This window comes from Triticum aestivum, chromosome 6D (assembly GCF_018294505.1).
Source record: "Triticum aestivum cultivar Chinese Spring chromosome 6D, IWGSC CS RefSeq v2.1, whole genome shotgun sequence".
Classification (NCBI taxonomy): Eukaryota; Viridiplantae; Streptophyta; class Magnoliopsida; order Poales; family Poaceae; genus Triticum; species Triticum aestivum.
In genome coordinates, this window is record NC_057811.1 from 485,227,254 (window position 1) to 485,299,342 (window position 72,089).

Genomic DNA, 72,089 nt, shown 5'->3' on the forward strand with positions numbered 1-72,089 from the left:
CCACTAATGGCGCACCAGACATTAGTAGTTTGGTGCGCCATTAGTAGTTTTGAAAAAAAAGAAAAAAAATATTACTAATGGCGCACCATGGTATAGTGCGCCATTACTAGTTGACATAGTAATGGCGCACCACACCCACCGTGCGCCATTAGTAGTTTTGAAAAAAAATAAAAATTTTTTTGTTAGTAATGCCGAGCCCCACCTCCCCTCGCCCCGTCGCCCCCCTCGCCGCCCCCTTGCCCCACCTCCCCTCGCCCCGTCGCCCCACCGTCCCAACCACCCGCCGCCGCCGCCGCCACCCGCCACCGCCCCCTGGCCCCACCGCCCCTCGCCCCGTCGCCCCCACCACCCGCCACCGCCCCGGCGCACCGTCGCCCGAACGGCGCCCCGCCCCGTCGCCCGAACGGCGCCCCCCTGGTGCCCCGCCGCCCCCACCACCTGCCCGTCGGCCCCTGCGCCCGCGCCGCCCCCGGAGCCAGGCTCGCCGCCGCTCCTGCGCCCGCGCCGCCCCCGGAGCCAGGCTCGCCGCGGGCCCCCTGCGTCCGCCTCGCGCCCCCCCGGAGCCAGGCCCGCCGCCGCTGCCCTAACCGCGGCCGTCCACCACCACCCCCTGCCCCCGGAGCCAAGGTGAGCATTTTTTTGTTTTTTTCTACTATTTTTGTTTGCTGTTTAGGTTTAATTAGGTTATTGATAGGTTTAGGTTAGTGGTTGGTTTAGGTTAGTGCTAGATTTAGGTTTAGATAATTAGAAGAAGAAGAAAGTTGAAAAAAAGAAGAAGAAGTAGAAGAAGAGGAAAAAGGAAAAAAAGGAAGAAGAATAAGAAGAAAGTTGAAAAACAGAACAAGAAAGGAAGAAGGAGAAGAGGAGGAGGAGGAAGGAGAAGAAAGAAAAAGGAGAACAAGAAAAGAAGAGAGGTGGAGAAGAAGAAGATGGAAAGGAAAAAGAAGAATGCATCATTGTTTAATTGTAGAGGCTGATGATCGAAAAGTTGACCTTTCTTAGGAGTAACATCTTCAAATAAGTAACCCTTCATGTCTTCAAATAAAATAACAGAACAACATAACTCAGAATGGTAATATAACCAAGAAATCATACAAAACATTAAAACAGTGGAAACTACGGCAAGGTTTTGACATCATTAAACCCACCCACATGATTGAAATAAAAAAAACATAACTCTGCATATGCAAAGACAGAAGGCATAACAGAGAAAAAAATCATTATAAAGAAACTAGTTGCTGACATTAAGCTTGCACATTCAATAGGTCACACCTTTACTGCTGAGCCGGTATAGCGTTGGAACTCTGTTTTGGGGTCACTGCCATACTCCATGACATCATTAGGCTGATGGTTCTGAACCTGTAGAAAGCAATATAATTCATACAGACATAAAAAAAAGGCTCAAGCAGCACTCCAGAATTAATTGAACATGGGGAGGAAATTGTCAGGGCCAACCTTGGGTAAATCAGATATTGCATCTTCGAGGACGAGAGCTTTTTTCAAGTGTTTATTTGCTGCTTCCTCATAAGCAACGAGACATCTCTGAGGACAGAACATCATCTTCGAGTGGGGATGATGAGCTGCAGGATGACGATGGGCATCAGGCTGAGGATGACCTAGCGCTGGTGGTGGCTGACCAAGGGCAAGAGATGGTGGTGGCTGACCATGGGCAAGAGATGGTGGTGGCTGACCATGGGCAAGAGATGGTGGTGGCTGAGGATGACCTAGCGATGGTCGTGCCCGTCCTGCCTGAAGGTGGCCTCGCGATGGTGGTGGTGCCTGACAATGACCACGCACCGGTGGTGGCGCCGGCGATCCCACAGCTGGGCGACATGACCACGCCAATTGTGGTAGAAGACTACATCCCACAGCTGCCTCCACCGCCTCGCCGCTCTTGGCGCATCAGGCTGAGGAAGGAGAAGGAGAAGAACAATGAGAACTGAACTATGTCAGGTATGTCAGATCTCCAAAATGATATATATATATATATATATATATATATATATATATATATATATATATATATATATATATATATATATATATATATACTTAGTTACCTATGTTATCTCTAATATGCTTAGTTTCCTATAGGTTAGCTCCAAAATTAATTATGTTAGCACAAAATGATCAAGTTTACATAATAAGCTTATAGTCTTCTTCTTATTCTTCTTCTTTTCCAAAATGACATAGGTTAGCTTCATTTTACCTAAGTTGGCTCTAATATGCTAACTTAGAGCTTATATGCTTAGTTTTCTATAGGTTAGCTCCAAAATTACTTATGTTAGCACAAAATGATCAAGTTTACATAATAAGCTTATAGTCTTCTTCTTATTCTTCTTCTTATTCTTCTTCTTCTTATTCTTCTTCTAGTGTTCTTCTTCTTCTAGTATTCTTCTAGTCTTCTTCTTCTTCTTCTTCTCTTCTTCTTCTTCTTCTTCTTCTTCTAACTTCTTGTTTACCATTTTGCAGATTTGATTTAATTCACGGAAGCTTGCATGGATGGAGTGCTTCTTTTCCATTTGTGTTTTTATTTTGTATCAATGTGAAACTTTTGTGAATTGATGGATAACGGTGTTGGATGAACACTGTGAAACTTTTGTAATATGTAACGATGCAACTATGTGTTGGCTATGTATGTATATATGATGAAACTTGTGTGTTGGATATGATTGTTATATGGATGCTTGTTGTATATATATGTGTTGGATATCTCATATGTGAAATAGTGACCTGAGATTAAGAAAAAAGAAAAAAAAATAAAAAAATTGTTACTAATGGCGCACTTCCATGTGGTGCGCCATTAGAATACCAGATACGACTGGCGCACCTGTGGGATACTAATGGCGCACCTGTGGTGCGCCATTACTAAAATATTCTAGTGGCGTGGTACTAATGGCGCACCTGTACTGCGCCATTAGTAGCCAAAACAGGTGCGCCATTAGTAGGCCTTTTCCTAGTAGTGTCAGGCCCGTAGGCCCACAGGCCCGGCCGAGCCCTCGTGGGCCCGTAAAGCTCCCGCCCTCGCGCTGCTGCCGGCACGCCGTCGGCGTTGCCGCCCACATCCGAGCCGCTCCTCCTCCACACCGAGCCGCAGACAGCGAGGCCACGTCGGCGCCGGCCCGCTAGGACCCAGATGGGGCCCTAAGGGCCCAGATCTGGGCCGGGGGCGCGCCGCCGGCCACCAGCGCCACCAGGCCACCCCGCCGCCAGGAGGCAGCGCCACCACCGTGCCAGCCGCCGGCCCCCGTCACCAGGACGCCGGACCACCGCCAGCCGAGCTGCTCCCGCCGCCGAGCCCTGCCCCGGGAAGGACGCTGCGCGCGGGGGAAAAGAAGGCCCGCCGCCGCCGAGCCACCTGGCCAGATCCGGGGGCGCCGTCCGGCGGCGGCGGGGGAGGGAGAACGGAGGGGTGGGGGCGAGGAAAGGATGCGGAGGAGCCGCCCCGGCCGCCGCCCGGGGAGGCGGCGCGAGGCGGAGTCGGGAGAGGGAGGGAGTCCAGCCTTTTTTCGCCTCAGTCGTCTCATTTTCACTAGTTGGAAGGATTGGAGCTTAAATCTTTGAAAAACTAGATACACCTTGGGTTGCAGCGTACCTCCCATTCAGTTTGGTTTAACAGAACCCAATTCCCAATCGAATTTTCAGACTTTCAGCTGCTTTCACTTCAATTGTATAGAAATTAAAAAGCCAAATGTTATGTAGTATGTACCACTTTCCACCTCCAGATGTGGAGTGTGGTGTCGGATGCAAGCACACAGAATGGCTGAAAAATATTTCAGATATACCCCCAAGTGTAGAAATGCGAGAGGGACACATAATCCATGTAAGACAAGCATACCATCTTTGTGAAAAGAAATATCTATTGAAAGAAAAGCATACTCAGTGACCACCTATCTCACCTTGGGGCAGATAAGGTTAATGCTGGACGGATGCTGGTGTTGAATTTGCGGATGGATTATCTAGAACAGTCACTAACAAATGTAGTTTTTCTCATGGCACTACCGTTTTTTCAGCTCTAAAGGTCTGAGTCAACAGTGAGATACTTCACTGGACAATCAAACATATATATTGGCTGGAAGTTACAATTTAAGATATCCAAACATAATTCCAGAGTATATACAATACAAATATGCAAAAGCAAAAGCAAAAATATAGAAATTAATTTCATTATCCACCCGTTTCACCTTGGGCCTGATAATATGGATGCTTGAGATGGACCTGAATATGTGGATGGATTATCTTGAACAAACATGATTGAATTTGCATCAAAAGTTTCTATGGTCACTGCACCATCCAATACCTTGATCACTGTTGACATTGAAGGCCTCCGTCTGCTGTCATTTTGCAGGCACCATATTGCGAGCTTCATCATTTGAATCACTTCCTCATGGTGTGACACCATATCGTCACTATGTTTGTCGATCAGATCAATCAATCGATTGTTTTGTTCTTTTTCTCGCAATATATTTATGAGCTGAACTTCCTCCTCAGCCTGAGAATGGTCAATATTTTTTCACCACTTAATATTTCCATCACAACAACTCCAAAGCTGTAGACATCCACTTTTTCAGTGATCCGTGACGTCAACCATTCAGGTGCAAGATATCCGGGTGTTCCTCTCATCATAGTCACTACCTTGCTTTGATCCCTATTTATTAACTTACATAGTCCAAAATCGCCTACTTTGGCATTGAAGTTCTCATCCAAGAGAATATTTTGTGGTTTGATGTCCAGATGAGCAATTTTTCTCCTGCACTCCTCATGAAGATAACACAGGCCCTTGGCAATATCCAATATGATCCTAAAACGAGTGCGCCAATCAAGAGCGTTGTTGTTATGACGGTAATAGATCCACCTATCAAGCGACCCACTTGACATATATTCATATACTAGAAGCCTTTCCGACTTCTCTGCACAAAATCCAATCAGTTTGACAAGATTGATGTGTTCAATGCTTCCAATGGTCTCGACCTCTGCCAAGAATTCTTTCTTTCCCTGTCTAGCACCTTCCAAACGTTTTACAGCAATTCTATCTTCACCTAATTTCCCTTCAAAAACTGACCCAAACCCACCTTCTCCGAGTTTCTTATCGAATCCTTCAGTGCATTCTGCCAACTTCTCAAGAGAAAACCTTGCTGGCATTCCAGGAAATTGATCTAAATCAAATTCCTCGTCTTTGTCTTCGTACTTCATTCTCCTTCGCAGATAAAGAGTGACAACAATGACAAGCAATACAAGAGTGGCAATAGCTCCAAATGTAGCAACTAACATTAATTTTGTTTTGTTTGAAGTAGATGCAGTAATGGAGGGGCTAAGCTGCACCTTGAGGTAAACAGAGGAACTTAAGTTGGCTACAGGTTGTATTGCTTGCAAGGAAAAGACGTTTACCATCCAGGTACATCTGCTAGGACCCGACCGGTTATAGCTGAACATAACGGCCTTACATGAGCAGTTCTTCAAGCAGGCCTGCTTACAGTCATCTTCGTCTAAATTCATAACCTCATGGCTGTTATCAAAGTAAGAAACATCATTAAGTGTCAAGAGCCGATGGTGTTGTATTTCTTGACAAGATATTTGAGTTGTTGGCGTGCAACCAAGATTTGCCTTCCGCTCATCCACCGGCTTGAAGTAGTCTAAAGTAGAATAGTTTTGAAGTGGACAAGTACATTGCCCCTGGCTGCATATGCCGTAGTCCGCGCAGACTTTTGGGTAAGCGCAATCATCTATCTGCATTAAATCATAATTCACTCTCCATTTTCTATCAGACCATTCATACACTCTCATATGTCCATCTGAATCTAATGTCATGTACTGCTGGGTGGATGTAGTGGTTGGCCAGAAGATTTGATCATGATAATCTGACTGCACAAAGAAGATGAGGCTTCCATCCATGAATGTAACATTTGTTGGATCATTTCCTTTCTTGACGCTGGGTACCAGTGATGAACAGTAGTAGGGTTGTGGCGGTGTGGATTCAACATAAGCACATAACCCGTACGCGGCTAAAGTGATATACAATTGATTCTCAGTTGTATTTGTTGCAGAGGTACTTGCTTTCAGCTTCATACCTTTCAGAAGTGACTGCCCAAGGAGCAATGTGTCGGTAGGATGATCAAATGACTGCCACACTATTGCATTCCTCTGATCGAACAACACAAGATTGCCAATGTCTGTCATCACCATGCTGGCTGCAGACCGTCCTGAGGTGCCGCTGGACCAGACAGGGCTACCATCGTCATTGCGGAGGACCAGGTTCCCATCAGAGGTAAGCTCAAGGGTTGCATTCTCCCTGACAGGGCGAGCCCGGTTGGCAGACCAGACCACCTGCGCATCTTGTCTATCTTTGGCATCGATTCGATTGATGCTCACACTATAGTTGTGGTAAATGAATACCGCAAAGAGGAAATCGTTGCACGGTGACTGATGGGAGACACATATGAACCCTGCGGCAACGTTAAGGTCGGAGTCATGGCGAGCTTGAGTTTCTGGTCCTAGAGGACGGGTGATGATGGTGCGGAGGCCGTTGATGCGGTCGCGGAGAAAAATGTCGTTGTTGATCCAAACCGTCGAGGGTTTCGCCATGGAATCAGCCAAGGTTTGCGCCGCCAAGTGCAAGGGTGCTGCAGCCGCAAGCACAAGGAAGTAGAGAACGGCAGGACCCATGGTGCTTCAAACCGAAACTGTAACCAGTAAACCAGTCAGTTACTGGCCTACGCATGGAGCATGGTAAGCAAGCTCGTGATGAGCTTTGCGGAGTAGTACAAGCAAAGATCACAAGGTCTAACCTGTACTGCGCCGCCGTGTAGAAGATGGTCTAGCCGGCGGTGGGTGGCGCTGGCGCGAACTCTCCTTCCGGTTATCCGTTCTCTTGTCCAGTTCTTTGGAGTTGGAAAGATGGATTGCTCTTTTTTTTTTCCTTTTTGAGAATGGATGGATTGTTGTGGTGATTAGTACAAAAGCTTGACTGCCTGACTGGTTCAGAAGCTTCACTGTCGCTGTGCCGGCCTTGTTGCCGGCCCAAGCTATTTCATTTGTTTACATGCTAGTTGCTGGACCGCTTGTGCCGGCCCAAGCTGTTTCATTTGTTTACATGCTAGCTGCTGAACCGTGGGACAAGTGTCAGCTGCAGTTCATCCCTGTTGAACGTGACTAAGTTATTCATCCACAAGACCAAGAAAGCCCCCAAAACTTCAAGGGCGCCCACGTAGAGTTAACTACTCCTTCCATCCGAAATTACTCAGTTCTAAATACATCCATTTTTATCCATTTCCACGACAAGTAATTCCGGACGAAGGAAGTATGTATGTACTTGTGTTCAAGAGAGAAATAATACAATCCACAAAGATTTTTGTATCTAGAGGCATATATCTGCATTCTTTCGCCGGAGTATAAGATAATATACTTGTAAGATATAAATGTGTTCTTCGTGATCTCTTGCTACTAAAAGAAGGCCTAGTCTGGTCGAATTCTACATTATTAAATTTCTAGTACTATGAAATTTCCAATGCTTGCACCCTAGGAAAAACTAAAGGATTACTTTCAAAAGGTTTGAGCGGATCTAAAATTTTCTTTGTAATGTAGTGCAAAGGAATCCCTGGAAAATTTTCCTATAGGATTCCATACTACAAATCAAACGACCCAGGATTCAAATTCTCCAGAGTTCATATGACAGTCGTTTGAATCAAAGACGCCATAACGACATGCTCGATTGATGGAGTTTAGTGCAGTTGAACCCATGCTATTTTATCTTTTAGAGACTATGTACCGCACTACGTACTTGTTGGAGATTTCATTAAAAAAACAAGGCTAACCCGGGCTAGACTAGCCAGTTGGCATTTTTTATATAGAAGAAAACTTCGTGAGCACCAAACGCTCAAGCCGAGACTTGAATCCTGGTGGGCTGGCTGCAAACTCCCGCGCCTTGCCTATTGCGCTACGCTCAATTCTCGAGATTTTATTTAATAATATGGCTGCATGCATCATTGCGATGCAGAGGCCGGGGGCATTCCTCCTTAAAAAAACAAATAAATTCAAACTCAAATTCTTGCCTACGCCACACTAGTCATGTTTTTTCCTTCTTCATAACCACTATTGCACATTTCTATGTTATTTTTATCAGGACATATGGCAGGTGCTGGACATTAAGTTTCTGCACCCGAGCTCATATGCACCCTCGTGAACAGTAAAATAAAAAAAGTAAAAAAATCAGGAATTTTTGTTTTTCTAAACAAACATTTTTGAATTCGGAACATGCGTGCTAAAATTCATGAAGAAACAACCTTCTAAAAATGCTTCCATACAAAACAAAATTGATGCTCCAAAGAACAGACTTTTTGGAACGTTAATTTTGTTTTTTCACGGAAACATTTTTGGAATGTTGTTTTTTCATGAAATTTTGTAAGCATGTTCAGAATTCATCAATGTTTGTTTACAAAAGAATTCATTGTTATTTTTTTACTATTTTTTATGATTTTACTGTTCTCGAGGGTGCATATGAGCTCGGGTGCAGAAGGGTACTTTTGGCAGGTGCTCTGCTTTTGCATTAATGATTAGGAATTTATAGAGAGTTTGAAGAGCCCCAAGGCATTACAAAGTACAACAGAAAATCTCTTTGTTTACAGTAGCTGCTGCCTAGGCATTGTCAAGTTTTTTTGAGATCGGCTCTGATTAGAGCGACAACACTATCGGTGCTTGATGCAACTTTTTGGAAGATTCTTGGGTTTCTTTCATTCCATATGTTCCAGGAAAAACAGGCCGCTGTGGTTGCAGGTTTCTTGGGCCCCCTTCAAAATGGTGTTCCACCATTCTTTGGTCGATTTGGGAGATCTCGTGGACGCTGCACTGGCGTTCAGCATGGTGGGGTTGAGTTTGTGTCAGACTTCGGCTGCAAATGGGCTATGTTATATGTAGCATCCCAAATGCAGTGTCGCTGGGAGATACATCGCGATCATGCTAAGGCCAAGTGTATTGAAGTGGAACGAGCAGAGCAAGAACAACGGCTGACAAAAAAAGACTGAAGATGGCCCGAGAACCCCAGAAGTCAGCGAGGCCTTTCGCTCCCTCCAAGCGGCACGCTGGCAATGGGTGGCTCAGATTCTGGGGAGTGGGGTATGCCTGTAAGTGAACTGTGTTGCTGATGTGGCTATATATCAGTTGTGTCGCTCTTATTCTCGTAGTTTATCCGGAGAGATCACGAAACGAACTGAAGAACCCTGACAAGGGGTAGCTCTCTTCCTCCCCCATCTCTCCTCTCTGGTATTTCCCCTCCGGTAATCAGACCTGATACTTGAGTGAATTAGTATGTTAATCAGTCGGAGTTGGCTGAATACTTTCCAAATACGTACGGTACGTACCTACATAGATTGGATATCGATGCACATCGCAACTCGACTACAGACGGGACACGATCTTGCTACGCTAGAGGCTTTACCGTCTCCCCTATTCGGAGCGTGCATGGATGTGCAGAGTGCTAGAGTTGCCGTTTGATCCACAGTGGAGAATGTATGGAGCTCCCAGTCTGACCCCTCTACCAGTAATCCTTTGCAGCGACGCCCTTGAGGTATTAATTATATACTCTGGATGTTTTTGAGAAAAGGATTTCAGCTAGCACGAGTACTCGCAATTTGCAGGTGTTACAGTTAACAGTAACGATTCACTCAGAAGACCCGTGTTATTCTTTCCCACATTATCAATTTATTGTCAATCGAAGGATCAGAGAAGAAAAAGGGGAGCTATAGCTTCAGAGCGGGGCCATGATCTACAGAAATGATCACACTTAGGGCAGAAGAATGATGAAGCCCCCGTGCTTTTCTAACCCAGTGGCCGCTTCTGACCTGGCTAAGGTAAGGAAACATTAATCGTACATGTTACTGCTATTAATCTTGGCTTGCATGATGTAAGATAGATTTGGATGCTAAAAATCCCTTGCTTGAGTTTTATCTTTTTCTTCTTAAGAAAGATGGTGAGATTTTGCCAGTTTGCGATTGTGTCATGTACTAGAGGATTATAATAAGCTTTGTTTACATTCAGATAACCTGTGTGGCTGGGCGACCTCAACCCGGCTGGTCCGATTCATGAGGAGATCAGATGCCTGCCTCGGTTAGACGGTCGTCAACTACCGCATGGCGTACCGGTTGTCGTCATGGCACAACCAACATGCCTTCGTCAATCACGGACGGGGCGTGATTGCACTGGGCCAAGAAAAAAAAGAAGTTTCAGTCAGGCTCTCTGCTTTTGTCTGCTCCAAGTCTGTGGTAGATCATTATCAACAGTTGCATTTCCTTTGACGGCTAAATGCATCGATCCATCTTACAATCACAATCCAGAGCGTGCACGCAGTACTCTACTCCCATTGATTGAGATTCACAGCCCGGTCGTAGATATACTGGATTTGTTGCGTTATGTGCCGGCTGGTGCAAATTGATTCTTGAACTCGCAGTCGCACTACACATTTCAGTTTTTGTCATTTAAGCTCATTTGATGTCTCCGACTTTGTGAAACTTCTCTGTTTAGATAGGCAAAAACATTCAGAACATTCTATATGCCATTTACACTCATTTGATGTCTCTGGCTTAATAAGCCATCGTGAACCTTCTACGTTTAGCATTCAAAGCCTGGTTGTATTACATTTGCCAATTCTAGTACCGAGATTGAAATTCAGATACGAGAAACATATGGATGCTCCACTACTTTTGAATGTTTTATTTGGATGTTCTTCTGTTGTGTGCTCCCATTCATCAATGTAAGGAAATGGTACTCCCATTCATCAACTTACTGCTGATCTATGCACAAATTTTGTAGGGCACGGCTGGGAGATGAACATGGGTCTGCTTCTGTGTATCGTGTCAGCGCACTGGAGAAGGCAATTGCAGGGTTCGAGCAGAGGGAAACTGAGGCCGTGGTCAATCCAACCGTGGGGACTGTCTTTGTTTCTCTTGACGAGGCCTATGAGTTCTACAACATTTATTCCTGGGAATCTGGATTCGGAGTCACCTATGGACCGAGTAGTGTGGATTCTCATGGAACCAAATGCATACAGCAATTTGTTTGCGCGTGTGAGGTATGGCTCATCCTCCCCTTGTATAGTTAAGGTAGTACTTATGTTTTTTGTGTTGTTGATCTCAACCCAGTACCAATGCTCGGAAAAATGTTATCTTCTACAGGGGAAACCAAGCAAGGACAGCAACTCATTTCGTCGGTGTGAATGCACGGCAGCGATTCTTTTGTTGAGATCCAGAGACGGCGGATGGTGTGTGTGCGAACATCAAGTGGGGCATAACCATCCACTTTGTAAGACGTGTGCGCAGAGGTCATCCTGGGAGTCTCACAGCAGTATCGACAAGAACACAAGGGACTTGATTCGCCAACTAAGGGAAAACAATGTGCCACACATTGCTGATAATGAAGCAAAGGATCTGCTGTCTGAGGATCTCAGAAAGACCGTGGAAACCTTCGCTAGGATCAAAGCAAAGGATCCAACATTTGAATATTCTGGCTTGCAGGTTGATAGTAACTGTAGAGTAAGGCCACTACTCTGGACCAGTGGCCAGAGCGTTCAGTACCAATACTTTGGTGATGTGATTATCTTCGACACAACCTACAGATCGGACGTGTATGGAATGCCGTTCGGCCTTTTTGTTGGAGTCAACAACAACTTCGAGACCATAGTGCTTGGTGGGGTGCTGATGATAAACGAGAAAACGGAGAGCTTCAAATGGGTGTTGAGTCAGTTCTTCCAATTAATGGGTGGGAAACACCCCCAAACTATACTGACCGGTAAGATTACTTCTGTACACACTTTTCCCTACCCAATAGTATTTTTCTGCAGCGCCGCCATCTAACTTGTTTTGCTTAAAATTCTGTAGACCGCTGCGAGGCAATTGAGGAAGCTGTGTTGGAGGTACTGCCATCCACCACACACAGATGGTTCAAGTGGCATGTCCTTGGAAGGGCAAAGGAGTACCTCGGTTTTCATTACACCAAAACTAGTAGCTTCCGGGTGGAGCTCCACAGAATTCTGACCGACACGCTGACGACTGATGAGTTTGAGAGAGCATGGGAGATGCTGCTAGAGAAGCATGGATTGGAGAACCACCCATTTCTGCAGGAGATCTATGAGGTTCGGCATAAGTGGGTTAAGGCATACTTCAGTGACACATTCTGTGCTACACTGACTAGCACACAAAAGAGCGAGAGCGCGAAACACTTACTGAAACAACACGTTCCACGGGATTGCTCAATGGAGCTTTTCGTTCAACAGTACGTGGAACCGCGGTGCGATCAAGAACCGGACTATGGGTTTGAGGATAAGCCGACTACTATGGTAAGCTTAACTTCATCAGAAAATTTGACTTGTTTTCTGTGATGTGTTCATGATGAGCTGAGACTAAGCTAGGATGAATTGTTGCTTTCGTGCAGGATGAGATTGTTCTGAGAACAAATCTGCCAATCGAGAAGCACGCCAGCGAGGTGTACACAAGACCAGTGTACGAACTGTTTGTGCAAGCCATACGCGAATCTGAATCTTACATGGTGGAGGCAGTCATCCCCAACTTGAAGTACATAGCACGGCATCCCAGCAGTGAAACCAGGGAGAAATGGTCTAGGGTGGAATATGAGGTCAATGTTAGAGAAGACGGTGAGGCATTCATGTGCGTGTGCAAGCAATTTGAGCACACGGGGATGCTCTGCTGCCATGCCGTCAAGGTAACAGTTATCTTCCATCCAGCTACTGAAGAATTCTGATCTTGCATCCTTAGCTGCCATATGTACATACACCCTGCAAGATCTTCAGACTGCAATTTTTTTTAGGTGATGATCCACTTGGGGGTGCGTGAGATACCAAGGCTACACGTCATGCCACGCTGGACAACAAAGCCGCTGCAGTGCCAGATGCACTGCCGCGGTGAACCGCAGGATGACACGTGCCAGCAATGCAGGCACTCGGTGCTGCATGATAAGCTCTTTGGCCTAGCGCGCCGCGCCTGTAAGGATGAACGGTATTATGAGGTCCTCATGAGCGGCCTCGACAGAATGGAGCGAGGCATGGCCGCGGCAGAGGCAGCACCCCCACCCCGCCGCGCCAAGCCGGCATCACGGAAGTCAAGGAGGAGGAAGCGTTGATTGCTTACTCCTGGATGTCTGGAAGCCTGTCTGAGGCCTCTGCGATGCTTGGCAGGGCGTGGAAGGATATGTCAACTGACTTGTTCTTTTTGCTTTTTATCTCGCATGCGCGCGTGTGAACCTCTGAATGACTGAACCTGCCTGCGTATGAATGAAGTATTTTGCATGTTCTCCAACGGCCCGGCACCATGGCCGTTTGCGTTGAGGCGGCCCTCTGTGCCTGTAGGTAGTCTAGTTGGATGGTCAAACCAACTCCATCTATGCAATGTCAGGGGAATATGGCCTGCGTGATACATTGTGAACGTGGTAACACCTTCTGAAATTAGATGATACTCCGTGCATTGCTACGGAACATAAGCATGCAGAAGAAAATAGATTGTGGCTGTCATGGATGGTCATTAGTGTGAGCTCTGTTCTTTTGCTGTTGCTGCTATTGTTATTTTCCATGGAGCTTCTGTTTATCTGGTTGTCTATTTTAGAGACACCAGATTCAGTAGTTAAGGAGAATCGTGAAAATTTAGCTGTAAAGTCAGCCTATTCTGCTAATGAAGTTTATTTCAGTGCATGTATTTAACGTCCTTATGTATGACAAGATTTGGGATGTTTGTGCTAATCGTAATGTCTGTTTCGTGCTGATTCTGCTGGCGAGTATATATCCAAAATATTGCGTGGCTTTCTTGCTGAACAGGGTACTATTGCCCAGTTCTCTTGTCCTGGTGCTCACGCTCAGAATGGCGTGGCTGAGCACAAGCATCGTCACGTTCTTGAGACAGCTTGTGCGATGATGATTTCCGCCTCTCTTCCACCTCATTTTTGGGCTGAGGCTGTCTCCACTGCCATATATCTCATAAGCATTCAGCCCTCATCTTCTTTACACGGTGGTATTCCTCTAGAGCGTCTTTCTGATCGTTCTCCTGATTATTCGACACTTCGGCTATTTGGTTGTGTTTGCTATGTTCTGCTTGCCCCTCGAGAACGCACCAAATTGACTGCTCAGTCTGTCAAGTGTGTTTTTCTAGGCTACAGTGATGAGCATAAGGGTTATCGGTGTTGGGACCCAGTCGGTCGTCGGATGCGCATTTCCCAGGACGTGACTTTTGATGAATCTTGTCCATTCTTCCCACGACCATCCTCCTCAACCTTTTCAGTTGAGGATATCTCTTTTCTTACGTTTCCTGATACACCTCCCTCCGTGCCTCGTATTCCTAATCCTCCTTCTCGTCTCACTATTACAGATTTGACGTCGTCTTCTCCCGCAGTTTCTTCTCCTCCCTTATTGCATGACTCTCCACCTTCATCACCGATGTCTTCCCCATCTCCATCACCTCCGATCATTCCTCCTCGTCCCACTTTTCCTTTTCATTATACCCGTCGTTCCCGTGCTGTGGACGGATCTTCTACTGATGTGCCATCTACGTCTGGGTGCGCCATCTTCCTCGTCCCAGCCGACTTATCGTCTTCGGACTAGGCCTTGTCATCCTCCTGATTGCTATTCTCCTAGTTGATATGGTCTTTTGGCTGCACTTGAGCCTACCTCTTATCGCGATGCTGTTGTTCATCCTGGATGGCAGCTTGCGATGGCAGAGGAGATTGCTGCCCTTGAGCGCACTGGCATGTGGGGACCTGGTTTCTCTGCCTCCCCGTGTTCGTCCCATCACCTATAAGTGGGTCTATAAGATTAAGACTCGCTCCGATGGATCTCTTGAGTGTTATAAAGCTCGTCTTGTGGCTCGTGGCTTTCAGCAGGAGCGTGGTCGTGATTATGATGAGACTTTTGCTCCCGTGGGCCATATGACCACTATCCGCACACTTTTTGCCGTGGCCTCTGTTCGCCATTGGTCTGTGTCTCAGCTTGATGTTAAGAATGCCTTTCTTAATGGTGAGTTGCGCGAGGAGGTTTATATGCAGCCGCCACCTGGGTATTCAGTTCCTGATGGCATGGTTTGCCGTCTTCGTCGCTCTCTCTACGGCCTTAAGTAAGCCCCTTGTGCTTGGTTTGAGCGTTTTGTCTCTGTGGTCACTGCAGCTGGTTTTTCACCCAGTGCTCATGATCCAGCGTTGTTTATCCACCTTTCTACTCGTGGGCATACTCTTCTTCTTCTATATATTGATGACATGATCATCACTGGCGACGATTCTGAGTACATTGCCTTTGTCAAGGCCCGTATCAATGAGCAGTTCCTTATGTCTGATCTTGGTCCTCTTCGTTACTTTCTTGGGATTGAGGTTTCCTCCACCGCCGATGGCTTTTTTATTTCTCAAGAAAAGTATATCCAGGATGTTCTTACTCGTGCGGCTCTTAGTGATGAGCGCACTGTTGAGACTCCTATGAAGCTCAATGTTCACCTTCACGCTTCTGATGGTGAACCCTTGTCTGATCCGACGTGTTACCGTCATCTTGTTGGGAGTCTTGTCTATCTTGCTGTCACTCGTCCGGATATCTCCTATCCTGTCCATATTCTGAATCAGTTTGTTTCTGCTCCCACTTCATTTCACTGTAGTCACCTTCTTCATGTTCTACGATATCTTCGTGGCACGATCTCTCATCGTTTTTTTCCCTCCGTTCCAGCTCGTTACAGCTCCAGGCCTATTCGGATGCTACGTGGGCTAGTGATCCTTTTTTCTTGGTGGTTCTCTCATTGCCTGGAAGACGAGGAAACAGACTGCGGTTTCCCGTTCGAGTGCAGAGGCAGAGTTGCGAGCTACGACTCTTTTGACGGCAGAGGTGACTATGTTGCGATGGTTACCGGAGGATTCTGGTGTTTCTGTTACTACACCTACTACCCTATTGTCAGACAGTACATGTGCTATCAGTATTGCACGGGACCCCGTGAAGCATGAGCTTACCAAGCATATTGGTGTTGACGCCTTTTTTGTGCACGCTGCTGTGCAGGACCATGTTATTGCTCTTCAGTATGTACCTTCCGAGTTACAGCTAGCAGACTTCTTCACGAAAGCCCGGACTAGAGCGCAACATGAATTTCGCCTCTCCAAACTCAGTGTTGTGAATCCACCATGAGTTTGAGGGGGGGGGGGGTGTTAGAGTTATAGTGCAGATGGCCTTTGGCCTTTCGTATTACTGCCTTTTGTTCTTTCGTATTACTGCCTTTTGTACTGTATATATGCTGGCTGTTTTGGCCTTGGATAATACAAGTATCTATTCTTCCCACTATCTCAACATCGAAGATGTGCTAGTGTGCTTTGGTGTTAAGTCTCTGTTCTGTTTTGTTTTGTTTTGTTTTGTTTGCTGTGCGTTGGTCTACCCATACATCTATCACTGTTTGGTAGGGAAGCATGATGTGCACCTTTCAGAAAAAGCATTCATGAGAGAACAATATGGGACGCTTCACAATTAATGATGCCCAGCTCCAGGACAATGCTCAAGCTATTCTCATGTCATCTTCATGAATGTGACACCACAATAATTGGACAAAGTAACCAAAGTAGGCAAGATTTACCGCATGGCCTTATGTTGTAAGCTATCTTAAACAGAGGTTTTTCTTTGAGCTACTGGCTATATCTATGCACTAGTGTGAACCACCCTCGATGATTTTCTTGCAATCAAGTTGTAGTGTACCATCATGGTTTACCGGAGGCGAAGGTGGGATCGGGTAGGAGGACTCCGGGCCTCTGCTTCAGTAACATAAGCTACAACAGGACGCTGCAAAGTGCTACAGGAAGATCATTCAAGGAGTGCACTGTGGCTACAGGACGCTACATGATGATGCCTTCCACGCAGTGGTTTACCACTCACCCCTGTTCGACAGGAAATCATGGCGAGCTCCATTGGAGACAATTATTCATTTATTTGTGCACGTACTTACATCTAAAAGAGCAGTTATGGGAGTAGGTATACCATCAAGAAAATTACTATGAGAGCAAGTACAAGCAGAAAGGGAAGCTTCAACAACTGACAACACCACAACGCTCCTTCATGCGACAGTTGGTAACTCTATAGTCTGGACCTGGAACCAAACCAAAAGATTTCAATAGGTCTGAATTCTGTTCTGTTTGGTTTTGGAATGGATGAATCTCATCTTGTTCCCGTGTATACATGTCTGAATTCTGAAGAAGCTTTGGTGCAGAATATGGACTACATTACGTGAGGATGGCACGCGGGACCAGGAGCCAGTTCGACCTCCTGCTGCTGCGGTTCTACATGACACTGGCGGCAGCGAGCAGCGCGTGGAGCCAGCCGTCGCCCGACGAACACGGCCTGCCTCCGGCTTCTCCCCCACGGAGCCTCTGCTTCCCCGGGTCCGCCTCTTTCTTCCTTATAGGCCACCTTTGCTCTAGTGGCCCCTTCTCGAGCTTGGTTTGAATTACGTCTCTGGTTATTGGGGGTGTAATGGGCTAGAATCTATTCAAAGTCTAGATACTTGGAATTTTGGAATCATCGAGCTGGACTGCCGGAGTTATAAATTCGATTTGCAGGAGCCAAACGGGGCGTAACCATGTAAGAGGAGTCTTCTGAAGCGATGACATGTTGCTCCGTTTCCGGGTAGTGTTCCCTTAGCTCTCCTGTAAACTGAATTGCACAGACCTTGATGGCATTTTTCACTACCCTGGAAACTACTGAAGCTTGTGTCCGTCAAATAGCATTTAAAAGACTAACATAACTTCACTTGCACATCAATACATTGTGAGTTGCGGCTTGCAGAAGAACATCGAGAAAACCTTCTACCTTGCATTTGTTTAGGTTTAACAGAACACTAGTGCAGAATCGGGCTTTAGCGCCGGTTCGTAAGGGCATTTAGTGCCGGTTCCACAACTGGCACTAAAGAGTGGGGACTAAAGGTCCCCCCTTTAGTACCGGTTCCACAACTGGCACTAAAGAGTGGGGACTATAGGTCCCCCTTTAGTACCGGTTCATCACTAAAGAGCCAGGCCCGGGTGCGTGCAGGACATTAGTACCGGTTGGTAACACCAGTACTAAATGTTTTGGGGTGTTTTGATATTATTTTTTATTTTTCCTTTAATTTTGTGTTTTTAATTTAATTTAGTGATTATTTTAGTTGTTAAATCATTATGTGAAAGTACCGCAGATTAGTTTCGACTGGATGCCTGTGGATCCTAGCTAAGTGATCAAGTATATGCCATATCCATATTATACTTGATCACCTATAATTAAGTGATCAAGTATAATATGGATATGGCATATACTTGACCACTTAGCTAGGATCCATCCAGCTAAAACTAATCTGCGGTTTCTTTCATAAATGATATAATAACTCATCATCATCATCATCATATTAATATAAAAACTCTTGCATCATATCATCAATAACAGTAAACTAGCTAGCTAAAAATCATCATAGTCGTCATTACCACTGTTTAATCATCATAGTCATTACCGCTTTCTAATCAGCACCAACACTAGCTTAAAGAAAAAATATTCACTTGTACCAGAAGCAAAGATATCATCGAGTTCAACATGGTCATCATATTATAAGCGTTCATAACACCACAAAAGCAAATCACCCTTTGAGATTAAGTTCAGGACGAAGAACACGGACATGAGAAGACAAAAATACTAAGAGCATGAACTAGCTAAATCACTCCTGCTGCTCTCTCTCAGGTAAAATAGCATAGAACACGTATAGCTCTCTTGATTCATCATACTAGAGCATGCAGATGAACCTGTATCCTAATCGTGGGCTGCGCTTCTCATTGCTCCCCCCTAGTACTTCTCTGGGATCGTTAACAATTTTGCTTCAATCTTTCACTATTAAGCATTCATCGCTTTTAGAAATCCTGAATGCACTCATGTGCAATGTAGGATATCTTGGCCGTAAGCTAACCATTGACATGTGACCTTTAGTCTCGATCCACTGAGGCACAACTGTCATCAGGAGTCCCTTGTTGAAGAACATCGTATAGTAATTAATATACTTAGCAATGAAAGTTTAGCAAAAAAATAATGTATGCAAAAGATGCACTGAGGACAAATAGTAAAAATCTTACCATCTTTCGTAAATAGATGTGACCGTAGTTCAATACGATCACTATTGGTCGCACGTTTTGAGTACTAACATTTCTAAGTGCAGAAAGAAAATTTTTCTTAACAGTATGAAGATCCTCAAGCCATGAAACATAATGACTTATCTCCTCGCAGTTTAGCTCAGCTCCGGGACAATAGTAGGTCCTGTCTACCAAGCGCCGGACATGTTTGCTTGAATGGAAATAAGCTGTCAATAGAAATTAGTTGTCAACTATTTTTGAATAAACAATATCAAAGACATAAATATGGTTGAGAAACTCACATAATGGCAGAACTGGAGACGTCTGCTCATCGACCCAGATGTCTCTATTGTTGGGGAACGTAGCAGAAATTCAAAATTTTCCTACATGTCACCAAGATCAATCTAGGAGATGCTAGCAACGAGAGGGGAGGAGTGTATCTACATACCCTTGTAAATCGCGAGCGGAAGCGTTCAAGAGAACGGGGTTGATGGAGTCGTACTCGTCGTGATCCAAATCACCGATGATCCTAACGTCGAACGGACGGCACCTCCGCGTTCAACACACGTACGGAGCGGGGACGTCTCTTTCTTCTTGATCCAGCAAGGGGGAGGAGAAGTTGACGGGTTTGTCGAGTTAGGCGTGACTTGAATATCTTCTCTCGCTCGCGATGAAGGCTAAGCGGGGGCGCTGCTCTCCTCTTCTTTTACGCCTTCCCAGCACCGTATATGCGTCGGGATCCGTTGAACTTCAATATCTTCCAAGAGACGTAGTATACGTGCAGGGATTGGATCGATGGACAGCACAATTCGACCTAGCTAGGCTCAAACACCAACGGACACGATCTGGCAAAACTATTTATTTATTATACAACTCGCCTCGATCGATCGCCGCCTTCTCGATCCGATCGACTTGATCGATCTGCTAGCTGCACCCTCGCCGGCCGGCCAGATGGACGGGACCAACGGCACCGGCATATGCTTCACGTACGACGTGTATCCTTTGCCGACTCCCATGGCATCTGCCGGGTGGGATCATCGACGCCCACAAGCTCCTCCTCCCCTACTACTTCCCCCGCGGCCCTTTCCCCGGTATCTTCACCAAAGTTTTGGATTTCGTCCGAGAAAACCGAAATTCCAGCGATTTTCGTCCATCCCGTTCTGGCCCGGTAAAAGGGTGTACCGGCCCAAACAATTCGGCCATTTTTAAATTCACAGCCCAGCCCATGGTCTGCTACAGCCCACACAAACCCCACTGTGGTATAAAAGCACGAATCCACCTCCTCCTAACCCTAAATTTCACTTTTCCCGTCTCCATCTCACTGAGCGGCGGCTGTGGGCAACAGAACCCTAGCGAGTGAGGCGGGGGCGCGGTGCATGGACATTGGCCGTGCCGACCGGGTGAGTGGTGGCAGCGCCATGGAGCGCGGCCGCACAACTTAGATGCCGGGCCAGGTGGGCTCGGGCGTTGAACGGCTCCACGGGAGCAGCAGCATGCGGCGCATCCAGTCGGGCTCGGGCAGCGCCCCGGCGCCGGACGCACGCGCTGGCCTCCGGCAAGATGGACATGGTACTGACGTACTGTGACTATTGTTCCTCTAATCTTGTACATGCACATTTTTGTATGACGGCTCATCTTGCCCAGATCTGTAGCTAGCTTTTCATTTGTGGAGATCTGTAGCTAGGTTCAGCATGCAAACTTGCTTGATACAGGAGCACAATTGTGCATGATAGCTCACCTTGCCATCATTTGTAGTTAGCTGTACGTGCATGCTTATTTAGCAAGTGTGGATGATAGCACACCTAGGAAGGATCTTTCACTAGCTTGTTCAGTAGCATTGTTTCTAATATCTTGTACTACAAGATTGCTTCATATGTTCTCAACTTTGGTTGCATGCCATTGTTAAAATAGATTGCCATTTTTTGCAAATAAAGTTGGTCTTTATCTCATGCTTGAATTTATAGGTGATGGAAGTGCACCCTATCTTAATAGGGTGAGCATTGATGATGCCAGAAGGAGGGAAAATGTCAACCCCGACAATGAAGATGGCATTCTGATGGGTAATGATTCAGCTCCAAGAGAGACAACTTGGAAAGGTCAATAGCATGATCTGCATTTTGTTAATTGTGTTTTAAATTTTTTTGTATGGACATTATGATGCTTTTAGAGAGGAAAAATTTAAATAAAAAATGTGTTAATTCTATTAAGTCGCATGTTACTCATAGTATCTGTACTATTGAGTCGCATGTTAATCTGGACTATCATGTTGCTTTTCTAATGGTTGCCGCTCTCTGAATTGATGGACTCTACTACTGTCTGAATGGTTGCAATTGGAGTGCTGATCTTCAGTCTGATACGTAGTGATTTGATGAATAGATTCAGCTGTTTGATTTTTACATGCATATTTTGCTAGAAATTCTGATACTCAGTTGTTGTTCTGTTGTATTTCAAATTTTTAGGCAAATTTCGTTCATTTTTCGTTTATTTTTCATCCCAAAATTCAAATTTTGCTATATGATTTTCGTCCGAAATTTTCTGAAAAAAACCGAAAAAACCGAATTTCGTCCAGGACCGGTAAAAATCAAAAAACAAAATCCAAAATTCTGATCTTCACCAACAAGTTCGGTTGCCGCGTCAAGTCCTCCTTTGCCGCGCCACCACCGCGCTGGGAGCGGCCACGTGACGGCCCCGTCTTCCAGCGTCCTCCCTTCCACGGCCCCGTCTTCCAGCGTCCTCCCTTCCGGCATCACTGGGCCTCAGTGCTCCACCACTGCAATGGCCTCCTTCTCCTTGAGAAAGATCCACATGGTTGTTATGTCTGCAACCCGGCGATGGCACGATGCGCTCAACCGCCACTATTGGCGCAGCCGCGCAGGAGCCATGTCTATTCCACCATGGCATGTGAGCCATGTCTATTCCACCAGGGCATGTTCCTCGCCTTCAATCCGGCTGTATCTCTGCACCACGAGGTATTCCTCCTTCCAAGAGGAAAGGCCCAAGACAACGGAATAAAGAAGGTCCAACCACACGAGGATGCAAACAAGTTTGAACCACAAACCTTGATGGAATTCGTGGAGCAACCGCATAGTTCACCCAAATTGTTCGAAGAAGAGCTACCATCCCAAGACGACAAAGAGGAGATGGACATCAAAGAACGTTTTGATTATGTGGGAGAGTCTTACGCATCGCCGCCACCAAGACTAGAAGTGTTGGCTTAGGAATTGCCAGAGCCATCACAACAAGGCCATGTATCACCGTTGGAGCAATAAGGCTTTATTAATTTAAAGCCGGACGCTTCTAGCATATTTGCTAAAAAAAAGCAACAACAGATGCATGTACAATATGTGCCAGGGGCCGACGAGCCAAAGGATAAGGAGATCTCTATACTTGTATTCTCATCACGGACCAACCAATGGGCGAGCCGGGAGTTTGTGCCCTCTCATCCCCTGACCTCTCTATGACATGGTGATTGCGCCACACCCTAGCTATTTGCGGATATGGAAGTCAGACGAATACTGGTGGGGTTCACTCTACATACATTGTTGGGACGACATCATTATGATCCTGCACAGCTCGAATGGGGTGTACGACATGGTTCGGCTGCCGGGGAAAGCTTACGATGATAAACAACATTTAGGTTCATCTCATCTGCCCGATTGGTCTGTCTTAGTGAGCTACGATAAAGGGGTTTGTTATGTGGTTCTCGACAAATTCCAACTACTTATACAGAACACTGACAGAATCGGCAAATGGCCAGATGGAGTGGATGCTAGCACACGAGGCTGACCTTAGTCCTTATAATCATGCAGTACAAGAATGGATGTAGCCTAGAGTGCCGTGGGAGGTTGCCGAAGACAACGAAGCCTTGCATAGATTGTTTGAACCTTGTAGCTTTAAGAAATGCATATATGACGAGGAGGATGGCCAGAGTGACACTATTGGTGACAGTGACATGTAAACAAAGAAATTAGTCTGTATCAGTCTCGTGCATTAGGGCAGAGATTGACAGGATAATAGCTGGCCGCCCGGATCATGAAAAATATAAATACTTCAACTGTTGCTTATGTAAAGTGTGACATTCTTCCAGGGCTTTGCGGACAACAAGTAACAAAATGCAGCAGCCAATATTTTTTGTCGAGACGCTGAAGAGAGACGAACGGGGTATTGGGGGAAGAAGGCCCGAGACGGGTGTGGTCTACCCGTCACGCGCACACGGGGATGTTTTAAACATGGCGAATGAGAGGAAAAATCCTAGGAGTTTATCTCTGCTACAAGCACATGCAACACCAATTTTGCTAATAAGCCTTCACATATGCCAGGTTTGCTCATTCAGCTCACATGCATGCACGACTCAGGCTGTGAACGAACCCATCTCACAACCGGGATATAACACCCCCGACGGCTGCCGTCGGCATAGGGCCATCAGCGGGAATTCTATGAGAAGTTCGGTTGTAGCAGCTAGAGCAGTCAAGTTGATCATCCAATTTTCATCTAAGACAAATAGGAATTAGTGGGTTGCATCTTATATATATATATATACTACCTCCATCCTGGTTTATTGGTTCACTTCGTATTTTGTGTCAAATTTTAACGGTAGATCTAACTAACAAAATCTTAGTGCATGTCACAAAAAATTATATCGTTGGATTTGTATTTTGACATTAAATACGAAGGGGACAAATAAACCAGAACGGAGGTAGTATATAGATTAACGCAAACAGCTAGTAATGTATACGGTGAAAACTAAAACTGATAATTGTATTATTACTTGCTAGCAAAGCAGGGTCTGCATGTTGTTCATGTTCACCTTCCCGTTAAGCTAAGCTTTAATTTGATCCAACGCACATGCATAAAGTTCAAGGTGCAAGGGAACATAAAGATTTCTTGCACCTTGAGCTTGCTCTTGCTAATTGAAACACGACTTGGTCTATTACGTACGGTAACATTTTATTTGGATACAACTATTTATATCTTGAACTTATTAAACTCTAGAGAGCTGATAGATCAAGCAAGCTAGCAGCATATTGTATTGTATATTGTATGTAGTTACTCCGATGGGACAATGATAGAGGACGATTGAGAGCTGCTAGCTAGCTAGTAGCATGGCATGGCACGACCTTGGCACGGAGTGGGCGCTTCATGACTATGGTGAGCTCCAGCGTCTCAGTGAAGTCCACCGGCTCGCCGGGCACCTCGCTCCACTGGAACGCCCTCACCATGGTGGCCACAAGGAGGTTGACGTGCAGCAGCGAAACGTCGATGCCAGGGCACATCCGACGACCGGCACCGAACGGCATCATTTTGATCTCCTTGCTCCCCGTGAGGTCCAGGTCCTCCCCCTCGCCGCCGGGCAGGAACCGCTCCGGCCGGAACTGCGTGGGGTCCGGCCACACCTTCCTGTCCATGGCCATGTCGCCCAGCGTGAAGTTCACCGACACCTCTTTGGGCACGGTGAAGCCGTCCAGCACCGTGCCGTTCTCCCCGGCCGCCGCGTGCGGCAGGATGAAGCGCGCCGGTGGGTGCCGCCTCAGCGACTCCAGGACCACCGCCCGGAGGTACGGCAGGTGCTCCTCCTCCCGGACCTGTAAAAGTTTATGTTTTTGTAAGAAAAAAAATTCAAACGTGTTTTTTGAATTCGCACAAAATTTGCCCGAGCTGGACCTGGCCATCGGCGGCGTTGTTTATTTCGGCCCGGAGCTTCGCCTGGATGTCCGGCCGTGTGACGAGGTTCGCCATGGCCCACTGCAACATGTTTACCGTAGAGTCGACGGGCCCGGACAAGAGTTCGGTGCACAAGGCGACGATCTCGCCGTCCGTCAGGTGCCTGCTGCTGCCACCTTGCTCCGGGATGCGGAGGCTGATGAGCGAGTCGACGTAGCAATCCATTTCAAAGCTCTTGCCGGCGGTGTTGCGCCGCGCACGGCACGCACGTATCAGCGGGATGAACACCTCCTCCTGCCGCCGGCGCATGGACAGCATCCTCTGGTACCGTCGCCAGAAGAGGAGCTTGCTGACCTTGGGGCTCGACCCGAACACCTGGAACCCCACCACCTCCTTGAGAAACTGCCTCTGCAGAGACGTGACTGCCGCGATGGAGGCGTCGTCGAGCCCCTGGCCGAAGCACATGCATGCAATCACGTGGAAGACGGCCTCGTGCAGGAGCCCCTCGATGACGACGACCCCTTGGCCGCTTCGCATCTGGCGTGTGATGCCGTCGACGAGGCCCGAGGCGGCGCGCCGGCGGGCGGCGGCGTACCGCGGGATGCTCGAAGGGTGGAGCGCCCGGCCGGTGAGGTTTTGCCGGAGCGTGCGCCACAGCGGGCCGTACGCGGCGGACGTGATGTTGTGCTGATCACTGGAGAAGATGCGGGTGGCGAGGTTGGCCGGAGGCCGGTTGGCGAACGCCGAGCCGAGCTGCACAAGGACGCGGTGCGCCACGGCCCGGTCGGCGACGAACACGACGGGGAAGGATGGGAGGAGGTAGAGCGTGAACACGGGGCCATACCATGAGCGTGCGACGCGGACTACCGACTCGATGTTGACGCTTGTCCAGGCGAGCAAAAGCAGCGGGCCGAAAGCCGTCAGCGAGGTCGGCCCAGGCGGGAGGAACGGCGAGCCCGCCGCCTTGCATTCGCGCAGGGATGAGAACACAAGGGACAGGGTGAGGCACAAGGTGATGGAGAGGAAGTAGTACACCCAGTCCTCCATGCCTACCCTCAAGATGCCTAAGCTAGCTACCTTCAGTGAGTGGCTGCCCTGCGCTTCTTCATCTTTTTTTATAGAGTAGTGTCGATCGGCAGCAACACACACGTGGCATTTTAAAATTAATTAAATATGGCCACGACAATCACGCTGATAGCTCTAGTCATGGGTACAGCTAACGCTGGTCCTCCATCCATCACTATCGTCTGCAATATATGTACTCCCTCTGTTTCTAAATATAAATCCTTTTTTAGATTCCAATACAAACTGGAGTACATAAGAAGCAAAATGAGTGAATCTACAATTTAAAATGCTTCTATATGAATCCTATAATTTTTATTAAAATATCTAAAAAGACTCATATTTAGAATCGACATCTACACAGCACAAGGGGAAACAAACACTCCTGATGCATGGCAGCATGGGTCCAAGTTATTAGTATCGCAGGATCCCGCAGCTAAGCTAACACAAAGGGAAACTACGCAGGTTTGCCTGGCCTGATCATACGATCGATGTTGAGTATTTCTTGTAGGCATATATAGGCCATGGTTCATATAACCACTACATATTTTAATTATGTACTCCTATCATTTCTAAATATAAGTCCTTTTAGTCTTTAGAGATCTTAATTTAAACTATATACAAAGAAAAATGAGTGAATCTACACTTTAAAGCAACATTCAGTCAAGTCTGTCACTACAACAATACATCCATCAAGTTTAAAGAAAGGTTCCCAACTCACCTCCATGGAAAACTCAAACAAAATAATAGATTCACACAGCTTTAAAGTAGGCTTTCCTGAAAAGAAATCTAAATTGAATTAGAACACAATTTACAAAATTAAGGTAACTAAGAGAAAGATATGAAAAAATTCCTGATATTATGATAACATTTGTACTCTGATTTACAACAGAAAAAAAAAGATCTGAATAACAACAGACGAAGCTTTCATGGTCACATGCACCAATTGAGGTCGACACCTACCCGTTTAAATCAGTTTCAGTTGGTCATGATGGCCGACAAACTAACTCCCTTGAAGCAAAAAAGAATGGATTCTATATAGTATGATCAATCAGAATGTCAGTTTTTCGACTATTGATTATCATTTACCCTATTCCCGTAGGGTTAGATAAATTTAGACTGAAATGTCAGATTTGGTTTTGCCCGAGACGACGCTGATTATCACCCCTGTTTGTTATGTCCGTAAACCGAGGCACACTCAGAATGAAAAGGATATGTGCCAGTTTTTTTAACACAGTACAGACCCAAGCGCTCATATAAACGGGCATACACTCATCCCTATGAACGTACACATGCACACCCTATCCCTATGAGTACCTTCGACAGACTGAGCCGACATGTCATCTTGAGATTTTATGAAGTCACCGTAGGAGGAGCCTCGTAGTTGACGGGAACGTCTCCTTTCACTGAACACGCATCGCCGGAATTTTTAAAATAATCCAGGATAAATGCAAGCACCAGGATTTAAATCCCGGTGAACTGGGGATACCACCACTGTCCTCCTAATCATTTAACCACAGGTTGGTTCATAGGATATGCGTCAGGTTGGTTATTCATATGCAACGGAAGTACTAATTGGTTTGTTACGAATTATGTGAAAATGCACATGCACCAAATCCATAAGAAAATGCACGGCGACTTAAAGATACAAACACCCAGTATCCCACATCAGTGTGACACGAGAAGAAGTACACACGAAGAGAGCGTGAACACGGGGCCGTACCATGACCGTGCCATGCGGACTACCGACTCAATGCTGACGCTTGTTCAGGCAAGCATCAGCAGCAGGCCGAAAGCTGTCAGCGTGGTCGGCCCATGCGGGAGGAAGGACGAGGACGAGCCAGCCGCCTTGGCTTTGCATAGGGAGGCCAAATTTCGTGTTTTGACCCTTTTGTGGTATAAAATCGAGATCTGACCCACGTTTGATTTTTTTTTGAGATCTGACCTTTTCGCTACCCTCAGGGAACCTGGCGGTAGGGTCAGACAGGCTACCACCAGGGTCCCTGGCGGTATGGTGTGACGGAGGGCGACGGCGGCCGTTTGCCCGAGCTGATGTGGATAAGTAGCCTACCGCCAGGGTCCTTGGCGGTGGGGTCCTGTGTTTTATGGTTTCCAAGTTTAATTGTTTGCTTCTTTTCAAAAACAATATCACCGGTTCTTTTGTAAATTTGGGCATTACATACACATTAATAAACTTTTAGTGATTGTTTTATGGTATAGGTTTTTACAAGTTTTAGTGACTGTTTTTTTTGTAAAGTTTTATCACATAGTTTCATAGTTTCGCAAAGAAAGCAAAATATGAGCTCACATATTAATAAAGCTTCCACATAGCAAATAGCAAATAGCAAATAGTAAACTTATCCACATAGTTTGACAACCCCAACTAACGCAAGTAGTTTCGCAATAAGCTTTCGCAAAGCCAACAAACGGTGCAACAAGTTCTTAAGACAAGTTTATAGGGCGGGTAAACAACCCCCCCCCCCCCCCCCCCGTATGTTAGGCCTGGATGTGGAGACAGATATGGCAGCGGATCCACCGGTTCAGGCGGAGGCGGAACGCTGGTCGGCATCCGACCGTTCAAGCACTTCCACCTTGCCTTGCCCGTTGGAGTTTTCGCCTCCGCCCTTCCCCAGCTGATGATATCGAATGCCGATGCACTTGGGGCGGCATCTTGGCTCTCTCCTCTGCATTGCTCTCGAAGTAGATCCTCTGGCCCAAATTGCGCAGCTCCCAGTTGGAGTGCTGCTTGGCAGCTTCAATGGTCCCTTTCCGGCGTTCACGGGAGATAGTTGGATCTCCCTCCATCTCTGCAGTCACTCTCTTCAACTCCTTCACACTCTGCGACCAACACTTCACATCGTCGGAGATCCGCTCTGCCCTCTCGTGCCACCGCACTGCCCTCGTCGCCTCTAGGAACTCGTCTGAAAAAGCTCCCACCGGCTGCAGAAGCTCGGGGAAGGACTCGTACACGTACGGAAGTGGCAAGGTGGACGGGTCGTGTTGGAGATGAATTGGCGATGGTTGCGCCATAGTTGCAGACCTAAACATATGGATGCATAACAAAAGTTCATCATTAACTAAATAAAATACATATATCAAGATGGGTCAAATGCAATATCATATCATGTCATATTTACTCCAACCAAATCCAGTACTTGCATCATATAAATTTTGTTTACTCCAATATTCATCATATCATAAATTTTGCTAACAAAAAAATTGAGAAGTTGATGGTTCAACTTTTGTCAAAAAAAAAATCTAAACCTAAACCTAGGGTTCATCAACTAGGGAGGGTTCCTCATGTGGTAAAAAAACTAAACCTAGGGTTCATCAACTAGGTTCATCACGATGCAATCACCTAGGTTCATCATATTAATTAGGGTTCATCATATCAACTAGGGATCCTCATGATTTTGAACATGAACATGAACATGAATGAACCTTTTTTAGGCTAAAAAAAAGCGGATTGATTTGACTCAAACTAATTGGGGGATGGGAGGAGCTTACTTTCCTCTTTCCGGAGCCATCTCGATCCGCAAAATCCATGAATAAACGAAGAAGATCGGAGGGGGGAAGTGGAGGAGATGAGAAAATGGGCGAGAGGAAGAAGAAGGCGGCTGGGTGGGTGGGGATAAGTGGGTGGGGTGGGTTGGGGGCGGCGGCTGGGTTTATAAATGCCCAAACCCTACCGCCAGGGCCGCCAGCGGTAGGGGTAGACAACCTACCGCCATAGGGCGCGACGGTAGGGTCGGAGCATGTGTGCTATGTTTCTATGACCAAAACAGCCAGCGGCTCAGCGGTAGGGTTGCACACCCTACCGCCAGGGGTTTTGGCGGTAGGGGGCCTTCGGCGGTAGGATCCTACCGCCAAAACCCCTGGCGGTAGGGTGTGCAACCCTACCGCTGAGCCGCTGGCTGTTTTGGTCACAGGAGGGGGCGTTGGGGGGAGGCACCCTACCGCCGGGTGTGATGGCGGTAGGCGGTACAGACCTACCGCCTTAGTGTCTGGCAGTAGGGTGGCCCAGAGTGCATTTTTTGCACCTCCTAACTTGTCTTGTCTTCAATTTTTGGCACGCAACAATTAAACACTTGTAAACATGAAGCATATGTATGATATATCAAGAACACATCGAAAAATCCATAAATAAGATAGGTTGGATACATAGCAAATAGACATCCACAAAGGTTTTCACCAAGTTATACATAGGAAATTAACGAAACAGTTTCACGAGCAAATCCATATGGTTCGCGAAGCAAACATGCAAGTTTTTAGTTCAACGACACGGCAGAAACTTCAGTCCTTCCTCCCCCTCTTCGCGGTCCGGTCCTCGTTGTTCTTTGATCGCTTCTCGGCCGCCTTCTTGCGATGAGTAGGACGCGCTTTCTGAAACGGGGATGGACTCTTCCAATCCTTCTTCGGCACATTTCTCTTCTCACGCTGGGTTGTCTGAGTTGGTGGAGGTCCGTCGGGATCATCGTACTCCTCCTCCTCATCGTCCTCTTCCTCATCGTCCTCTTCCTCTTCTTCACCATGTTCTTCTGCTCCCTCTTCCTCGCTTTCTTCTTCATCTTCCTCTTCATCATCATCGTCCTCGCCCTCCTCCTCGTCATCTTGAACCGCCATAGACGATGAGGCGGCCTGGCTCGATGAAGCGAGGCTACACATCGGTGCTGCATGAGCAATCACATCAGCGGAGGAGGTGGCACACCCAAGCAGGCCCACAAGCTTGCGTCATTTTTTGACAAACGTATGCAATGAGAACGAAACAATAAGCACAATATGGATCAACTTCATGATGAGCATAAGAAAATGAACTCCATGTTACCTTCACCGTTCCCCTCAACTTGTTCTCACTAGCTCGAGTCCCGGGGATAGAACTAAGCGCATCAGAGGCATCAAAAATGCTTTTGTTCAGCTCCGAAGACTGCAATGGAATAAAATGAGTCAGTAGCACTAAAGTTGATTTCATCCAAACGTCGGTTGAAAACAGATAAAAATAACTTACCACTCTGTTCATGATGGGTCCGTACTCCCTAAATCCGCCCTATAGCTCTCTAATGCTGTCATTGTAGGCTTCATTCTCGGAGTCGTCGTCGTACAGACTTTCAGCGTCTGCCGTCGTCCACTGTGGCCTTAGGCGCAGACGATGCTTGATGCCATCTTTGCGAGTACTCCTCCCAGTCAATCACTCTTCTCTCCACATCTTTGCGAGTTTTCCACTGGTTCCATTCAGTCTCGTATTTGGCATGTTGCTCTCCCCAATCGGTGATGGACTGATTCTTCCTCCTGCTCAGCCTGCAAAGCACAAGAAAGATTGTAAAACACCATTAGGAAGAATATGAAACATCAAAACGAAAGTTGGTAACAATGAGAACGGGCTGTGGTACTCCCAAGTGCAGGTCGTAGCCACCGGTATCTTTGACGATGTCGACTGGTGGTGTACGTTACGCCTTACCAAATTGCGCGGCAGCGCGCTGTGGCAAGTGGTACTCGACTACCTCCGTGTCCCCAGAGCAGTCTGGAAACACTACCTCCGTGTGAAGATAGCACGGGTAGGCCCTGGCGTACTGCTCCACCACCCGGGGTTCGGCCCCTTCCGGGCACTTGCTCCGGTACTTTAGGAGCCAGGGCAACGGGACACTGGAAGTCCGGTTCTTCTTATCTGGAGGGCAGTCGCCGATGAGGGCGACAACCCCGTCGTGCCAGTTCTTCCTCTCCACTCATCCTGTCAAAGCATGACCCTCGAGCGGTAGGCCCGTAATCATCCCCCAATCCTCGAGTGTAACCGTCATCTCCCCACATGGAAGATGGAAGCTGTGCGTCTCTGGCCACCACCGATCGATCAAAGCCGTGAGAGCTGAGTGAACGAGCGTCGGCGGCTTGCGCTTGAACTGCAGGACGAAACCCAGCAGTCGGGCTCTCCTGTAGAACGACGCGTACCGCTCGTCGTACTCCATCTTCACGGTCGTCCCGTGACCCCTCATCCGCAGTGGCGGGAGCATCTGTCGAAATGAAGATCCAAATAATTAGTAACTTTTTTTCATCGATTTGAAATATTTGTTTTAAGAAAGTTACTTACCACTCTGTTCTCAATAAAACGGGCACGATGGACCTTGTCGGACGTAGGGTCAAGCATAGTATACTTGATGCCAATGTCATCCGCAAGAGGTGGCCTCCTAAAAAATTGCATAAACATAAGCATAAGCATAACAAAGGCTCATCAAGGTTCAAATGCATCATATCACATATTTCTCCAACAACATCCAACATGCATCATCTCATATTTTCTTAAAAAACAAAAAACATGAACTAGGGTTCATCTTGAGGGGTTCACCATTTTTACCCCGACAAAATCCAGTATTTGCATCATCTAACATACACTACATGCAACAAATATCTCCAATATTCATCATATAATAAATTTTTTGATAACAAAAAAATATGAACTAGGTTCATCTTGAGGATTCATACACTACATATAAAAAATATCTCCAATATTCATATCCAATACTCATCATACACTACATCCAATTCTTGCATCATAGCATAGGAACATGCATCATCTATCACAACAAATGCCTCCAACATGCATCATATAAAAAAACATTCAAATCAAATATGAACTAGGGTTCATCTTAACACAACCATATCAACTAGTGAATAGATTTCATATCTAACACAATATAACATCTAGAATCAACCTAAATCAATCCTAGGGTTAAAAATATATTCAATCTAGTTCAAAAAAGGAGTGATTTGAATCGAATAATGCGACGAATCGAAAGGTGTTTGATTAAAACTAATTGGAGGGATCGAAAGAGCTTACTTTTCTCTCTTCGGGACCATCTCGATCCGCAAAATCCGTGAAGAAACGAATAAGATCGAGGGGGGGGGGGGGAGTGGAGGGGATGAGAGAAGGCGAGTTGGAGGAACTGCTCTGTTCTTCATCGTGGGGGGGGGGGGGGGGGGCTGGGTGGGGGGAGAAGGGGGGGCTGGGTGGGGTGGGGGGAAGTGGGTGGGGCCGGCCGGCCCGCGGTTTATATATGTCCGCACCCTACCTCCAGAGACCTCGGCGGTAGGTTCAGACATCCTACCGCCAGGAGGAGCGGCGGTAGGGTGTGACGGAGGGGCACGGAGGCCATTATCGCTGCTGACATGGATAAGTTTGCTACTGCCGCAGGCGCTGGTGGTAGGCTATAGGATTCTACCGCCGGGCCTCGTGGCTGTAGCAGAAAGGGTCAAATCACGAAAAAAATTAATATGAGGGTCAGATCTTGATTTTATATCACAAAAGGATCAAAACACAAAATTTTGCGCATAAGGACGAGAATACAAGGGCCAGGGTGAGGCACAAGGTGACGGAGAGGGAGTAGTACACCCGGGCCTCCATGGCCGCCTCAAGATGCCTGCCTAAGCTACCTTCTTCATCTTTTTTTATAGACCAAGTGTCGATCGTTCGGCAGCGACTGAATGAGTGGCCAGTGTTAGGTTCAGTCACAACCATACGTGTACGTCCTCTGAAACTTGTAGGGCAGTATAAAATTAAATACGTCCACGACAATCACGCTGATAGCTCTAGCCATGGGCACGTAAGTACGCTGGTCCTCCGTTACTACTGGTCCATCGCATCTCACGTCTGCTGGCACAAGGGGAAACAAACACTCCTTAGGCTAGTTATATAGTGCGAGTAACTTAACTAGTAACATATCGCACTTTAAAAAAAATTTACTTATGTGAAAAGTAGTTAATGAGAGGTGGTAATATAATAATATGTTACTGTAACATAGCGCTTTTCAAGACAGGATGAGTCTGCAAATTAAAAAATAAAGCCGTCTATGATATTACTATTATGTTACTTTGCATTATGAAGGTAGTAACTTAAACTAGTGTCATACATATAACACTAGTCTAAGTTACTCCCCACTATGACAAGCCTTATCAATCTCATTAGTACCATGTCTTAAATAGTGCACTAAATGACGTAAATGATGATGATTCAACTAACGCTCCCTGGTCCTCCAATCCATTACTACCGGTCGATCGGGAGTCAGATCATCGCATTGAGTGACCGGCCCGTTGCTAGATGGAATTATTTGATCACCCCTGGGAAGCTGCAGTGGCGGAGCTGGACAGGAAATGCTGGATGGGCAAAATGCAAAAGCAACAATTTCTGAGGGGTCCAAAAAGCATACTTTGCCTAATTAAGCACAACCAAAAGAATTTTCTTCAGAGATTTTACGAAGGTTGGGGGGCATGGCCGTCCAGCAGATCAACATGTAGCTCTGCCAGTGTGCAGTTGTAACAGAAATAATAGTAATCGTAATCAGTTAATCAACAGGTTTCAGAGTGGTTGACTCGTTTCAAAGCGTCACTGACCGGTAAGAGCTCTGCTACACCTAAAGACTTCGCAGATTTGAATTAATGATTAACAGGGGCGTGGGCCCACCCTGAAAATCAGGGGGGAGGGGGGGAGGGGCAGAGAGTTTGATTAGTGGGAAGGAAAGTTTCGTAGGCTTATGTAGATGGCTTCGTAGGTGTAGCATTTTTTGACTGATTGCTGGCATGGACCCCGGGAGTGTCCTTGTCATGTGGTTCACCGCCTGCAAATGATGTACACCTACCGTTAAAATGATGTACTTTTGTCGACAAAATCATTTAAAACAGTAAGGTGAGTATCGTTGTCATGCTTGACAAGTCTGAGCCTGCACCGTTACCCTTGTTTGTTATGCCCGTAAACCGGGGCACACTAGACTGAAAAGGATGTGCACCAGTTTCACGTACACTTTATTCCTATGAGCACCTCCAAAAGATTGAACCGGTATGTTATCTTAAGATTTTATGAAGTCACCGTAGACGCCTCGTAGTCGACATGAATATCTCCTCCCACTGTACACACATCGCCGGAAATCCTGAAATAAATTTAAGATAAATGCGAGCAACGGGATTTGAACCCTGGTAGGCTGGGGATACCACTGTCCTACTAACCATTCAATCACATGTTGGTTCACAGGATCTCCGTTAGGTTGGTTATTCATTTGTGACAAAAATATTAATTGGTCTATTACAAATTATGTGAAAATGCAGATGCACCAAATCCAGAAGAAAATGCAATGCGGTTGAAAATACAAAGACCCAGTATCCCACATCACTTTGACAGGAGAAGAAGTACACACGCAGAGTTCATATTTTCACATAATTTGAGCGTGAGCATGGGGCCGTACCATGACCGTGCAATGCGGACTACCGACTCGATGTTGACGCCTATCCAGGCAAGCATCAACAGCGGACCGAAAGCCATCAGCGAGGTCGGCCAAGGCGGGAGGAAGGACGAGCCCGCCGCGTTGCACTTGCACAGGGATAAGAATACAAGGGACAGGATCAGGCACAAGATGATGGAGAGGGAGTAGTACACCCAGTCCTCAATGCCTCCCTCAAGATGCCTAAGGGCATCTCCAACAGTTTGTTTGTTAGCTTGCTGATAAAATATGTCATGTCATCAATCAACACCTCAACATACTACTACTTTAAAATGTTGTGTCTAGTTTGCCCAATAAAAAATGAGATAATAAATAAGGGGCTCTCTCATTCTACATTTAAGCTTGTATAAGAGGTGTTGGTTCATGTACATACAACCTTACTCTCTTTCCTTATTTATTATACAATATATTATAAAATATTATATGTAACAAAATGTATCAACAACTCTTACAATTATTAAAGATGCCCTAAGCTAGCTACCTTCTTCAAGTGTCTTTATAGTGTCGATCGATCGGCACCGAGTGAATGAGTGGCCAGTGGCTTGCAGGTTCAGTCACCAACACACACGTGTACGTCCTCTGAAACTTGGCAGTCTAAAAGTATTTAAATATGGCCATGACAATCACGCTGATAGCTCTAGCCATGGCCATGGGTACGTAAACGATGATTCAGCCAACGTTGGTCCTCCATTACTACTGGTCGACCGGTAGTCAGATCATCACATCTCACGTCTGCTTTATATGTACTCCTTTCGTTTCTAAGAGCAACTCCAACGGGTCGACTTAAAAGGGACGGCGCATTTGTTCGTTTTTTGTTCGTTTGGATCGGCCGCCCGCTCGGTGTCCGTCCTGTTTTGCATTTAGGTTGGCCGCCCGCCCAACGCGCCGACCCATTTTCATGTCCGCACTCAATTTTTAAAAAAGGCACGCGGTCATAGATCATGCCAGCGGCCATGTCTTATGCCGACACCATGCCAACGCCGGCATATATTGCCGGCTTCAAAAAATATCACCACACAGTTCGCGCTGGCGCACTCGCCAGCGGCCGGCACACATGCCAACACACAAAAAGGGGTGGGACTTGAGTTTGACCACGCCATCGCGGCCCCGTGGTCATGCCATCACACAAGCCAGCATACAAAAAAGGAAGGCGCTCGCGGCCACGGGATCACTCGTCGGTGAACTTGAGCATGTCGGCCTGCATCTTCTCGAACCACGTCCTCTTCCTTGCTGACACGGTGTTGAGATCCACCTTCATGATCTCCACCCCGGTCATCATGCTCGCGAGAGCCACTTCTTTCGCCTTGGTCTTGGCGTTGGCGGCCTCGATCTCTAGCATCTTGGCTTGCTTCTCAGCCTCCAGCTCAAACATCTTGGCTTGCTTCTCCGCGTCCATCTCAAGCCTCCTCTCTTGGATCTCCATGAAGGCGTTCATTTGCTCTTCTTTGAAACGCCGGCGCTCCTCCTCCCTTGAGTCCCTCTTGTTCATCATGCCCTCCACGCTTGCGATCAAGGCGTTCGATGCCGCATCCCGCTTGTCCTCCTTCTTGGAGTTGGTCTTCCCCCGCGGCCGTGCCGGCTCGCCGTCCCCAACCTCCTCCACGGCTTGCTTCCCCCTACGCGACTTGAGGGCGGCATATTGCGCCTTGAACTTCTCCTCGTCCTTGATGATCCGAAAGCAAGGGGAGAGGTTGAAGCACTTGCCATTGTGTTGGATCTTGAATGCCTCCAAACCTTGAAATGCCTACAAATGTTTCCATCCAAGCATTTTTGCAAATGGTATGCAAATGAATACGCAAGCATGAACTTGATGACACAAAAGAGGGCGGCTTGCAAGCATACCATGTCTTGCATGCCGATGCCGCTCACAGGGCAGGCCTTGACGCTCTCAAGAGTGGCACAAAACTTGTTACGCTCTTGTTGGATCACCCTCCATCGCTTCAAAATGGACACCCACCCGCGCGTGCTCACAATTTGATAAGCCGGGAACTTCTTGCGCTCATGAAACTCCCGGTGGACACGAATCCAAAAGGTTGTATGATTTTGTTCGGCGCCCATCTTGTTGGGGTCTTGTCCAATGTCTCGCCAACACTCGCAAAGAAGCTTGTCCTCGGCCGTCGTGTATGCCTTCATGCGCTTGCTCTTGCGCTTCGGCTTCGGACCAGCGGCTTGGTTGGCGAGCTCGTCCTCGAACAAAGGCTCCACTTCGATGTCGCACTCGTCCTCTTCCTCTTGCCCGTAGTCGTCCGGAAACTCATGGTCAAGTGGGAAGCCGTCCAGGTCCATGCCGACCTGATCACGCATGAAGGCCGCCTGATCGGGATCATAGCCAGTGGCCGACGTGAACGCGCCGCGTCCGTCCTGGCTTTGTGTCTCTTCGGGATCGTAGCCAGTGGCCGGCGCACCACCCTCGAAGATGAGGTTCTGCATGTAGTCCTCGTCGCCGGCGGCCGGCATTCCCTCAAACAAGTTGCGGGCGTCCGGGAGCATGCCGGCCGGCATCTGCCGCGCGCGTTTCCTCGCGCCTCTGGATGACGAGCGACCGGCCACTGGTGTGGCGTTGAGGTCGGTGGGCGCGGGCATGGAAGGCTCCACCACGCTCACGTCGAGCGAGCACTCCCCGGAGAGGCGGGAGGCCTGCGGGTACACGTGGAAGCCGGGCAACAGGGTACAAGCCGACACGCGGGGCGAGTCGGGCAGCACCATCTGAGGGAACGCCGATGAGCCGGTGTTGGCCGCGGCGACGGCGGCGTTGACGAGGCCGTGTTGTCTAGAATTTAACCCTAGCATGTAGAGTGCCTCCCTCGTTGCCGCCGCGACGCGAGCGTTGGTGACCTCCTGCTGCGCGGCGGCGGCAGCCGCGACGGCTTCATCCCTCGCGTCCGTGGCGTGCCTCCGGCCCTTCCTCTTGGCCGACTCCCTTGCCCGCTGTTCGGGCGTCAGCGCCTTCTTTTGCTTGGGCGCGGCGGCGCGCGGTCTTGTGCGGGGCACGAGGCTTGCCTTTGCCGGAGGGGGTGGTCATCATACCGGACGAGGCGAGGGAGGTGAGGCCGGCGGTGGCGTCGAGGTCGAGGTCGTCGTCCATGGCGGGTGTGAGGCGGGAGCGCGCGGGGGTGGGAAGGTTTTTGGGGGAAATGGTGGTGGCTGCCACCGACCGGCGGGCCCGGGGAGAGGAGTAGGCGCGCGCGTCCGTCTCGTGTCCGCGCCGACGCAAATCCGGCTCAAATTGAACCGGGAATGGGTCGCCATGCGGACGCCAAGCAGACGCGCGTCCGTTTGAGTCGGCGTGTTGGGCCGTCTTTTGTGTCCGTGCCGACCCAAACGGACGCCAGCGGACGAAATGGGTGGCCCCATTAGTTACTCTAAGTTTAAGTTTTTTAGAGATTTCAATACAAACTAATATGAAGCAAAATGAGTGAATATACACTTTAGAATGCACCTACATATATCCATGCGCAGTCTATTAATATCTCTAAAAGCACTCATATTTAGAAACAAGGGAGCAATCGACATATACACAGCACAAGGAAAAACAAACACTCTTGTCCAAGTTATTTGTTTGGCATGACCCCGCAGCTAAGCCAGCACAAGGGGAAACTACGCATGTTCGCCTGGCCTGATCATAAGATGTTTAAAATTTCTTGTAGGCAGGCATAAGCTATGGTTCATATAACCACTACATACTTTTTTTTCGAGAAAACTTCTAATCTATTTATCAACTGTTAAGGTAGTACAAAAAACTTTTTTTGAGAAAACTTCCGATTATTCATCAACTGTCAAGGTAGTACAAAGAACACTAGAAGTAAAATTTACATCCAGGGTTTGTAGACCATCTAGCGACGACTACAAGCACTGGAGCGAGCCGAAGGCGCGCCGCCGTCGGCACCCCTCCCTCATCGGAGCCGGGCAAACATTGTTGTAGTAGACAGTCGGGAAGTCGTCGTGCTAAGCCACCATAGGACCAGCGCACCAGAACAGCAACCGCCGCCGATAAAGAGAAGCATAGACCAGAAGGATCCAACCTGCAGACACACACACGTAGACGAACGAAGACCGAATCCAGTCGAAGACAAACACTAGCCGGATTCCACGAGATCCGTCGGAGACAAACCTCCACACGCCTTCCGATGATACTTGAAACATCACCGGGATGGAGGCTAGGCGGGGAGGATCTTATTCCATCTTCTAAAAGCCGCCGCTGCGTTGTCTTTTTAAGCATGGCACAAACCCTAACAAAACTCAAAAGAACATCTAACAACGGAGCCCTCCAGCCGGCAAGGGCCGGGATCCACCGTGCCTCCATGGTCCAAGGACCATAGAAGATGAGGCGGACCGGCAGCACCGGCGAGAGGCAAGCAAACCCTAGATGGGAGTTTCACACGTGGGCAGGAGCGAAGGGTTTACTAGACTAAACCGGTGACCACTACATAATTTAATTATGTAGGATGTCGATTTAGCGATAAATCGCGAGTGGACATGTAGCTACGCGTGGTCGGTATCTACACCGTATGTTACCACGCGATTCGTGCATCTACAATTAATACTTATGGATGGTATAGGGTTTCCATCTTTTGGTATAGCGCTCGTATTTGTAACTGACATCGACAGGAGATGGCCCGCAAGTCAGGTCGAGCATTGAAGTGAGGCGCGTGTCAATTGCATCCAGTCCCAACGGTAGCTGCACCACGTGGACGCTTCACACGGTCTTTTGACACTCCGTGCTTGCTTCTTGCTGCCGCCCAACCTTCTTCTCACTGCTCCTTCTCCATTTCTTTGAGTCTCGTCGCCGCTCACCACCATGTGTACAACCAGGTGCCGCCGCTCCCTCTCATCCATGCCCGGAATGCAACACGGGCTACATGATCTAATTTGTATCAGGAACGGAAGAAAACCCACAGAGGCATTTCTATAAGTGCGAACATCATGGAGTAAGTTTTTTAAGATCCTTCCTGTCCATCTTCTCCATGCCTTGCTAAACATTTGTTGTGTGTTCTTCAGTATGGGGATGCAGTTTATATAAGTGCGAGACCAAGTACACACAGTACTTCAGCAGTGGGGACATATCACTTCACATGCATCGGTTTATCGCCATGTATATGAACAGAATCAAGCATGGCTGAAGAGCGTTTTCATCCTGGGCGTCATCAACCTGCTGGTCAAGGCCATGATCTTCATGCGAAAACTCTGAAGCTCCCCTTATGTGTATCCATGCTGCGTACGGAGCAAGCTCGCCTATCAATAATGCATAACGATTGTGTGCATCAAGTTTTACGTAATTAGGCGAACGCTAACCGCGAGATACCATGCAACAATATTGTCCATCCTCACCATTACGTTGCTGCATCCAAGATTCTGCAATAACTTTAGACCTTCGCGCAGTGCCGCCGCTTCTGCCGAAACCACGTCTGCGACATGCAGCAGGTTGGCAGTAGTTGCTGCAATGAAACCTCCGCGGTTGTCCCTGACCACCGCTCCACACCCACCTAAGTGGTCGCTCTCCTGGAAAGAAGCATCGACATTTAGGATCTATTGGCATGAAAGCGCGATCGGCCATTTGTTCAATCTAGATGTATTCTTTGGCTTCCCCAATGCTCGTACGTAGTTTAGAGTTAAAGCATGGATCGCTATTGCCGTTTTAAACAGTGAGGCTAAATCCTCTCCCCGTATGAACTGTCTTCTTTGCCACCACAAATACCAGCAAGTTGCAGCAATCAGTTCCGGTATTTCAATTGGGCCCGAGTATGTCCGCTGATACGAGGAGTCACATAATAAGAACTCAATTGCTGCCGCTCCGAGACGATCAACCGAACAGGCTTCCGCTCTTACATGTGCCATACCCAGAACTGCCCACACTTCGCGAACTCGGGCACATTTAAATAGGGTGTGACTCATGTCCTCAGCTCCACCCTTGCAAATTGGACACTATGACACAGTGCCAATGTGACGATTAGTCAAAACACTAAAGCATGGTATTGCATTATGTAGACACCTCCAAATAAAGATCTTGATCTTCCCTGACAGTTTAAGATTCCAAATCTTCCTCCACACCGGATGTGGTGCAGATCCGCTCTGGTAGTTACTCAGCACTCCATCTTTGATATAGGTGTCTTCCCATTGTTTATAATAGGCTGATTGCACTGAAAAAATGCCATTCTTAGTTAGGTGCCACGCCACATAGTCATCTGTAGCCTGCTGGTGTAGAGGAATTTGCGGTATGCGCTCAACATCTATATGCCAAAAGGTGTCTCTGATAAGTTGCTTGTCCCACTCGCCCGAAGATGGGTCAATAAGATCACTGACTTTCGATAGCAGTTGGTTGCCACGAACAGTGAGCACTTTCCTAGAAGCACTATTTGGGATCCATCAATCACTCCAAATATTTATCTTTGTTCCATCCCGCACTCTCCAGATGTAACCTTTCTTGAAGGTTTGGACCCCCGCCCAAATACTTTGCCAAACAAAAGACGATCCTTTCTTTAGTTCATAATTTAGTATGTCACCACTAGGGTAATATCTGGCTCTCATAACTCTAGCACAGAGTGAGTCAAAATTCTCAATCAACCTCCAGCATTGCTTGGCCAACATAGCCAAGTTAAAACTGTGAATATCCCGGAACCCCATACCTCCTTTCTCATTTGGCACACACATCTTCCACCATGCGAACCAATGCATTCTCTTGTGGTTTTCCTCATCTCCCCACCAGTATTGCGACATTGCATCAGTGATCCCCTTACAATTTTTTTCCGGGAATTTGAACACACTCATCGCGTATGTTGGGATGGCTTGGGCCACCGCTTTGAGAAGAGCTTCTTTGCCACCGAAGGATAGGGTTCTCTCCTTCCATCCATTGACCATGATCCGGATCCTTTCAATTAGATGCTGGAAGCAAGTAACTTTGTCTACACCAATCATGGAGGGAAGGCCCAAATACTTATCAGGGAGACACTCTGTCATAATGTTCAATATCTGGCACACATCAGCCTTAACTTCCACATTTGTATTCGGGCTAAAGAAAATGGAGCACTTCGCCTCACTCACGAGTTGTCCCGAGGCTGAACAATAATCATCTAAAATTGATCTTAGGGTTTGTGCATTTATAGGGTCTGCTCTCATCAAGACAAGGGAATCATCAGCAAATAACAAATGAGAAATGACAGGAGATTCGCCGCACACCTTTACTCCATTCAAATTACCAGCAGCTTCCTCGTGCGCAATTAAGGCCGATAAACCTTCAGCACATAGTAAGAATAAATACGGCGATAGCGGGTCTCCCTGCTGAAGACCTCTCGTGGGAGTGAAAGGTAATGTCTCGTTTGAGTTAAATCTTACTTTATACTCCACCGATGTGAAACAGGGCATGATCATTTGGACCCATCTGCTAGCAAAACCAAGTCTGTTCAACATTGCCTCCAAAAATACCCACTCAACTCTGTCATAGGCTTTATGCATATCGAGTTTTACCGCACATGTCCCCACTTTGCCCTTTTTCCTCCTCTTCATTGTATGTAAGCATTCATATACCACTATCACATTATCAGTGATGATACGGCCAGGTACAAATGCGCTTTGTGTTTCACTGACGATATCTGGACGAAAAACTTTCAATCTTGAGGCTAACATCTTGGAGATCACTTTATACACAACATTACACAAACTTATAGGTCTGAACTGCGTGATCATCTCCGGATTGTCAACCATTGGAATAAGCACAATAGTAGTTGTATTCCACCCTTCTGGAATTACCCCAGTATTAACCGCTTGCGAAACTTCTTTCACCAAATCTTCCCCCAAAGTAGGCCAGAATTTTTTATAGAAAATTGCGTGCAATCCGTAATGAGTCAGAAAGTAATAAATGAAAACAAATATGTTACAACACTTATGACAGTACCCACTATGAAGGTAGTAATATAGATTATTAACGTATGCATGTTACTTGTCTTACTCTCCACTATAACTAGCCTGATAGCTCTAGCCATGCATGGACGTAAATGATGATTCAGCTAACTCTGGTCCTCCATTACTACTGGTTGATCGATCGGTAGTCAGATCATGGCATCTCAAAGTTATTACTAGTTTGCCATGACCCCGTAGCTAAGCTTTTCTTTTCGAGAAAATTTTCAATCTATTCATCAACTGTCATGGCAGTACTGAAAACACTAAAAATTATAAAAATTACATCCAGTTCAATTGACTGCCTAGCGGCAAATACAAGCACTAGAGGGACCCCGCCGCTAAGCTAACACAAGGGGCAACTACGCAGGTTCCCCTGGCCAAATTGTATGATGTTGAGTATTTCTTTTAGGCATGCATGCATAGTCAATGGTTCATATAACTACCACTACATAATTTAATTACGTACTTTAGTAATCGAAACACTCTTATATTTCTTTATGGAGGGAGTAGTAGATAAATTTAGCTCATGCTATCTTACAATATTAGGAAGATATCAAATATTAACTCGAAAAAGAAAGGTACCACTAAAGCAACACAACAATTACCTGACGACCTTTCGTTCTACTGAAAAGCATCATCCTTTCAGTATTTTGTCAAGTGAAATCTTCAATTATATCATCATACTTCTTCTCCAATATACCATTTTCAAGTGCTATTGTCGCTAATGCATTGATTCACCAACTTGAGTTCGTTGAAGCTCCTTTTCTGCAGAAGCAACTGGCATAGTGTGTTCTTTCCTTTGGCTTTGCATAAAGAAGAACCGTGAGACAACTCTGTCTGTGAGCTGTGCGTGACATGAGGGTTGCCTTTTTTTCCACGTCCATGAAAAAAATACCCAGAAGTTAGATATGTAAAAGGTGATATTGGAGTTAGTATGCTCACCAGATGGTTTTACTTTATATCTTTCAAGGGTCTAGCTCCCGCAAATTGTTCATGTGTTTGTAGTATTTTTTTTATTACGATTCACCTTTAGATTGCGCTTCAAGGGCATAGAACTCAGCAAGGTACATGATATATCTTCATCCTTTACGTCAACCAATGGGTGGTAGAAGGCGCATATGCACACTCCCATGCTCGATGCGCTTGCATTATATGAACACAGAATTTTGCGTCAAGGAAAAAATTGAATTTGTCTCCTGTGGCAATTGACTATTCTGCTTTACGATTCACAAAATTGAATTTGTTTCGTATTATCATTTTGCTTCAAGTTCGTCTTGTGGCTTTCTGGAGGCTGTGATGCACTTTCCTCTGCTCCCTCTATATTTTCATTGGGACATTAGAACAAAGGAGCTAGTTAAAAAACAAGAAAATAAAACTAGAGATAGTAATTTCTATGCTAGTTTATATATACCAGTCCGGGATTACACGGTGTTTAATCCGCACGGCCCTGATTCGCTGCGATCATGTTTGTATTCATCCGATCCGCGCTGCCATGTGCGCCACGGTTCTCTCCCAATCCGCTGCGATCTCGTTTGTATTCCTCGGATCCGCCATGCCTTAACAGGGCGTGCTGCATGTATCATCGCCCGAGCATGTGCGCCGGATCATGTCGGTGCAACCCAATCTAGACAACTTGTTTACACAACTCAGAGAACTTGAGTAAAGAGCTGACTGGCTAGCTGTGCTCTGCTGACCACACCAAGATTTCGATTGTAGTTGCTGAGTGTGCATCACAATAATTATTGGTGGCTTATCCCTGTTACAGACAGTTAAGACAGGAAAACGAGGATGTGTGCTGATCCAGTCAACAGAAAGGATTGAGTGACTGGTCCATTGCTAGATGAAGTTATTTGATCATCGTTTGTTTTTCAAGCGTAGTATATTAGTATATTTACAAGAACATATGAACCCTGCGGCAGTGCTAAGTTCGAGGCCAGTGAGCTAGTACTTGCATCTCATCGACACCGGCGAAACCATCTTTCCCACCGGCGAAGCCGAAGAAAATGCCCTTGGTGTCGAGGGTTTGGCCGCGGAATAGCCCTAGGACTGCGCCACCCAGATTACCGGTGCTGCAGCTGCAAGTACCAGCAGAAAAAGGACCCATGAAAAGCTGTAACAGAAACTCGTTCCAAAGCGTCACTGACTGCTAGTAATTGTTGGCATGGACCCCGGGAGTGTCCTTTGTCATGTGGCTCACCGCATATCTGTGTTAGCCAAGAAATGATGTACTCCTGTCGACAAAATTATTTAAAACAGTAATGTGGGTATCTCCGTCATGCTTGACAAGTCTGAGCCTGCACCGGTACCCACAAGAAATCAAGCCTGCTAGATGCAGCTTGTTCAGATCTTCAGACTATGTCTGCCATGAATATCTCTTGAGCTTCTTTCTGCAAAGTTGGGTAATTCACTACGAACTTTTTGACTGCGTCGAAGCCAAACCAAAATTTTGTTTGTGTCTGGTTCTGTGACCTGATTTTGGAATGGATAATGAAATCTTTTATTTTTCCAAAAATATACGTCTGATGAAGCTTATGTATGAACTGTGTCGTGTCTCCTGTGGGATGGGATGTGGGACCAGGAGCAACATGTCACATGGATGGATGATGCTGTCCTATACCCATCACCACTTAATCGGTGATCCTTTGGTTGCTCAGTGCCCAGTGCATCTCATCTGTTTTCTCAGGCAACTCTGAACTTGTTTTTGCGTCGAAACTAAACCAAATATTACAGGACCTGGAAAAGTCTGTGCGGGCTCGTCAGCGGTCAGATCTTCCTTGCCAACAATATGTTCCAGTCAGTAATAATATTATTTGGGTGAGGGAAAGTTCTGATCTATTCATCTTTAATAATGGTTGTACAATGAACACTAGAAATAATAAAAATTACATTCAGATTTGTAGACCACCTAGCGACGACTACAACCACTAAAGCGAGACGGAGGTGCCATTGTCGTTCGCTCCTCCCTTATTGAAATGGGACAAAACTTGTTGTAGTAGACAGTCTTTAAAGCCATCAGCATGGCAGGACCCATGATGCTTCAACACAAACTGTAATCAGTTAATTATTGGCCTATATATGGGAAGCTATCAAGAAGGCTCAAAGAGTGCCTGACTCGTTCCAAAGCGTCACTGACTGCTAATTGCTGGCATGGACCCTAGGAGTGTCCTTTTCATGTGGCTCACGGCCTATCCATGTTGGCCAAGAAATGATGTACTCCTATCGACAAAATCATTTAAAACAGTATAAGGTGGGTATCTCCGTCATGCTTGGTAAGTCTGAGCCTGCACCGGTACCAGTGTTTGTTATGTCCGTGAACCGGGCCATAGTAGACTGAAAAGGATCTGCGCTAGTTCCACGCACACTCTGCCCCGTGAACCGGGCCATAGTAGACTGAAAAGGATCTGCGCTAGTTTCACGCACACTCTGCCCCTATAAGTATATCCGGGAGACTGAGCCGGCATGTCATATTGAGATTTTACAAAGTTATCATAGACGCCTCATTGTCAACGAGAACGTCCCCTCCCACTGAACGCACATCGCCAAAATCTTGAAATAAATTCAGGATAAATACGAGCACTAAGATTTGAACCCTGATGGGCTAGGGATACCACTGTCCTCCTAACCATTCAACCATAGATTGGTTTGCAAAATCTGTGTCAGGTTGGCTATTCATGTGCGACGAAAATATGGATTAATTTGTTACAAATTATGTGAAAATGCACATGCACCAAATCCAGAAGAAGATGCAAGGTGACTTAAAAATACAACGACCCAGTATCCCACATCAGTTTCACATGAGAAGAAGTACACACGCAGAGCTCATATTTTCACATAATTTGAGCGTGAACACGAGGCTGTACCATGACCGTGCCATGCGGACTACCGACTCAATGCTGACGCTTGTCCAGGCAAGTATCAGCAGCAGGCCGAAAGCCGTCAGCGTGATCGGCCCAGGCGGGAGGAAGGACGTGCCTGCCGCCTTGCACTTGCATACAAGGGACAGGGTGGGGCACAAGGTGATGGAGAGGGAGTAGTACACCCAGTCCTCCATGGCCGCCTCAAGATGCCTGCCTAAGCTACCTTCTTCATCTTTTTTTGTAGACCAAGTGTCGGTCGATCGGCAGCGAGTGATTGAGTCTCCAGTGGCAGGTTTAGTCACCAAGCCATACGTGTACGTCGTCAGAAACTTGTAGGGTACGTCGTCAGAAACTTGTAGGGCAGTTTAAAATTAAATATGTCCACGACAATCACGCTGATAGCTCTAGCCATGGATACGTACGTATGCTGGTCCTCCATTACTCCTGGTCCACCGCGTCTTACGTCTGCTGGCACAAGGGGAAACAAACACTCCTTATCAATTTCCCTAAAAAAAAACACTCCTTATCAATCTCATTAGTACCACGTCTTAATAGTCCACTAAATGACTTAAATGATGATGTATCAATCCCATTAGTACCACGTCTTAATAGTCCACTAAATGACGTAAATGATGATGATTCAGCTAACGCTCGCTGGTCCTCCGATCCATTACTAGTACTCTCTTCGTCTAGGTGTATAAATCATTTTAGGTTGTGCACCGCGACATAGGCGGAGGGGAAAACGAAAGAACTTAATGTCTTTTTGCTACTTAATAGCATTGCATACAATGAACTAACCATTGTACATTAGTAGAAAAAGGGCCATTTGTCCCGGTTCGTAAGGGCCTTCTGTCCCGGTTTTAGAACCAGGACTAAAAGGTCGTTACTAATGCCCTTGGCCTTTAGTCCCGGTTCTTACACGAACCGGGACAGATGGGCCTCCACGTGGCCGCTGCGGCCAGCCCAGGCAGGGGGGCCTTTGGTCCCGGTTGGTGACACCAACCGGGACCAAAAGGCATCGACGCGTCAGCAGCTCGCTGGAGCTGAGGTTGTTTTTTGAAAGGGGCTGGTTTAGGGGTTTTGGGGGTTAATTTAGGTTGTTATTAGCTAGCTAATAGAGAGAAGTGTCCTCTCTTATATCTCCGTGCATGGTTTACCAACGCTACTGCTATGCCTAAACATGGCTTAGATTGAAGTGAAGACAACATGTGGTGCATGTCGAAAGTAATACTAATAGTAACTTTGACCAAGTTCGGATTGTACTACTTTCAACATGAAGCACATGCATGTTGCCTTCACTTCAATCCAATCCATGTTCATTTCACCCGCTGATATATAATAACTCTTCATACTCGCATCATGCATCATCATATATAATAACAAGTCCTACTAATCATCATCATACAACTTCTACTCGTTATTAATAACAAGTCATACGATCATCATCCTCATAGTCATCGAACCAACCCTACTTAATTGTTCTTAGCACATGATCATCAGTATTAGGTAGGACCTAAATACCCTCGTTAAGGTAAAATAGCATAAAACAATATAGACCCTGACTCTCCATTATGGAGAATGGAGATCACCCTGTCTCCAATTCTTGCGCTTCGCTTCCTTTTGCTTCCAAGAACCTCCTTACGATTGTCCATACATTTTTTCCATTTTTTGATTAGCATGTCTCCACTTCTTTGAAAAATCCGGTATGGACAGTTGAGATTCGTAGGATGACCTGGATATATGTTCAAAACACGAAGGCTGCCATTCTGATACATCAAATGAGGCACACAATCCTCTGGGATTCTCTGTTGAAAAACATAGTAATAACTTCATAGTTAGCAATGATGTACTAGTTTTAGAAGTATGCAAAAGATGCACGGATGTCGTAATAGTAAAAAATCTTACCAGGGTATCTCCATGGTAGTTACCATAGTTCAACACGTGCACTAGTGGCACGTATTGACCATAATATTGAGGAGTTTGATTGTAGATATAGTAATTCTCAATATCAGTACAAAATCCGACCAGATGATTTTTCCCCTGATAAGTTAATTCGGAGCCATCGGTGTAGTGGGTTTTGTCTACCATGTTGCGCACATTGTTTGAACAATCAAAATAAGCTGTTAATGGAAATAAGTTGTCAACTATTTTGAAATAAACCATATAAATTAGCTAATAACTATGTTTGAAAAACTCACATAGCGGTAGAATTGGAGGCGTATCAACAAGGACCCAAATGTCCATATTGTCTTGCTCGATTTCAGGATCACCAAGATCCATGGTGACAAGCATACCCTCATCAAAATCATACATCTTGCAAAGTGCTTCCCATTTTTTGCAACCAAAATGGGTTACGCTCTCAGAATTGTACAGCTTTACTTCAAAATCCACACCATGATGGGTCCTTAGGTGAATTTTCTTTGTTTCGAAACTTTCATGGTCTTCAAAACCCATCCTCTCCAAGACATAGCGTCTTGCATGGCATGGGATAAGCTAGTCGAATTGTAAAAGATGAAAAGTACACATTGAAATATTTGAAGTCGTGCTTAATTACGAAAAAATAACACTTGTCGTCGTTGCGTACCGTTTCAACATCGAAGGCCTCCTCCAGCTTAATGCTGAAGCACCGATCTTCGTCCAGGTGAGGCATGTCGCACAGACCTCGGTCGTCGTGGGACCAGTCGCACTCCCCCGGGAGACTTTCGTCGTCCGAGTAAGACATTTCCTATGTTCATAATTCAAATATTAAACATCTACAATTAAATATATGTACTAAAAAACCTAAGTTAGATCATTATTATTCATCACGGGTTGACTATCGGTCTGTCGAGTCTTTTCTTGAAAACTCTCAGCTCACGTGGTGTATACATTCGACCGTTGGTGATGGTCGCTCCTCCTTTCATCCCCGAGTGCATTACACCAAAATGTCTAGCACACGGGAATGAAGGAGAAGCGACCCCCACGACAACAGTCGGGATTCTTCGTCCTCTCATATATATATGGTGGAACTCTCCCTCACTGATTCCTCTCTGACATTTGCGATCGTCGGTGATGGTAGCTCCTCCTTTCGTTCCCGAGTGCATTACACGAAATTGTGTAGCACACAGGAACGAAGGAGAAGCTACCCCCACGAAAACAGTCGGGATTCTTCGTCCTCTCATATATGATGGAGACTCAACAGACTTAAAGTCAACCCGAAATATCGTTTAGTTATCTTTCTAAAACCGGTTCGTGGCTGGTCTCACCTCGAGGTCAGAGGGGGTCGGTGACGGGGAGCTCCTAGATTTCTGCGAAAACAAAAACCATATAAGCTATCAACTAATCATATGCATACGCCTTGCATAGTGCTCTCCAATTTTAGCATTCAAAGTAGGAGTAGTTTTCCAATTTGAGCATTCAATAAGAAAAATCAAATCACAAAATAAAGTAGTATTCAAATTAGGATGCATTCAATTATGAACAAAACTACATCATCTCCATGCGTCCGTACATCGTCGAATACTATCACTAATACACCTCGAATACTATCATACTTATAGCATTGCTAGTACAGCTAGAACCGTAGCGCCCGACGGGTATCGGCGCGGGCGGCGGACACCGAAAGAGAAGGAACCATCACAGGATCATAGCTCCAGTGAGATCCCTGAAGAACCTGCCAGGTATTGTCGAACCTGCCCTCCAACGCAACCATGTAGCGACGGACGAGCTCGTCCTCCTCGCTGACACGGTGACGTACCACCTCCGCGGTGTCCGGAAGCCTCGGCACCGTCACTGGCCCACGCGACCGCCACCAAACAAGGATCGGGTCAACGACGGGCTGGCTCCTCACCAACCTACGCCCCCCGGAAGGTAGCACCTCCCAAAACCAGCCAGACGGAGCCCAGTCCAGGACATGGCCCCTCTGATCAAGCCGGCCTCCTCCGCCGAGTCGACGACGAGGATGCGGGATTGACATCGTCGATGTCGATGCGGGAATAATTGCTTTAACTAAAAAAATAAACTAGTTCTATTAATTTTCTTGCTAAAAATAAACTACTTCTATAGTAAAATAAACTAGTTTTATTAAATCAACTAGTTCAACTACTAAGCACTTACTATAAATAGAATAAAGTAGTACTTACTAAAAATAAACCAGTTTAACTAGTTCTATTATTTTTCTAACTAATTCTATTAAACACTTTCTAAGTAGTACTTACTAAAAGTTATCGGGGAGGGGGGTATATCGACAACGACTTACCTGATAAAAAAATAAGAAGAGGAAGAAGAAGAAAAAAAGAGGAGAAGAAGAAAGGAATAGAGGAGGAGATCGAAGAAAAAAAAGAAAAAAAAGAGGAGAAGAAGAAGGAATAGAGGAGAAGAGGAAAAAAATAGAATAATATATTATTCTATTTCATCTTCTTCTCCTCTTTTTTTTCTTCTTTTTCATCTTCTTATTTATTTCTCCTCTTCTTCCTCTCCTCTTCTTATTATTATTCTTCTTCTTCTTCTTCTCCTTCTTCCTCTTCTTAAGTTCCTTTTTTCTCTCCTTCTTTTTCTTCTAAATATGAACATATACATAAATGACTTTGAACATACACAATTTTCAGATTCCTACACAATATGAACATATACATAAATTGACAAAGAAAATTCTATGAACAAAAAAAATCATAAAAATTCTATGAACAAAATTACAACAGAAAAAATCATAAAAATTCTATGAACAAAATTACAACGGAAAAAATAATAAAAATTCTATGAAAAAATTGACATATTCTTTGCATATGAACGCACAAGCATTTGCATATTCAACAATAATATCACCAAAAAATCTATGAACAGAAAAAAATTCTAACTTTTGCATATTCATTTATGAACAAATTACAACAAATCAATTAATAACTACACATCTAAATTAACTACACATCTAAATTAGGAAAATTCATATGAGCTCACTGCGCAAGGGGGCGGCGATCGACGAGGAGGCAGGGCACGGGGGCGATGGTGAGGGGCGCGGCGACGGCGACGGTGAGGGGCGCGGCGACGAGGAGGCAGGGGGCGGCGACGGTGACGGTGAGGGGCGATGCGACGGGCGACGAGGAGGCAGGGGGGCGCGGGGCGGCGACGGCGTCTGGGCTGCGGGACGGCGTCGGGGCGGCGCGGGACGGTGTCGGAGGCAGGGCGATGACAGCGACGACGAGGCGCAGAGGGGCAGCCTGGCGGCGTCGTCGGTGCGGGGAAGGCGAACTGAATGAAAAATTTCACAGGTGCTAGTTATATAGACGAAGCATTGATCCCGGTTCGTGACTGCAACCGCGACGAATGCGACCTTTAGTACCGGTTGGTGCCACCAACCGGGACCAAATGCCTCTTTCAGCAGCCCAAAGGGCGGGAAGCGGCGGCCTTTGGTCCCGTTTGGTGGCACCAACCGGGACTAAAGGGTGGGCATTGGTACCGGTTAGTGCCACGAACCGGTACCAATGCACCCCTTTAGTCTCGGTTGGTGCCACCAACCGGGACCAAAGGCCTTGTGCTGCTGCGCCCGCGTCGAAAGTTTAGTCACACCTCACTAGTTGAGAGGGGCGCGCAGTGGTTTATAAGCCCCACTGCCGCACCCCTCACGAGCTCCTCTCCATTGCAGGCTTACGGCCCTAATTGTCACTGCTATGCCTGATGGACCTACTGGGCCTTCTGCGGGCCTGAATCCTGGCCCATCGATGGGTTTCTAGTCGTATTCAGGGCGTGGTGGCCCAGTAGGTGGCATATTTTGTATTTTTTGCCTGTTTTTTTGTTTTCTTTTTTGCTTTATTTATTTTGTTTTGTTTCTACTTACAACAAAAAACTTATTTATTTTACTTTATGATAATTCTTTTTGCTATTAAAGTTTCTAACAAAAAAAGTTCTTTATGAAAATTCTTTTTGCTTTTAATGATTTTGAACAGAAAATACTTCGATAATTTTAGTTGCATCAATTTTATATTATTTTAGTTTCAATAATACTAGAGGTTGCTTATAATGTTTTGAACAGAAAATACTTTGATAATTTTAGTTTCATAAATTTTATTTATGTTATTAAAGTTTATTTTATTTTGTTTCTACTTATATATTTTATTAAAGTTTATATTATTTTGTTTCTAATTACTTATTTATTTTATTTGTTATTTTTTCATGCACCATTTTTCATGCATTTACTGATTATTTTGAGCTATAAAACTCTAAAATTGAAAAGCATTTCAAATGAACTCTGAAAAGGTTGAAAGTTGGCATGGTATCATCATTTCATCCACATAGCATGTGCAAGAAAGTTGAGAGGGTTACGACAAAAACTTGATGCACTTCGTGTACAAAACGGACTATCTCTTTCGAAGTGTCAGGATTTCATACGGAAACTCGTCTGTTACAAAGGGATTTTATTTTTTAAAAGTTATTTGAACTCCTGACTTTTTGTGTGTTCAAAATGCACCATTCAAAGCCACATCATCAATTTTCAACCCTTTCTGACTTCATTTGTTATTTTTCATGCATTTACTAATTATTTTGAGCTATAAGACCCAAAAATTGAAAAGCATTTCAAATGAAATCTAAAAAGGTTGAAAGTTGGCATGGTATCATCATTTCATCAATATAACATGTGCAAGAAAGTTGAGAGGGTTACGGCAAAAACTGGATGCACTTCGTGTACAAAATGGACAATCTCTTTCGAAGTATCAGGATTTCATACGGAAACTCGTCTGTTACAAAGGGATTTCAGTTTTTTAAACTTATTTGAACTCCTGACTTTTTGTGTGTTCAAAATGCACCATTCAAAGCCACATCATCAATTTTCAACCCTTTCTGACTTCATTTGTTATTTTTCATGCATTTACTGATTATTTTGAGCTATAAGACCCTAAAATTGAAAAGCATTTCAAATAAACTCGGAAAAGGTTGAAAGTTGGGATGGTATCACCATTTCATTCACATAGCATGTGGAAGAAAGTTGAGAGGGTTACGGCAAAAACTGGATGCACTTCGTGTACAAATCGGACACTCTCTTTCGAAGTATCGGGATTTCATACGGAAACTCGTCTGTTACAAAGGGATTTCAGATGAACTACCAAAATGTTGAAAGTTGGCATGGTATCATCATAATAGTTGTGGAGAGAAAGTCTTCAGTTTTCCTTCGCTTGTGTCCTTTCCTTATTGCGCCGTAACCATGGATAATCTTCATCATTTATCAGGATGCTTGGGTCAGCCTTGACTTTTGAAGGGAGGAATTTCATGAAACTTTTCATAATCTTCGGACATGTCTGACGTGCCGTCCACTCCCACGATGTCCCTTTTTCCTGAAAGAACTATGTGACGCTTTGGCTCATCTTATGATGTATTCGCTTCCTCATCTTTTCTTTTTCTCGGTTTGATAGACATGTCCTTCAATAGATAACCTGTGCCACATCATTGGCTAGGACGAACGGTTCGTCAGTGTACCCAAGATTGTTCAGATCCATGTCATTCCGTACTGTGGGTCTACTTGTACCCCGCCTCCTGATAGATTGACCCATTTGCACTTAAGCAAAGGGACCTTAAAATCATGTCCGTAGTCAAGTTCCCATATGTCCACTATGTAACCATAATATGTGTCCTTTCCCCTCTCGGTTGCTGCATCAAAGCGGACACCGCTGTTTTGGTTGGTGCTCTTTTGATCTTGGCCGATCGTGTAAAATGTATTCCCATTTATCTCGTATCCTTTGTAAGTCAATACAGTCGACGATGGTCCCCTGTACAACGAGTACAGCTCATCACAAACAGTGTTCTCACCTCTGAGACGTGTTTCCATCCAACTGCTGAAAGTCCTGATGTGTTCACATGTAATCCAGTCGTCGCACTGCTCCGGGTGTTTTGAGCGCAGACTGTTCTTGTGTTCATCGACATACGGAGTCACCAAGGTAGAGTTCTGTAGAACTGTGTAGTGTGCTTGGGACCAAGAATATTCGTCCCTACATATTATTGAGTCCCCTCCAAGCGTGCCTTTTCCAGTCAGTCTCCCCTCATACCGCGATTTAGGGAGACCTATCTTCTTAAGGCCAACAATGAAGTCAACACAAAACCCAATGACATCCTCTGTTTGATGGCCCATGAAGATGCTTCCTTCTGGCCTAGCGCGGTTACGGACATATTTCTTTAGGACTACCATGAACCTCTTAAAGGGGTACATTTTGTGTAGAAATACGGGGCCCAGAATGACAATCTCGTCAACTAGATGAACTAGGACTGCGTCATGATATTGAAGAAGGATGGTGGGAACACCAGCTCGGGGCATGCCATCTTTTTCGTGCAAACGTTGCAGGTCCTCCCGTGCCTCAGCTGTATCTTTTGTCTTTCCATATACGCCCAAGAAGCCTAGCAGGTTCACGCAAAGGTTCTTCGTCACGTGCATCACGTTGATCGAAGAGCGGATCTCTAAGTCTTTCCAGTAGGGTAGGTCCCAAAATATAGATTTCTTCTTCCACATGGGTGCGCGTCCCTCGGCGTATTCCGAACAGCTAGTCCGTCGAGACCCTTTTCAAAGATTACGTGTAAATCATTGACCATAGCAAGTACGTGATCACCGGTACTCATGGCGGGCTTCTTCCGGTGATCTGCCTCGCCTTTAAAATGCTTGCCTTTCTTTCAACATTGATGGTTGGTCGGAAGAAATCGATGATGGCTCAGGTACACATTCTTCCTGCATTTGTCTAGATATATACTTTCGGTGTCAGCTAAACAGTGCGTGCATGCGTGGTATCCCTTGTTTGTCTGTTCTGAAAGGTTACTGAGAGCGGGCCAATCGTTGATGGTTACAAACAGCAACGCGTGCAGGTTAAATTCCTCCTGTTTGTGCTCATCCCACGTACGTACACCGTTTCCATTCCACAGCTGTAAAAGTTCTTCAACTAATGGCCTTAGGTACACATCAATGTCGTTGCCGGGTTGCTTAGGGCCTTGGATGAGAACTGGCATCATAATGAACTTCCGCTTCATGCACATCCAAGGAGGAAGATTATACATACATAGAGTCACGGGCCAGGTGCTGTGATTGTTGCTCTGCTCCCCGAAAGGATTAATTCCATCCGCGCTTAAACCAAACCATACGTTTCTTGGGTCACGTGCAAACTCAGCCCAGTACTCTCTCTCGATTTTTCTCCACTGCGACCCGTCAGCGGGTGCTCTCAACTTCCCGTCTTTCTTATGGTCCTCACTGTGCCATCGCATCAACTTGGCATGCTCTTTGTTTCTGAACAGTCGTTTCAACCGTGGTATTATAGGAGCATACCACATCACCTTCGCAGGAACCCTCTTCCTGCGGGGCTCGCCGTCAACATCACCAGGGTCATCTCGTCTGATCTTATACCGCAATGCACCGCATACCGGGCATGCGTTCAAATCCTCGTATGCACCACGGTAGAGGATGCAGTCATTAGGGCATGCATGTATCTTCTGCACCTCCAATCCTAGAGGGCATACGACCTTTTTTGCTGCGTACGTACTATCGGGCAATTCGTTATCCTTTGGTAGCTTCTTCTTCAATATTTTCAGTAGCTTCTCAAATCCTTTGTCAGGCACAGCATTCTCTGCCTTCCACTGCAGCAATTCCAGTACGGTACCGAGCTTTGTGTTGCCATCTTCGCAATTGGGGTACAACCCTTTTTTGTGATCCTCTAATATGCGATCAAACTTCAGCTTCTCCTTTTGACTTTCGCCTTGCGTCCTTGCATCGACAATGACCCGGCGGAGATCATCATCATCGGGCACATCGTCTGGTTCCTCTTGATCTTCACCAACTCCCCCCGTTGCAGCATCACCGTATTCAGGGGTCACATAGTTGTCATCGTCCTCTTCTTCTTCGCCGTCTTCCATCATAACCCTGATTTCTCCGTGCCTCGTCCAAACATCCAGGTGGGTGTGAAGAATTTTCCGGTCAGAGTAAGACTTCGTATTCCCACATTTAGGGCATGGGCAACACATAAAACCATTCTGCTTGTTTGCCTCAGCCACATCGAGAAAATTATGCACGCCCTTAATGTACTCGGAGGTGTGTCTGTCACCGTACATCCATTGCCGGTTCATCTGCATGCATTATATATAATTATGTGTGTCAAAAGTAAGAAAATCAGACAAGTATTTATCTAAAGTAAGAAAATCAAACAAGTATCTATCTAAAGTAAGAAAATCAGAAAGAAGATAAGAACAAGAGGCTCACCACGGTGGTGCCTGCGACGAGATCGGCGCGGGCGATCGACGGCGGTGAAAACGGGGACGGGGTGTGACGGACCGCTAAAGCTAGACAGATCTCGGAAAAAATGGAGCTCCGAGGTCGAGCTTCGAGAGGAGAAAGCTTAACTAGTGTGGCTCGGGCATTTCATCGAACACCTCGTGTGCATAGGAGGTGAGCTAGAGCATCCAATGCCCTCCCCCTCGTCGGCCAGCAAAAAACAGAGCACTGTGGAGTGCTCTGCTGCGGCGATGGGGTATATATAGGCAACTTATTTGTCCCGGTTTGTGGCAGGAATCGGAACTAAACCCCCCCTTCTGTACCGGTTCTAGGCACGAATCGGTACCAATGGCTGTGGGCCAGGAGCGCGGCCCATTGGTCCCGGTTCGTGCCTAGAGCCGGAACAAATAGATCCAGACGAACCGGGACCAATGGCCACGAGGCCCCGCCCGGCCCCTGGGCTCACGAACCAGGTCTAATGCCACCCATGGGTCCCGGTTCGTGAAGAACCGGGATTAATGGGCTGGCCAGGCCCGAACCAAAGCCCTGTTTTCTACTAGTGGTATGTCATATTTTTTAGTCTCAAGTCACTAAAAGCATGCACGGCCCACATCCCTTATTGGTTGATATGTCACGAAACAAGAAACGATGAGGGAGTTAATGTACCGTGCCTAAGTGTTTTGGGATTATTTGATTTTTGTAAGGTGACTTACACACCTAGACGAAGGGGGTACTGGTCGATCGGTAGTCAGATCATCGCATTGAGTGACTGGTCCGTTGCTTGATGGAATTATTTGATCATCTTTTGTTTTTCAAGCGTAGCTATATTGGTATATTTGCAGGAACATATGAACCCTGCTGCAGTGCTAAGTTCGAGGCCAAAGTGAGCCGCTAGTACTTGTATCTACATCAACACCAGCGAAACCATCTTTCCGGCCGGCGAAGCCGAAGAGAATGTCGTTGTTGTCGACGGTTTGGCCGCGGAATAGCCTCAGGACTGCGCCACCATGGGAAGCTGTAACAGAGTGGGAGGCCATCAAGAAGGCTCAAAGAGTGCCTGACTCGTTCCAAAGCGTCACTGACTGCTAATTGCTGGCATGGACCCCGGGTGTGTCCTTGTCATGTGGCTCACCGCATATTCCTGTTAGCCACAAAATGATCTACTCCTATCGGCACAATCACTTAAAACAGTAAGGTGGGTATCTCCGTCATGCTTGACAAGTCTGAGCCTGCACCTGTGCCCGTGTTTGTTATGTCCGTACACTAGACTGAAAAGGATGTGTGCCAGTTTCACGCACACTCTATTTCTATGAGTACCGCCGAAAAATTGAACCGGCATATCATCTTGACCTTATACGAAGTCACTGTAGGAGCCTTGTAGTCGACAGAAACGTCTCTTCCCACTGAATGTGCATCGCCGAAAATTCTGAAATAAATTCAGGATAAATACGAGCACAAGGATTTAAACCCTGGTGGGCTGGGGATACCATTGTCCTACTAACCATCCAACGACAGGTTGGTTCGCAGGATCGGCGGCAGATTGATTATTCATCTTCGACGAAAATATGAATTGGTTTGATACAAATTATGTAAAAATGCCCCTGCACCAAATCCCCAAGAAAATGCAAGGCGATTGAAAATACAAAGACCCAGTATCCACATTAGTTTAACATGAGAAGAAGTACACACGCGGAGTTAATATTTTTACATAATTTGAGCGTGAACACGGGCCATACCATGAAAGTGCCACATGGACTACCGACTCGATGTTGACGCTTGTCCAGGCAAGCATCAACAGCGGGCCAAAAGCCGTCAGCGAGGTCGGCCCTGGCGGGACGAACGACGCCGAGCCGGTGCCTTCGGCTTACAGAAGGAAGAGAATACAAGGGACAGGGTGGGGCACAAGGTGATGGAGAGGGAGTAGTACACCCAGTCCTTCATGCCCAACCTCAAGATGCCGAAGCTAGCTACCTTCAGTGAGTGGCTGCGCTGCGCTTCTTCATCTTTTTTTATAAAGTAGTGTCGACCGGCAGCAACACATACGTGTACGTCCTCTGAAACTTGTAGGGCAGTTTAAACTTTAAAATATGGCCACGGCAATCACGCTGATAGCTCTAGCCATGGGTACAGCTAACGCTGGTCCTCCATCCATCACTACCGGTCGACAGGTCAGCGGATCTCAAGTCTGCTATATATGTATTCTCTTAGTTTCTAAATATATTTCTTAGAGATTTCTATACAGACTATATACAAAGTAAAATGAGTAAATATATATTTTAAAACGCGTCTATATACATCAATATGTTGTTTTTATTAAAATCCTTAGAAAGACTCATATTTAGAAATGGATGGAGTAATCGACATATGGATGAGGCTGTATTAGTTTGGCATGCATGGGTCCAAGTTATTAGTTTGGCATGACCCCGCAGCTAAAATTGGGGAGCCAAAACACCGCGTCCAGATAGTAATTTCTATGCTAATGTATATATACCAGTCCGGGATTACACGTTGATCCGCACGACCCGATCCGCTGCGATCACGTTTGTATTCCTCCAATCCGCGCTGCCATGTGTGTCACGGTTCTTCCCAATCCGCTGCGATCTCGTTTGTATTCCTCCGATCCGCCACGCCTTAACAGGGCGTGCTGCACGTACCATCGCCCGAGCATGTGTGCCGGATCATCTCGGTGCAATCCAATCTTGACAACTTGTTTACACAACTGAATGGCTAGCTGTGCTCTGCTGACCACACCAAGATTTCAATGGTAGTTGCTGAGTGTGCATCACAATAATTCTTGGTAGGCTCATCGTGTGGTCTACCGCTCACTGCTTATCCCTGTTACACACAGTTAACACAGGAAAACGAGGATGTGTGCTGATCCAGTCAACAAAAAACATTGAGTGAGTGGTCCATTGCTAGATGAAATTATTTGATCACCGTTTGTTTTTCAAGCGTAGTATATTGGTATATTTACAAGAACATATGAACCCTGCGGCAGTGCTAAGTTCAAGGCCAGAGTGAGCTAGTACTTGCATCTACATCAACACCGGCGAAGCCGAAGAAAATGCCTGTGGTGTCGAGGGTTTGGCCACGGAATAGCCCCAGGACTACGCCACCCAGATTACCGGTGCTGCAGCTGTAAGAGCATGGTTAATAATATAGCCAGCTGCTGGCTATATGATGTTGCTACGTCATACATAGCCAAGCTTATAGCCGGTAAGTACAATAGCTGGATATAAATATGTACTACTTTGTTGATACATGGCCCATCTTGCTCTCTCACAAAGTGCCTAGGAGCACGTGCTGCAGCCGGCTGTTATCTATTAGCCCACTTCTCTTCTCTCTCTTCCAACTAAGAAAAAATATAATATTTATGTCTTACAGCCCGCCTACATCACCCTATTGTACTTGCTCTAAGTACCAGCAAAAAAAAGACCCGTGAAAAGCTGTAACAGAAACTATAAACAATTAATTATTGGCATATGGGAAGCCATCAAGAAGGCTCAAGACTCGTTCCAAAGCGTCACTGACTCCTAATGCTGGCATGGACCACGGGAGTGTCCTTGTCATGTGGCTCACCGCATATCTGTGTTAGCCAAGAAATGATGTACTCCGGTCGACAAAATTATTTAAAACAGTAATGTGGGTATCTCCGTCATGCTTGACAAGTCCTGATTGAGGAGTGCGCCGGACTGGTAGGTGACCCATACCCTGCAGGCGTCCTGGATGGGACCTCAGGTCTTAGATGTTAGGTTTGGCTGAAAGGTCTGTTTGGTACTAGGCCCAGACTATCAGCATCCCTTCATCACTTGGATAGGAGTAGCGACACTTTTGTTGCCTAGACGATGGCTTCAGTCTTATTGTTGTTTGACTTTATAAGGTCTTGTGTGAATAATTAATAAAGTGGCTGCATGCATCGTCCAGATGCAGAGGCCGGGGGTCCTCCATTTCTAAGAAAAAAAGATGCAGCTTGTTCAGATCTTCAGACTATGTCGGCCATGAATATCTCTTGAGCTTCTTGCCGCAAAATTGGGTAATTCACTCCAAACTTTTTGACTGCGTCGAAGCCAAACCAAAATTTTGCGTGTGCCTGGTTCTGTGACCTGATTTTGGAATGGATAATGGAACCTTTGATTTTTCCAAAAATATAGTACGTCTGATGAAGCTTCCATATGTATGAACTGTGTCGTGTCTCCTGCGGGGATGGGATGTGGGACCAGGAGCAACATGTCACATGGATGATGGTGTCCTATATCCACCACCACTTAATCGGTGATCCTTTGGTACCTCAGTCTCCACTGCATCACATATGTTTTCTCTGGAATCGCTGAACTTGTTTTTGTGTCGAAACCAAACCAAATATTACAGGACTCGCAACGAGTCTGTTGCAGGCTCGTCATGTGGTCAGATCTTCTTTGCAAACAATATGTTCCCGTCAGCAAAAATATTATTTTTTATGGAAAAGTTTTGATCTATTCATCTTTAATCATGGGGTGCAACAGACACAAAAAATAATGAAAATTACATCTTGATATGTAGATCATCTAAGAACGACTACAACCAGTGAAGCGAGACAACGGCGCAATTGTCATCGCTCCTCCATCGTTGGAATCGGAACCGGACAAAATTTGTTGTTGTAGACAGTCTTGAAAGCCATCGTGCTATGGCCCCATAGGACCATCACACCAGAACAGTAATTAACCGCCGCCGATCAAGAAAAACATAAATTGGAAGGATCCGACCTGAAGGCACACAATCGTAGATAAACAAAGATCAGATTCGAGAAGATCCACCAAAGACAAACACCGACCAAAATCATGCGAGATTCTACACAAAAAAACATCAACACGTCCTCCAAGCATGCTAGACACACCACCAGGATGGTTGCTAGGTGGGGAGAACCTTATTGCATCTTCACGGAGCCGCCGCAGTCTCGCCTTACTAAACAGGACACAACCCTAAAAAAAACTCAAACAAACTTCTAAAAACGGAGCAGTTCTGTCGGCAAGAGACGAGACCCACCATGCCCCCATGTCCCTAAGAGCATCTACAACAGGGTGCCCTATACCCAACCCAAATGCCCGGGCCCGCAATCTGGTCGAAAAAAGGCACCCAACCTGGCTACCCAAAACCAACCCAAACACTCGGATCGACCGGCACTCCCCATATTTGGTCCATATCTGGGGCGGGTGAGGGGAGGGTCGGACACGCCCACCACGTAGGGTTGGCCTGCTATGGCTCACGTGAGGATGCATGGCTCGCCGGGAGAAGGGATGAAGAGCTCAGAAGGAACTACTCGGTGGTCACGCCTCTGCTGCTCCGCTTGCTGGGTTCGCCGGTGCTTTAGTGGCGGCCAACCCCTCTAGTGCCTCCGAATTTGATCTGCCGTTTTTTAATTTCCGAAAGTAGATTCCGCATAATTTGATGGATGGACGCAGGCGGATGTATTGTACGTTTGAAACTCCGATGGCTTTGATTAAGGGCCAATAGCTCCTGTGCGACGTTTTTGAGGTGAATTGGCAAGAGTGCGACGTTGTTCGAGCGAATGGCTGTGGTGCGACACATTTGAGCTTGTAAATAGCCCAGGGCCACATGGGGTGTTAAATGTGGTTAAATTGGTCGTCAACCAAGCCCGCCTGTTTATGTTAGGACATGTGGGTCCAACTTAATTGTTCCTCAAAACAGCTGACCGTGCCCTGCCGCCCGACCGTGCTGGGCCCGCCACTCTGCCCCCCTTCTTCTCCGGTGGCGGCGGATCTTGCGTTCTCAGTGGCGGCGGCGGAGCCCTCGTTCTCAACGGCAGCGGAGCCTTCATCATAAGAAAATGGTGAGTGAATTCAAACCATAGTCGCCCTCCCGTTCCTCTCTCGGGCCCGTAGATCTCAGCTCGTTTCCTCTGTTTTCACTTGCGGAATCGATAGGTTGTGAGGGGAGTCCGTGGGCCTACTGAGATGGAGCCGCCAGATTCAACTTCGAATAGGTAATGCGCCTCTCTCCGATCCAATTTTGCATGCAATTAGGGGGTAGCCTCGTCCGCTCTTTCTCACGGGCTCACACTGTCCGCCACTGACAGAGGGGATGCTGCCGCTCGGACCTTCAAATTGATAGTCAATTTCTTTCCATCAAAGGCAAAATTAGTTGATGGTAGCATACAGAACATTGAGAGAGACACAATTGTTAAATGGGAGGTTGAGTTTATAGAGATTGATCCACAAGTTCTACAGAATATGGGAGAGACGGCAGTGAAGAAATGGGTGGAAAAAATTGGGGAGAATATAGTTTGGGGTCCAGAGCAAGAAGTATCACTGTTGCGGTTTGATGATTGGAAAGGAGAGTATGTGAGAATAGAAGATGGTGAACGGATTGTTGAAGAAATCGATCGGCAAAACGGCTGGACAAGCAAACGGGTTTTTTTTTTGCTGAGCTCGTTGATCTGAACATTTTTTCGAAGGTTGGATATGTGCCATCACAATTGGCTGCGCAGATGGTAGATGATGATTGGGCTACACAAAGGCCATTGATTCCCATGTGTACTGAACTTACAGTAATAGCCGAAGAGGGACAGGTGACTGGAACTGAAACTGAAACTACAGCAACTGTTGATTGGAATGTAGTTGAATTAGATGAGCCTACTGATTTGGTCATTGCACCAATGCCTGACATTGAGATGGCCAAACTTTTTGGCATTCCAGTCGATGACAGAGATAAGCAGGAGAGGGGCGAATCTAGTTCGCCTGCTAATGCTGATGAAGAAATAGATGGACAGTTGATGGAACAAGCTGTGGATGAAGTAGATGATGCACATGATGATGAGCTGGTGCATGTGTATGACAAAGAAAACCCTGTCATTGAAGTAGGCAAGTTGTTCCCAAGCATGAAGGAGTTTAGGATGTGTTTCAAGACTTATGCAGTGAAACATGAGTTTGATGCCAAGACTGTTTGGACTGATAGAAAGAAATTTTATGCGAGGTGCAGAGGATTTGATGGTAGTGTGAAGCCTTGCAAGTGGTACATATCTGCTAGACTGCAACCTGATGGTAGTACTGTCAGGGTTAACCAAATCCCCAATCAACATACTTGTATTACAAGTTCACAGAGAGTATCAACCATGACATCACAACTTTGGGTTGCAGAAAAGATCACCCCAATTTTAGCCAAAACACCAAACACTACTGCCAAGAAACTCAAAGTAGACTTGGAAAAGATGTACCCCATTAAACTGAAATATACCACAGTGTGAAAGGCAAAACAAAGGGCAATGAAAAATTTATATGGTGATTGGGCAAATACATTTAGGATGCTTTACAACTTCAAAGCAGAGGTGGAAAAGAGGTCACCTGGCAGTGTTGTGGAGATAGATACAGAGGTATCAGCCGAAGGTGAAGTCAAGTTCTCCAAGTTTTTTATGGCTTTGAAGCCTTGCATCGATGGGTTCAAAGCAGGGTGCCATCCATATTTGAGCATAGACTCATCATTTTTGACAGGCAAGTGGAATGGTCAGTTGGCAGCATGCAATGCTCTAGATGGACACAACTGGATGTTTCCTATTGCTGTTGGCTTGTTTCAGTCAGAAACAGAGGCTTCATGGACATGGTTCATGATCCAGTTGAAAAGATGCCTAGGGCCAGTGTCACCTTTGGCTATACACACAGATGCATGTAAGGGGCTTGAAAATTCAGTGAAAAATGTTTTCCCACATGCAGAGCAGAGGGAGTGCTTCGGTCATTTGTGGATGAATTTGATCAAAAAATTTAGAGGAGAAGAATTTGGGCGCATGTGGCCAGCAGCAAGATCTTACACTAGACAGACACACAAATATCATCTTGATAAGATAATGGCAGTATGTGATGAGTTTGGTCCATGGCTGAATACCTACCATTCTTTGTTATGGTACAGGTCAGCATTCAACACTGCCATCAAGTGTGACCACATCAACAACAATTTGGCAGAGAGTTTCAACAACAAGGTGAAGGAGTTAAAAGATTTGCCTGTGCATGACATGGTTGACCAAATCAGGATCATGCTCATGCGGTTGTGGGAGTTGAGAAGAAGGATAGGTGATTGTCTGCAAGGTGATAAGCTTCCAGCAGTGGTACAACAGGTGGTCAATAGGAGCAGATGTCTTTCACATTTGTTTGTTGAAAAATCTTCACCTTGGGGTGCTGAAGTTAGAGATAACAAAACTGGAAGGAGACATGTTGTTAACACTGAATTGCATGATTGCACTTGCCTCGAGTGGCAACACACTGGTAAACCATGTGAGCATGCCATTCTCTTCTTAGCATCCCAACCGAAGATAAACATGCACCCATATTTGCATGAATATTATTCGGTAACAAGATTCAAAGCTGCATATGCTACTCCAGTTCCAGCACTTACAGATCAGTCTCAGTGGCCTGAAGTGGACATTGAATTTTCCATGTGTCCTCCCTTGACGAAAAGAAAGGCTGGCAGGCCTAAACAGAGTAGATTCAAGGCATGGTTTGAGAAAGGTGGGAGTAGTAAGAAGGGAAAGGAAGATGGAAAGCCAAAAAGGGCCCAAAAAGGTAACAAAAATAGATGCAAGTTGTGCCAGGAACTTGGGTACAGAGTGGGATCTGTCAAATGCCGTTACACTCCTGATAAGCCAAAGTATGTTCTTGTGTATTTTTTTGTGTTTTGATTTGGTGCTTTTTTCCAATTACTATATCTATAACATTTTCCCAATGGCCAGGAGGAAGCGAGCAAGTCAGCCCCTTGTTGTTGAACAGTGTTGGCCAACAAAAAAAGCAAGAGTCAATGGCGGTAGAAAGAAGAGAATTGTGCCTGAGCCTGAGCAGACTGAAGAAAATCTTGCTGCAGTCAACATTCAGACTGAAGAAACTGCCCTTGAGGTTGAAACTGAACCTGAGCGTGTCGAGGTTCAGACTGAAGAAACCCATGTTGAGGTACACACCGAAGAAACTGAACCTGAGCGTGTCGAGGTTCAGACTGAAGAAACCCATGTTGGGGTACACACCGAAGAAACTGAAACTGCTGTCAACATTGAGACTGAAGACACTGATCACGAGGGTGTTGGCGAGGTGTTGAAAAGACCAGTGAAGAAAACCAAGATGATCAGTGAACTTGTGTGTGTAGTAGAACCAAAAACAAGAAGTGCTAAGGCGAAGAAGGGCACGTGATGTGGTAGGAAGAGGTAGAACAGAGAACAGTTTGAAAATTTGGGGCATGTAATAATATTTGTAACTTGGTGCGTACTGGTAGTCACTATGTATCCCCGTATTTCTATTCGAACTTGTTTGTTGGTACCTTGTCTAAACCAGCCAAATAAAATTCAAATTCAAATTCAAATTTAAATTCAAATTTAAATTCAAATTTGGACTCAAATTTGAATTAGGGATGGGGTATTGATGTTTTAATGCTATCTAAAGTACCTCAACTGAAATATGTTTGCTTGCTGATCATTCCGAGCCCTTTTGGTAAGTTGAACTCATAGTCATGAAAAGTGTGTCTCAAATGACCTCCAAAGGTAGGATAAACGGCCTCATATTTAAGCAAGCTTTTTTGGCACCTTGTCTAAACCAGCCAAATAATTTTTCTACACATCTATTCTACCTATATAGTGTAAATCTAAAGTCTCACTATTTATTGAATTAATTTTCTATTAATTTTTTTTGAAAAAACAAGGTTTAATAGAAAATTATATATATAACAAGTTTAAAACATGAAAATGAGAAAAGTAAGTTAAGATCTTTCTTAGTCAATCCAAAATGAAGTTTTGGTGAGGTTTTCACACTTTTCATTTTCAAAACCCCACCTACTCTCGGGTGCCCACTACTCGCTCCCTTGAACTCCATACTACATTGTTTGAGGAATGACAATTTTGTGAAGGATTTTTCGTAAAAATGTATGTAAACCATATTTATATTTTTTTCTCGTTGCTATACGACATAATAAGACTATGTACGCAAGTTTTATATTTTTTTTGATTTTTTTTGAATTAGTTATGCTCAACCCTAATCAGTCAAAACCCCTCAAAACCCCTCTCAAAACCCCTCAAAACCCCGCACACTACCGGGTCGTCGATCGTTGTGCGTGGACGGTTGAGATCAGGCGCTAGGGTTAGCTACAGTGTGCATCGATCCGCATGAGACGCGCTGATTGGTTGAATCAGTGGTGTTTGGATCAGCCTCTCTCGTTGGGGCATCAGGACCGTTCATTTTAATCCAACGGCAAGAGTTGACGCGGTGCATGGACCAAGCCTACGCAGTGCCCTTTCCATCGTTGCATGCGTGCCCGTGCCTACCCGCAGCATGCATGCCCACCCGCAGAACTGCGCCCGTGCGTTGCATGCATGCCCTCGACGTAGCCCTGCTCCGCCACCCCTATCGACGCAGTAACCTGTCGCATGCCTACCATTACAATTGATGCATCGTCGCATGAAAGCATGCGCCCGGCCACAACGCAGCAGCCCGATGAAGACAACCAAAAAGCCAACGTTGCATTGCGTGCTGTACATGGCGTGCTCCTCTTTGAGGACGCAATACTGGCATGGGGTATCGATGTGGGTATCGATGCCCAGTTCAAACGGCGTGCTGCCCGTTACAAGATGGGCAAATGAAGGCGTCCATTATTGTCACGTCTCCCATCGACCAAACGTTGCCCTCTAGCCAGGCCCTAGCAAGATGTGCAAATTAATGGGCTACGGCATGAATGCACGGGCGGCACACTCAGAGAACTTCATGCAGGCGTGTCCCCTTGACCCATGACGGCACAGACGCGTCCGTGAGCCCGTCCCCCTTGACCCGCGACCGGTTGCACAGAAGGATCGCAGCCCGTTTCCCACGCTCGTGTACACACTTTCATGGGGCGCCACCAAACGCCGCCCGCCCATTAATTCTACAGGGTGAAACCACGTCGCACTTGGGCTATTTAAGCCGGGCACTATCGTCTTCCTCTCCTCATCCACACCCCATCCTCTGCCTCCTCTGCCCTCCTTCTTCCTTCTTCTCCATCAAACCCGATCGAGCCCTCGAGCCACCCCGCCACCATGCAGTACAACGGCCCCACCTACCGCTTCCCCCCAACCGTGTCGGAAAGGCTCTACCCGGCCGGAGTGTATGTAGAGAGAACCCTTAGGGTTTGGGATATCTCGAGGTGGAGGGGCGCAAGGGAGTTAACGGAGTTCTTCCTTGCGGCCGGCTTCCGCCACCTCCCCCGCGACTCTCCTCGGATGTACCATCTTGAGGAGGTCAACCACAACGGCGTTGTGGTTGGGCTCCTCGCCACGTTCACTAACCCTTTCGATGCTTTCCATCTCCTCGGGCGAGCGTATTGGGTTGGTTGTGAGTTCATAGCTTTCACAACCTACAATATCTTCACTGACTTCAACGGCATCTTCCCCAACAACGGCATTATGCACACGCTCCCGTACCCCATCAACAACGGGGAGGAGTGAAGGGCGGCACCCGGAGGAGCGAGGTGGCCTGGAGGAGGAGGAGAAGAAGAACCCGAAGAAGAACCCGCGTTTGGTGCCCCCCGATCTATCTAGCTTGCTATAGATCTATCGTATTAGTTTTTTTAAGTTGTAATCGTTATGCTACTATTATTAAGTTTTATTAGTACTTTAAGTTGTAAGGCTATCATGGAGTTGTAAGGCTATCGTGGAACTATGGGTTGCAATCGTTATGCTTCTATATAATCGTTATGCTACTATATATATTGTGTGTTTCGTGCTATTATTTGTGGATTGCTATGGGTTGTTCTTGCTTATTATTCGTGTATTGCTATGGGTTGCTACGGGCCCGGGTTGCTACACCCCAATCACCACACACATCATCTTCAAAATATTGGCCAAACCATGGACATGCAACTAGGAGCCCCCTGCAAATCCACTATGGACATGGGTGCAACTAGGAAATGCAAACTAATTTACTTCGGGCACTTCATGCAAGCATGCAACTCATTTAGTTCATGGAACCGTAGACATGCATAAAAACAATTAACATTTAGTTTTAGTGCATCAAAAAATGATCCATCACAAAATTTAGTGCAAGAAAAAGGCCAAAATAAAAACAAGTAACACAAGAGCGAGGTCAGACAAGCATGTATCAGAACAGCAACGTGATCAAGGCTGCAGCTGCTGCATATAATTGTTTGCTATATTGCAGGAAGCTGTCAATTGTGGTTTCCTTGCTTGGGTTGACCCAGAGTGGCCTCCCACAATGCAAAATGCATTGTTGAATCTTTGGGAAATGTTTGAAGACAGCAGGACAGCTAGGAGGAAGGATAACCTGGAAAGTCCACTTACTATCCACCACCTTAAAGAAGAGAAAAGGAATTTGGATGCCAACTATGACAAACTAGTTGAAGATGTCCATCAACTTCTCAATGCCCAGGAGGACAGGGTGTTGGATTTAAGTTATGTGCAGGCTAAGGAAGAAAGCTGAGGCTGCCACTGCATCAGTTGTGGCTGCCATGAAGAATGAGATGGAGAAGAAAGAGGCAGAGAACTTCAAGATGCAAGAGAAGTACAAAGTGCTGATGAACCTGGTAGAAGCTCAAGGTAGTGTCATTAGGAACCTGAAGATGAATCATTTGAAAGAGAAGGAAAAGCTTGCTGAAGGCAACAACAATTTAAAGATTCAGGTTGATGAGCCCACCCAGTCTGTGAAAAAACTAACAGAAGAGAATGTGCAGTTCAAGAGGGGACATGAAAATCTGATAAAACGCAGGGATGAGTTAAAGCTCCAGCTTGCTGTGCAGTTCAAGTCACTGGAGAAGAGCAAAGAGAAGTTGAAGTTGATCCATGACATCTTGAAGGAATGAGGTAGATGAAGATGATCTGGGTAGATGAGGCAGAGCATACCTATCATGATATAAGTTGCTTTGATAGAAGGCTTTGCTAATCTTTTGTGAAGGGTGGTTTAGTTAAGTGTAATGTATGGATGTAGTAGTTGTGAACAATGTTGGAGACTCCACTATGCTATGATCTTTAGCTAATGTTGTAAGAATCTAGTAATTATGGCTATAAGAATCTATGGTTATGTTGAACTCCTGTATGCTATGTTATTTATCTAATGCTCAAGTTATATCTCCTCTTGAACCTCTGTTGAAATATTTAGCTAATTCTCAAGTTAGGTGGCTCAAGTTATACCTGTAAACTAATGAATCCTTGGCCAAATCAAACAACAGAGCAAAAAAACGCTGACGTGGCCACTGTCAACAGTGGTGGCCCTGGTTATTAAAGAAATGCGCGGGGCCGAACAGGAAACGATTTGTGCATGGGGCGGGGGGAAACTAGGGTTAGGCAACGGCAGAAGCGATTCCTAAGCGGGCCGGCGGCGGAGGCGATCTCGCAGGCAGCGGCGGCGGCTGTGTCCAAGTCAATGTCCATGTCGTGGTCTTCGGGTCGTTCTCAGGCTCCCAGCTTCCGTCGAGCCTCTGGAAGGAGAGGGGACGAATCGAGGTCGCCGGTGCCCTACCATGAGAGCCCGATGGCGTATGAGCCGGAGAAGCTCTGCTGGTGCAGGCCGCGTTGAAAGGGCATGTAGCCCCTAAGTGTGGTTTTGGTAATTGAATGACAATCTCTATGGACTAATGTTTTCAGTGAGATATATTTGAAGGTTTTGTCCATAGATGGTGCCTCAAGGATATTGGATGGAATCAAGGATGAAGTCCATATATATGAAGATAATGCCTCAAGGATATTGGATGGAATCAAGGATGAAGTCCATATAGATGAAGTTATATTTGCTCTAAGCTTTGGTATTAAATGACAATTCCTATGGAGCATCAAGTGCATTGGATCTTATATGAAGATATGTTCCATAGTGATGCTTGAAGTTCTTTGGGTTGTTATGTGAAGATTGCCATCAAAGCATCCGAAGAAGTCCTCATGGTATCCCTCTCTGGATACCCCATGCACACGGGCTTATACCGTGCGCACGGGGTCGAGTGTCAACTCTCTGGATACCCCGTGCTCACGGGGCCTAGGTGTTGTCTCTCGAGATTCCATATCCAGCGAGGTTTCAAATTGGTCTTCTGAGGATCAAGGCTTGAGAGAATAATCAAAGAGAAGAATTCGAGTTATGGTTTCAAGACAAGATCATGGTGAGCTCATGTGTTGGGTTTCGGTTGATCAAGCCTTGAAGCAAGCAACTAGAGTGAAGAATTCATTATGCCTCTCAAGACAAGATCATGTTGATCAAGTCTTGAAGCAAGCAACTAGAGTGACGAATTCATTATGCCTCTCAAGAGTTTGGGATGGAGTTTTTAGAAGGGCAAGTGGTGACCAAGATGATATTCATAGTGGAACTTGATATGGTCATGAAAGAGTCTTTGGTGATATTGTCTTGAAGCAATGAAGTGACATTCAGAGTTCATTGTGGCTTTCAAGAAACCAAGATGGAGCTTGAAGTAAAGATGTTGGTTGACCAAGATGAAGCTCGAAGAGTATATCTAAGTGGTCAACTCACAAAGCACAAACAATGTACCACGTGAGATCAAGTGATCTAGTGGTATGGTAAGTAATTGTGAATTGTGCTTTGTTACCTAACCCATGCTATATGTTTGTTATGTCTATGTGGGTTAGGTGTTTCTCATAGGCTTGCATCAAAAGGAAAGATCTCGTGTAGCCTATGTGTGGATGACATCAAGTGGTGATGGTCATCGGATTCGAGGAGTCCAAGTGCAAGATGAGATGACATCAAGTGGTGATGGTCATCGAGTTCGGGGAGTCCAGGTGCAAGATGAGAAGCCGGAGGTTATATGCTTTGAAGCTTGCGGTCCACATCATGATAATGTGCATGTGAAGATGGGCTTGAGATAAGGCTTCCCTCATTGCATCATGAGGAAGCAATTCAAGTATCTTCACCAAGTGGTCGTGGACAAGAAAGGGATTCCAACTTGAGGCAAGCATTAAAGTCATCATCAAGCTCAAGTTGAATGTGCAAGGCAAAGGTATACCTTAGCTAGGTTTTCCTAGTGTTGCCGGTCTCATAGTGCTTGGTGGGAGACCGGATTATAGGTTTGATAGCCGTACTATCAAGAGGGACTCTCGGGCACGTAGCTTGATCACGTCGCATG

At 46.1% G+C, this 72,089-nt stretch overlaps 3 protein-coding genes and 1 pseudogene across 3 annotated transcripts; 1 reads left to right on the plus strand and 3 right to left on the minus strand.

Annotated features, from left to right (window-relative positions):
• Nucleotides 1-4,158: 4,158 nt before the first annotated feature.
• Nucleotides 4,159-6,663, minus strand: LOC123142200 (G-type lectin S-receptor-like serine/threonine-protein kinase SD2-5; annotated as a pseudogene).
• Nucleotides 6,664-9,019: 2,356 nt separating this feature from the next.
• Nucleotides 9,020-13,122, plus strand: LOC123142787 (protein FAR-RED IMPAIRED RESPONSE 1-like). Its single transcript, XM_044561539.1, has 6 exons — nucleotides 9,020-9,108; nucleotides 10,801-11,059; nucleotides 11,163-11,775; nucleotides 11,865-12,322; nucleotides 12,418-12,705; nucleotides 12,811-13,122. Exons 1-6 carry the CDS (start codon nucleotides 9,020-9,022, stop codon nucleotides 13,120-13,122), a joined length of 2,019 nt encoding a protein of 672 aa, XP_044417474.1.
• A 10,700-nt stretch (nucleotides 13,123-23,822) lies between these two features.
• LOC123146241 (cytochrome P450 89A2) lies at nucleotides 23,823-25,843 on the minus strand. Its single transcript, XM_044565851.1, has 2 exons — nucleotides 24,745-25,843; nucleotides 23,823-24,665 (listed from the first exon to the last, which is right to left on the minus strand). The coding sequence occupies exons 1-2, from the start codon at nucleotides 25,789-25,791 to the stop codon at nucleotides 24,174-24,176; spliced, it is 1,539 nt and encodes a 512-aa protein (XP_044421786.1). The 5' UTR covers nucleotides 25,792-25,843; the 3' UTR covers nucleotides 23,823-24,173.
• A 5,068-nt stretch (nucleotides 25,844-30,911) lies between these two features.
• Nucleotides 30,912-37,853, minus strand: LOC123142788 (uncharacterized). The gene is made up of 4 exons (XM_044561540.1): nucleotides 37,156-37,853; nucleotides 31,886-31,982; nucleotides 31,642-31,808; nucleotides 30,912-31,101 (listed from the first exon to the last, which is right to left on the minus strand). Exons 1-4 carry the CDS (start codon nucleotides 37,851-37,853, stop codon nucleotides 30,912-30,914), a joined length of 1,152 nt encoding a protein of 383 aa, XP_044417475.1.
• Nucleotides 37,854-72,089: the final 34,236 nt, after the last annotated feature.

Bases quoted from the DNA above. Each gene is read 5' to 3' on its own strand.
- LOC123146241 (XM_044565851.1), bottom strand. From the start codon at position 25,791: ATGGAGGACTGGGTGTACTACTTCCTCTCCATCACCTTGTGCCTCACC. The intron at 24,666-24,744 runs GTCCAGCTCGGG...AAACTTTTACAG, and splicing joins ACAACGCCGCCGATGGCCAG to GTCCGGGAGGAGGAGCACCT.
- LOC123142787 (XM_044561539.1), top strand. From the start codon at position 9,020: ATGGCCCGAGAACCCCAGAAGTCAGCGAGGCCTTTCGCTCCCTCCAAG. The intron at 12,323-12,417 runs GTAAGCTTAACT...GCTTTCGTGCAG, and splicing joins AGGATAAGCCGACTACTATG to GATGAGATTGTTCTGAGAAC. The intron at 12,706-12,810 runs GTAACAGTTATC...AATTTTTTTTAG, and splicing joins TCTGCTGCCATGCCGTCAAG to GTGATGATCCACTTGGGGGT.
- LOC123142788 (XM_044561540.1), bottom strand. From the start codon at position 37,853: ATGCTAGGGTTAAATTCTAGACAACACGGCCTCGTCAACGCCGCCGTC. The intron at 31,983-37,155 runs GTGTTGGCGAGA...GCAATTTTTTAG, and splicing joins GAGGACAAGCTTCTTTGCGA to GAGGCCACCTCTTGCGGATG. The intron at 31,102-31,641 runs GTGGTGGCCAGA...TGTGCTTTGCAG, and splicing joins CTCACGGCTTTGATCGATCG to GCTGAGCAGGAGGAAGAATC.